Here is a 71,620-nt window from a genome sequence, read left to right on the forward strand (position 1 = left end):
GCAATGGTGGACAGTGAGACCAAAGAAAATTGGAAGTAGTTTCTGAACTTGTTATAAAAGGACATTGGCAGCCATGTAGTCCATGGTTGGAACTTCATTTCTGATCAACAAAAGGTATGTTTATTTAAAACTGTCTTTTGGTTTTATATGGATACTATATATCCTGAACATTGGTAGCTATGTTTTATGATTTTATTTAAAGGTGACTTTGTTGCTTCATATATGGATGCAGGGTTTGATACCAGCTTTGCAGGAGGTGATGCCTGGTGCACATCACAAGTTTTGTGTGCACCATGTCTGGAAGAATTTCATTAAGTAGTGGAAGGACAAGGCCATTAGGGGAATAGTTTGGGAATGTGCAAGATGCACTATTGTACCCCAATTCAAAAGGACTATGCAAAAATTGAAAGATTTGAATGAAGATGCTTGGGCATATCTACACAAGATTGACCCCTCATGCTGGGTCAAAGCTTATTTTAGTCACTGGCCTAAGTGTGACAACATTACAAACAACATGGCAGATGTTTGGAATGCGAAAATTGTAGGATATAGGTCCAAGCCCATAATCAGTCTATATGAAGAACTTAGGTGTTACATCATGAGGAGGATGGCAGCACATCAAAGAATTCTTGGAACGGTTAGGGGTAAAATTGCCCCTGCACAACAGAAGAAGCTTGATCAATTGAAGGTCCTAAGCAATTCCTGGACCCCTACATGGACAGGGAATTTGAATCAAGACATATATGAAGTTAGTGGAAAGGGTGAAAGGGTTGGAGTCAATTTAACATATAAGACATGTGCATGTAATCCGTGGTAGCTGGCTGGATTGCCATGTGAGCATGCAATTGCTGCAATATGTCACAAGAATGAACCAGCAGAGCTGTATGTGCATCAATGGCTGACAGTGGATGCTTTGCATGCCACTTATGCACACACCTTGAACCCTGTCAATTCTGATAAGTATTGGCCTACCTCAACTGAGCCTAAACCTATTCCTCCACCATTGAAAAGGCCAATTGGTCGTCCCAAGAAACATAGGAAAAAGGATCCAAGTGAGGAACATGGAAGCAATACCAAAAGAGTGAAAAGAACATATGCTGCTAAATGTCCTAAATGTGGATAGGCTGGTCACTATGCAAAGACTTGTAAGGGACCAGCAGCAAGCAAGAAAGGGAAGAGACCAGCAGCTCCTTCAACTCCAGTTACTGTCAACATCCCATCAAGACCTGGAGAGGAGCTCCCTCTGAGTCAAGGAGGACCACCGCTACCAAGTTCCCAAGCAGCTGAAGAATCAATTAGAGGCAACAACTCACCACCTTCTGCCCCACCACCACCCAGAAGTTTTGTCCAGTGAAACTCTCAATGCAACAAGCAGTGGCACAAGGAGCAGGCTAATGGCCTTCATGACCACACCTGGGTTTAGGCCACCAAGGCCAGCGTGAAGGACATGATCAGTTGTAGGTTTGGTGTTTTTTGTATAGGCAACACTGGTATCTTTGGCCATTTTTTTGTATTGTTGGCCATTACGAATTGTACCCCCACATTTTTTTGTATTTAAGGCCATTAGGTGAATTACATGCAGCTTTATATTACAATTGACAGGCCCCCTTTTTGTTATGTGCTTGTAATCATGATTTAGATACTGTTTGATGGATGGGTTTAGAATTGTAAATGGCTACTTTAATCCTGATTTATCAACCTTGGTCAATTGCTTTCTTTCCCATTGTTTAATCAGTTGCAATTTTTTCCCTTTCTTTGCTGCAATATGTCTCTGATACTAACAACTAATATTTGAAAGACTTGTGGTTGGTGGTTTATCAACTGATTTATCAATCTTGGTCACTTGTTTTTCTTGCTGCAATATGTCTCTGGATACATTTGTGGTTGGTGGTTTGTGATACAATGATGTCATGATTTACAAATCAAAATAGGGCCATTGGATTGCTGCAATAGGACCATTGGATTGTTGCAATAGGGCCATTGGATTGCCGCAATAGTGGTTTGAAAGGTTTGTGGTTGGTGGTCTGCTGCAATATGCCTTGGCACTTATGTTTTCATGTCCATTTTTTTAGTGTTAAGGACCAAATAAAGCCTCGATAAATTTGTCATGGACCATAATGGGTTTCGTGAAATTTGTTAGGGACCAAAATGAGTCCACACAATCCCATTTTGAAACAAATATGACTGCATTCCAACTTCCAACTTCTGATATGCAGATTGATTGACTTAATATAAAAAGGTGTGGTATGTGGTTTGTGACACAATGCTTCCAACAGATACATTCATTCCAGCCTAATTATGCAGATAAATAACAAAATGGTTATAATCCATCATGGCAGTGGATTCATAACAGGAATAAAACATATGATGCAAACAGATGGCAAGGAATAATCCATGACCTTGTTCATGCCATTGACATATAGTGTAAGCTCGACCAAAGAAATGAGTCTACACAAAAACACATTTTCAAACCAATACAAAATCAGCCATATAATAAAAGCATCTTCATTCATTTGCTCATTAAAGTACAAAGAACTCATTACATTTCATTCAAGAAAAAATATATTTGGTACACTATATTTGATTGTTACCACACTTGCAACAAAATTACAAATCATCATCACACCTACACAAGCACCAACTATGACCCTAGCTGACCTACCAACATGCCTAATTTCATTGTCCATCATATCTAACTCTGAAACCATCTTCAGGTAGAGCTCATTCAGCTTTTTTTCCTGGTCATTAATCTTCAGTTCTTGCTCAATAATCTTCACACCTTGGTCTTTCAGCTTAACTTGCAATTTTTCACTCATCATCCTGTCCACATACTTCAACTTGAAATCCATTTCAGCAACATCCAACTCCACCTTGTGTATTCTTCCATCTTCAAGCTCCAACCTTTCATTACATACGACATCTACCCATCTAAAAAAATCACAAAACGGCTTCTTCTCCTGCCAAAATTACAAACCACGGTAAGCAAATATTTCAATTTAATTAACTTCAAATTTCAAATGTATACCTTGAAATTAGGGCACCCAAAGAATGCCCTATTTGGGTTTCTCTCTGTTTTGGAGGTATAGACGACATTTTGCCTCCCACATTTGCACCTTCGACCGGCAGTTTGTGTGGTTGTTCTACCCCCTATTGAAGTACTCCCACTTGAGCCCCCGATGCCAGATGAAAGACTCATCTTCTCCTACGCCCTAGCAAATCCAGTAAATAACTTCTACTATCCTCAATTTTCTGTCCTCAACGTGCAGAATTTTTCGGGAATTTTTTTGTTTATGGTTGATTTAGGCTGATTTAGGGTTCTCAAATTGACAGGGACCATAATGGATCAGTTACCCTTCGATGCTAGGGTCAGCTGTCCAAAACTCCAAGAAGACATAAAGCATGTTCATAACGTCGTCGTATTACTTCCACGTTGAATACTTAATAGTGACTCAGCAAACTAACGTTCCATGTGTGCTCCGTTAGTTGGACCGTTGGATGCCAACTAACAGAAGGACAAACGTGGCACTACTTTTCCAAAATTAAGGACCAAAAAGAGCCTTTTTATTGTTGGGGACCAAAAGGGGCTTCGTGAAAATTGTCAGGGACGAAAAATGGTATTTACTCTATAATATATTTAAATTTATTGAATAATGATAATTACATAAGCGTTTAAAATATAAAAAATACATACATAGTATGAGAAATGAAATATAAAAAAGTGCGAAGGAAAAAGAAAAGTAAATAATAATCATGAAGTTGTATAAAATTTGTAAAATCTCTCTCTTGCTCCTTATATATATGGGTTTTTGTTTTCTCATTTTGTATGAGAATACAATTCTCATAGTGTGATTCAATTAATGTGGACCCCATATTTATTAAAAAAAGTTTTGCGCGCAAATCGAATGGTCACAATATAAGAAAACGTTTTTTTTTTTTTTTTTTTGGAGTTACCCAATCCTAATTATCTCTTTGAGACGAGTTGGCTCCCTCCGGTATCCCCACGAGCTTCGACTCTTTGAGCCGGCTATGGGACTAATCCGGAGTGCGGGGGAACAGTGATGGCTAAAGGTTCAGCCCCCTCCCCAAGAATGCATTCAGCGGGAATCGAACACATATCCAACCCCACTAACTCAGCGCCAAGTTACCAACTGAGCTGCACCCATTGGGTTAAATATAAATATATATATGAGAAAAACATTTCTCAAGTAGCTTGAGATAAGTTTATCGCCGGCCACCCCAAAACTACGTTGTTCTATTTATTTATTTTTTTATATTAATTGATTCACCTTTGATTGATTACGAGTTAAAATCGGGATTTTTTACCTAAAATCGGAAGGAGAATAAAAAATCGTAAAACGTAAAATCCTAACGTAAGAAAAATCATAAAAGCGTAAAAGCGTTTGGAATTTTAGTACAATCGTTTTGATTAAAAAAAATCGTAAAATCGTAAAATCTAATATTTAAATCGGGATTTTAACTACCATGATTATAATTCCTTTCTTCTCTCTCTTCCTTTATCACCATTGATCCATTTTTGTACGGTTGTGGTTTAGTAGCCGGAGATAAAATTATCTTAAACAACTTGAGAAACGATAAGCCATATATATATATATATATATATATATATGAGGTAGGATCCTTTGACACCAGTGTCAAATTTAAAATTTGACCCTTCATCTTAGAGCCATTAAATCAAAAAATATCAATGGTGTCACATGCTTACAAATCAGAGTGGTTGATATTTTTTGATCTAATGGCTCTCGAATGAGGTGTCAAAGGATCCTACCTCTCTCTCTCTCTCTCTCTCTATATATATATATATATATATATATATATATATATGGTATAATCATTTCTGCAGCCGCTTTACGTAGAGCAACGACAGGTGTATGGTTATGATTCCTAACATTTAATGCTTTCATCCTTTGTATGAATATGATTCCCCGCATTTAATGATTTCAAGTATATATATGGCAAGTATTTGTTTGTTGTACGTACAACAACTGCAGAAATGTAAGTCTATATATATATATGGTATAATCATTTCTGCAGTCGCTTTACGTACAACAACGACAAGTGTATGGTTATGATTCCTCACATTTAAAGCTTTCATCCTTTGTATGATTATGATTTCCCGTATTTAATGCTTTCAAGTATATATATGACAAATATTTGATTGCTGTACATACAACAGCTGCATAAATGTAAGTCTTTATATATATATATATATATATATATATATATATATATATATATATATATATATAATCATGACTAATCAATTTTGTTTTTTTGGGTAAACTGACTAATCAATTTTTAAAAGTTGGACTAGAAGGAAGGGCGAGTCTAACTTGCAAATAAATTTGACTTTAATATTAAGAAGATTTTGTGAGACTAGGAATTGTTGTGACTAATCAATTTTGTTTTTTTGGGTAAACTGACTAATCAATTTTTAAAAGTTGGACTAGAAGGAAGGGCGAGTCTAACTTGCAAATAAATTTGACTTTAATATTAAGAAGATTTTGTGAGACTAGGAATTGTTGTAATAAATTTAGTTTAATGAGTAAACTGACTAATCAATTTTTAAAAGTGGGACTAGAAGGAAGGGCGAGTCTAACTTACAAATAAATTTGAATTTAATATTGAGAAGATTTTGTGAGACTAGGAATTGTTTTAATAAATTTAATTTAATGGGTATCACTGTGTCGTTCATAGTGATTAAAAATAACTATTTGAATTTAAAATTAAATTTGTTATAACGTTGAAATTGCAAAAATAATATATATTGAAAAAATATTTCTATTTTTACTGAAAAAAAAATTTTATGTCACCTTCACGTAAGTGAGTCCCGTTATACAGAAAAGAAAGTGAAAATATTAACGAGACCACTTATTTTTGTGTGAATGTGGCAGATAACGGGATCAAAATATTTTTACATTTTTTGCAGAATTTTTTTTTTTCTATATCATACTCTTGTAAGGAATGATTTATTTTTTTTATAATGAACCTCGTGTAGGTGTGATTGAGAAATTTTGAGAAGAAATTGCTCAAAAGAGTTAGGAGTTACGACTTTTCCATCGGAACGATACATGTTACTAGACAAATAAATACATTAAAATAAGTCAGCAATTTTGCGTGGGGTGCTGAACACTTTGACATTGGGTTGCACATGTACATGCTTTTATAAAAACTAGAACCCAATGATGGGCAATGGCAATTTGATAAACTTGATTAGTGAAAGAGAGAGAAAAGGGTATGGCTTCTTCAATGAGGATCTCAAGACTAATCACTCGCTCCTTTTCTTCTGTTTCTTCTACCTCTTTGTTTTCTCGAGGTAGATTTTGCTTACCACATCATAGTTCCTGGTGGGGTGGGTGATCTTATCATTTTTCAATAACTAGAAACAAATACGAAGTCACTTGTTGTTGCTCTTTCTTTCTTTTTTTATCCTTCTCTTGAATTTTTATTTATTTTTTCTTGAAATGAGTTACTGGGTTTATTTTCATTGATTTCATTGATGATGGGATCACTGTCATTGTTTGGAAAGAAAGAAAATGCAGTTGTAGCTTGGAAAAACAAAATATATGACCAAATGGGGGAGTGTGGGATATGAAAAGTTTGAAACTTCACCAAAAGCTGTAATTTAATTGAGGGAAAAAAGAAAAAAGAGGTTAGTGTGGGGTAGCAGTGTAAAAGCAACTTCCTGGTAAAACTCATGTTTGTGTTATGACATGATAATCACGATTTAAATTGGTATTACTTAGTAGGGGTTTTTTAATTTGGAGCTTAAGCATTTTAAGGCCGTTGATAACTCAACGATTAGATGAAATTAAAAAAACTTTAAGGTGGGAATGGTTGGTTACCTGTGTGTGCAGGACTCTGGAAATATAGCACTGTTGCTGCCAGTGAAGAACCCATTAAATCACCAGTACAAGTAGAGCACACCCAGCTCTTAATTGATGGAAAGTTCGTAGATGCTGCTTCTGGTGAGTGTTTCTTTTCTTCTTCTTTTTTTTTGTTTTTGGGTTAATCTTGATTTGTCTTATTACCCATCCTTCCTTTTTCACCGTTTGGACATAAAGTAGCATTTTGATTAAAAACAAAAGAAAGAAAAAAAAGGGGAATTTTTGAAGTTTTTGTGGTATCTTAGTGTTGGGATTACTGTGGATCAGGTCAAACTTTTCCAACCTTAGACCCAAGGACAGGGGAAGTGATTGCTCATGTTGCTGAGGGTCACTCTGAAGATGTTGATCGAGCTGTTGCAGCTGCACGCAGAGCATTTGATCAAGGGCCATGGCCTAAGATGGCAGCCTATGTATTTGATCATTGCCTTTTTTCTTTTTTCTTTTTTTTCCATTTTTGAAAAAAATTTATCAGCAGCAACCATTATAATTATATACTACGGGTGATAGGTAAAAATAAATACGGGTAATACATAGTTATAAACTTATAATTGTAAAAGAAACAAAAAAAATTCGCCACATCAATCAACAATATCTGATGACAAAATAAAAAATAAGCAAGTTTAATATTATAATTATACTCCGCAGTATGTAGTTATAATGGATTCATGCAGATAACTTTTCATTGTAGCAATGATTTTGATTTTACTTTTCGTACAGTTCGCTAAGCTATGATCTTTGTTAACATGATTTTGCTTTTAAATCCATTTTTTTACTATGTTTTTATAGGAAAGGCAAAGGATATTGTTGCGTGCTGCTGATCTGCTTGAAAAGCATAATGATGAGCTTGCAGCACTTGAGACTTGGGATAATGGGAAGCCATATGAACAATCTGCACAGATTGAAATTCCAATGCTGGTTCGCCTATTTCGATACTATGCTGGTATGTGGGATGTGAAACTTTATGTTCTCCTCTTTTGTTTTTGTGAAACTATACTAACACTTGCATTTTTCCATATTTCTCAGGTTGGGCAGATAAGATTCATGGTCTCACAGTTCCAGCTGATGGACCTCATCATGTGCAAATATTGCATGAACCCATTGGTGTTGCGGGTCAGATCATTCCATGGAACTTCCCTCTTGTCATGTTTGCTTGGAAGGTTGGACCAGCATTGGCATGTGGCAACACTGTTGTTCTGAAAACAGCTGAGCAGACACCATTATCTGCTTTATATGCAGCAAAACTATTTCATGAGGTGAATGATAGACCAATCTTCATTTTATTAGAAGCATGGTTTTATTGGAGTCTAATTTACGCATATAATATCTTTAATCTTTATGTCTGGCAGGCTGGACTTCCTCCTGGTGTTTTAAATATAGTATCTGGCTATGGTCCAACTGCTGGTGCTGCTCTTGCTAGTCACATGGATGTGGATAAGGTACTAAATCCTCTCATGTCTCTTTGTAACACGATCACGTGAAAAATCTCACTCATTCATTGGCAGAACCACAAGTTTAATCACAAAAAATGGAGAAGAGAAAATAGTAATTTTAATTGCTGGTGTTGATTTATCAATAAATGACTGAGATTTTTCGCATGATATAATCATGTTAAAAAGAGATATGAGAGTATCCATTCCAGTAATACTTAGTCCTGCAGTAGTGTGGTAATGTAATGATTTTGGTAGTGGCATGAATTAGGTTGCTTGTGTAGTCAAACTAATGCTTAAAGGAACTATAAAGCTTCAGTCCATGTACCCTTCAGTCATAAGAATTTCTATAATAAAATGTCCATGGCAATTAAAATTTCAGTTTCTTTGTCTTGTGGAGAAGTTTCAATTTCTAATGTGATGTTTATTTTTCACCATAATGGATTAGTATCCTTAATTTTGGACAATGTTGCAGCTTGCTTTTACTGGTTCAACTGATACTGGAAAAATTGTCCTTGAACTGGCGGCTAAAAGCAATCTTAAGCCTGTAACTTTGGAGCTTGGTGGGAAATCCCCCTTTATTGTATGTGAAGATGCTGATGTAGATGACGCTGTTGAGCTAGCACATTTTGCCTTATTCTTTAATCAGGTATATATATAATCATAGAGTTCTTGTAAAACAATTATCTCTTATAGAATTCAGAAAACTTAGATTGGTGTTCCTTGTAACATTCAGGGACAATGTTGCTGTGCTGGGTCTAGAACATTTGTACATGAACGTGTATATGACGAGTTTGTTGAGAAAGCGAAGGCTCGTGCTTTGAAACGTGTTGTTGGTGATCCATTCAAGGGGGGAATAGAGCAAGGTCCTCAGGTAAATTACAAAGAATCCTTTGCAGTGCACTCTCATGTTTGAGCTTGGTGCTTTGTTTTCCAAAGTTGTTCTAACTCAATGTTAATTGCTGATGACTGGAAATATGTTATCATTCCTTATGAGGTTCATAAACTTTATGCTTATCCAGTATTAAAATGCATATAAAGAATGCTACATTGCTATTGCTTTGAATTTGATATCCCCTTGTCTTAATGTATAATTCTTTTAAAACGATTGAATATAATGATGATTTCGTGTATGATCCAAACAATCAGATTGATTCAGACCAATTTGAGAAAATACTGAAGTATATCAGATCTGGTGTTGAAAGTGGAGCTACCCTTGAAACTGGAGGAGATAGGATTGGCAACAAGGGCTTCTTTATTCAACCTACTGTCTTCTCAAATGTTCAGGTATATCTTTTTAGTTACATTCCTTTCTTATCAAAGAAGGCTAAAAATACAAGTCCTAATGTTTTTTAATTTCATTTGTAACAATCACCAGGATGGCATGCTGATTGCTAAGGAAGAGATTTTTGGTCCTGTACAATCCATATTAAAGTTCAAGTGAGAGCAATTAGTCTTATTTTGCAGAGAATGTTATTATCTACGTGTTTTGGTTTGTGCACTAAGGGTGTGTTTGTTACAAGAGAAATTTTTTGGTGACCGGGAATCATGATTAATGGGAATCAGTAGAAATTGAGTTTACTTGGAATCTTACGAAAGATGTGTTTGGTTCGCCAAAATATTACCGGGAATATTGGGTAAAAATTACTGATTCCATATTTGGTTTATAACGAAATATGACTTGGAATATGAGGTTATTTTACAAAAATAACCCCAAACTATTTTTACTTTTGTAATTGATAGATTGAGTCTAGATTTTTATGTGTATTGGGGTATTTTTGTCTCAAAATTTATTGTTGTGATTTCCCTTTACTTGGTATTCTGATTGGTATTCCGAATTACCATATTATTTTTGGTAATCTGAATAGTGACTTTTCTTTATAAATCAAATTACCGGTAATCCTTGGATATCCGGGAATCGTAATTTATTCCTTCTATCAAACGTGGTAATTACATTTACCAAAGAAGGATTACCGGTAATCCTCTCCAAAAACTTGAACCAAACACCCCCTAATTGTTGTATTGATTCCAGGGACCTTGGTGAGGTAGTTCAAAGAGCAAATAAGACACGTTATGGCCTTGCAGCAGGGGTCTTCACAAAGAACATAGACACTGCAAATACATTGACACGAGCATTGAGAGTTGGAACTGTATGGGTAAACTGCTTTGATACATTTGATGCTGCAATTCCTTTTGGAGGGTACAAGATGAGTGGGCAGGGTAGAGAAAAAGGAGTGTACAGTCTTAAGAACTACTTGCAAGTGAAGGCTGTTGTAACTCCCTTGAAGAGCCCAGCATGGCTTTGAGTTTGTTCTTCATGGAATGGATCAATAAGTAGGACTTGGACAATGATAATGATGATAAAATCCTGTTTATTTGTCATCTACACATATGACATTGTTGGGTTTCTTTTTTCTTCTTCTTCTTTTTTTATAAAAAGGATGCTCTTTATATTTTATGCTCTTATTTTTTGTCACCCGATATTTTCATGCGCATGTTATCCGGGATGGTTCTCTTTAAATGTTAGAATTCTTAACTAACAGCTATTAGCTCGAGTAATATTTGTTCTTTAATTAGAAGTATTGAGTTTGTGTCCGGAAAATGAAGAAACTAATATTGAAAAAACCGTTTCTAATATATATTTGATGGGAAAAGTATTTCTCCGGTCACTGTGAATAAAAGTTATCTCCTGTGATCCCAAAACGATGTTGTTCTGGATTGTAAGATTAAAAAATTATAATGATAAAGACTAATATAATCCTGCAATAAATTAGAATTACAAAAATACCTTGATTTTCGTCTCAAAATGATGTCGTTTTGTGTTCACCGGAGATAATTTATCTCCATTGACTCGAGAAATCTTTTACCCATAATTGATAATACCCGAATTGAATTAAACTGGTTCGGATGTTATTCTAACTATTTTTTTAACCTATCTTTGTCTACTACTCTTCAATATTGTTAGATCAGAATCTAAAGATGAGAGAAAAAGATAAATGTTAATTAAAATTATGATCTAATGGTATTGGAGAGTGACAGGTAAAAGTAGACAGAAACAAATAGATAGAATAACCTCTTTATATATATATATATATATATATATATATATATATATATATATATATATATATATATATATAGGGGCAGGATATTCTTACACCGGTGTAAGAATTAGAAGTCTTACACTCAATCTTGATCATTGATCCACTTATATCCAATGGCTCACATTACTGAAAAATTTGACCCTTAAATATAAATGAGATCAACGGACAAGATTAAGAGTGTAACTTACACTGGTGTAAAATGATCCTTACCCATATATATATATATATATATATATATATATATATATATATGGCAAAATGATTTGAGCAAGGATCCGCGTCCGAATCCTAGGATACAGCAATAGATCCTGAGTTTTTTTTTTTTTTTAAAAGTCGTGGGGCCCACTTTTCTGTGTCAGCTGTAGATAACACTATCTACGGCTGCTGCAGAAATGTTAAGCCCTATATATATATATACAGCACATATTTCAAAAAAACTGATACAACTTAAAAAAAACTCCTCGTAAAAGTTTTTGACTTTTAATTTTTTTCTTCGTTATAAAAAAAAATATTTACTATAAAAGTTTATGCAAAAACCTGTATAGCCTAGCTTCTATTTATGAGGAAATTTTTTTTAAAATAAATACCTCGCAAACACACATTAAGATCCTCGTACTTGGATAATGTTGACAATTGTGATTATGCACTTATTACCGATCCATTAAAATATTATCAAAGTTCAAACATAACCACATGAGTTGTCTGGTATTTGCTGCCTGCTGAAGAATCTAATAAGGAAGCTATACTGTAAGTTCAGCCTGTTCAGACCACATGGTATGCCCCACAATCAGAGCACATAATTAACCATCTCAATTATATGCCATGCCTTAGGCTGGTCTTATTGTTCTGTATCATTTCTCTGTTTTAGGTTGATATCCTTAATTCTTACATAGCCAAATAGCCACTTTCAAATAAATGAGTCTCGTGCCCTGTCTATTTTATTAGACAACCAACCATAACTAAACCATTTGAGAGGTAAACAACTTACAATTATACTCTTTTCTCAACAATGGTGGTGAGCAAGGAAAGGGTTAGGATGAGCGGTCATATACACTTGGGATCTATTTATCTCATGTTGTATAAGATAATTATATAATGGAACAGAAATAAAATAGTGGGGTTCACTATTTTTAAAAAAAGAAAAGAAAAAATAGTAAACCCCACTAGTTTGTCTCTGTTATCTCATACAACATGATATAATTATTTCCCGTCCACATTTTTTCTATAAAATCAAATTTCAAAACAATACCACTGAATCGCATTAGAATTTGGAATTCATGCTTGATGTTGAATGCTAACAATTCACAAATATGAAGACACTAGAGTGCTAATTAGCATTTGTATGTCTGGGTATATGAAGTGTAGTATAGATACATAAAAGTACATTATATGCATTTTTCCATTTACTGTTCTAATGGTTTTTCTGACTCTTTCATGCAATTCTTGAGCCAAAGAATTGAACTTACAACAATATCATTATTCCCTGAAAAAATAATATTTTTGAAAAAAAAATTATAATTTATTAGAAAAATTATGAAAAAAGAATTCCTCAAAAGTATTTATTTATCATGAAGGGATAAAAAGTGATGAAATTTATAAAAAAAGTATGACTATATCTTCCTTCATGATAACTAATAAATACTTTTGCAGGAATTCTTTTCTAGTAATTTTCCTGAATTAATTTGTATAGTTTAGTGGCATTCTGGTGGCATGACTTTGAATCTGGGTTTGTCATTGCAGTATGAGTAAAACATGAGTTTTCTTCTTGCCCAATCCATGGCTTCTATCTGCTGCTGTGATAGCTTAGTAAACTCTGGTCCATTAACAGGGTCTAGGCCTGAAGGATTGGCCATAGAACATGAAGAAACTGTAGCTGTGGGATCAGATATGCATCCACTAAGTTCCATTTCTGCAAATGAAACAACAAATGGTGCATACTTATAGTTAACTGGGTATTTTCCTCCATGTGTAGCCCATTCTGAACCATCCCATATTGTAGCATACACTGACATTGGCTTTGATGGATATATAGAAGGATATGTGCTGCTATGTATGAATTCCCTCACTGGAATATTGTCCACTAAGAACCTACAAAAAAAATCCAAATGAAATATTCAGAATTGAGTTATCTATTAATCAAACATAGTCATTCCATTTTTGCTATATTTCTTTAGATTGAAAACAGGATTTGTCTTACACTGTGTGATAACTGTTCCATAATATGCTATAATAATGATGCTGCTGTGTTGGGTCGAACCAGAAATAGAATTTCTCTTCTCTTCCTGTGCTGACACTTCCATTGGCATAGATGTTTGTTTGAATAACCCAGTCATTTCTCTTATCATGACCAAGCAGTTCAATATCTATCTCATCATGGTTGTGTGGGAATTTATCTGCATTAGACAACTGAAAAAATTTCTCTAGTTAATTTCTTGAGGAGTCATAACAATAAAGAAAGTTAGTTGAATGCAAATAATTTCTATGCAAAAGTAACAATAACAAAAAACATAGTCATAACAGAATGTTAAAGAATCTTGCTAATAAAGTTTTGTTAGCTACCATATATATCATGCTTTTCAAAGATTAATTCTTAAGTAAAGAAGAAGCTAGCTTACATAAAAGGCAACTACAACTCCTGATGATAAACCAGCTGGTAATTTGATTGCAGCACTGAAGAATCCATAGTAGTATCTGCTTTGGGAGACCAAGCCAGAGCCTATGGAATAATAATAATAATAATAATAATAGGACATATTTTGAAGAAAAAAGAACTAAAGAAATTTCAAGATTTTAGGTTCATTAATTGAAGGGGTTCAATATTAACCTGAGATTTTGTCAAGAGCCAGAGTGGCCATGGACCCATTACTGAGAAACTTGATATTTGAGGCCCCAAAAGCGTTAGAAAAGGAATGATCAAATGGGACATGAGGAAAAGAATCCGTTAAGTGTGTGACACTTGGAGTTGAAAAAGGCCTGCTGTGTGGAGAAACCAAAGTTGCTGCTAAGCAAAGGATTAATAGATGTGAGAAGAGTAGCTTTAGTTGCCAAAGTGCCATGTTTTGTGGAGATATGAGGAGAGAATAAGGAAGATTGGGTATTTATTGAGAGTGTTTTAATGGGGTTCATAATCTTTGCTTAGTTGTTTTCTAGCTGGCTAGTGTGGCTAATTGGCTATCTCTTTCAGTCTTTTGTAGTATCTTTTTCGGTGGGGGTGTCTTGGATCTTAAAGGCAATAATCCAAAGAGTCATGTGGGGGTGATTTCTTTTAGGTTTGGCAGGGTTCGTGTTGTGGGGTTGGCCTTAACTTAGGGTCATGAAATGGAATGGACTTTCAGTTAATGTTTGATGGGCAATTTCATTCTCCCTTGCATGGCTGTAACATTATTCATTACGTGTCTTTTTCCTTCTTATTGTAGCTGTGATCCAATATGGAGTTACTGATTTAGTTAAAAACGCGTTCACTTTATTTGGGATTGGCCTCAATTTTGCATAATGAAGGATGGGGGTGATGTTGATCCAAATACATTAAAATATGTTAAAAACGAATTAAGATGGGATATGAGAGGGGCTTTATCCTCAAAAAATATTATATCTATTTTCTTTATACTTACTCTATCTACTCCTTTTTAATATTATTATATTAGAATATTAAGAAGAGAGAAATTATAAAAAAAAATATAGGTATAATATCTTATCCTTATTTAAAATTTAATAACTTATAAATAAAATTTTAAACATTTTTCATAAAATATTAAGGGATAGGTTATTCTACCTACCACTTTTTTTGTCTACCACCCTCCAACACTATTAGATTAGAATCTCAAGAAGAGAGAGAAAGATAAATGTTAGTTAAGATTCTGATTTAATGGTGTTTTAGAGTGGTAGACAGAAAAAATAGTAGGTAGAATAACATATCTCATATTTATGCTTTTACTACATAAATATTTTCTCAGTCACACACACTAACATAAAAGTGAGTTGGTTTTATTTAGATTTTCTATCTTTTTTCTCATTACATGGAACCATGCACTTTTATGTGAGTGTGATAGAGAAAATATTTCTACAGTAAAAATAAAAATATTAAACCCATTAAATAATCTTAAAACACAATTAAAATATACTTAAAAAATGAAAAGTTTAAATATAACTAGTTACAGTTTAATTGACATTAAACCTATAAAATTAAGAAAATAATTACAATTAAATCAACTTAATAATTAAAAATTACGGAAAGAAACTTAAATCACATTCTAAATATCACTCTTTTTATATAAGTCAATTTTAAGTGCTAACATCAATATTTGGATTATCATTGCAAATTGGATATCTAACACTTCATTATATTAACGAGGCTTTAATTGTTAACACTATGAGGAGAAAATAAACGTGGTTTATGGGAAAGGATGAAGTGTGCTATTCTATGTACTGCATGTGTGTAACAAAATATGTATAGTTTAATCTAATTGGCAGAGGAATTCCCTTTCAGTTCACAGATCTAGCAATCTTTAAATGCCTGTGTCATTTCAACTTAAATTGCTAAGCTGGAAAAGGAAAGTTGGTAGGTAAATCACAGTTAAATTGATTAATCAAGAGAATCAATGAGGGACCTATAAACTTTAAATAACGATATAATAAAGCTAATTAAAAAAGCATGGTAGACCAGAAAATGTTCGAGTATCTTTATGTGTGAAAATGACCAAATCTGACAGGAGTGACTTAGCTGGCATGCAGAGGAATCTGATGCGACTGAAAAACAACACAGTATATATTAGTTGCATGTTGCTTTTGTAATTTTCTTTAGTTATTATCAAAAAAAGGTTGCATGCATCACATTCAGAAAAAGGACGTGTAGGTGGTTGTGGTGGTGGTCGCACGCAGATTTATGGCACTGAATTTTACCTTTCCCCTGCAGCATTCAGTTGCTGACTAAATCTTAAATAAGTGAAAGAAAACAAGGTAGAGATAGAGATGGCATGGACAAATATGCAAGTAGGGCCAACTTGCAGTGCATATGTAAATGGAATTTAAGATCCGTTTGGTACATGGCTTTTTTCAAGATTTTTAGGAAATTGATTTTTTCTAAATTTTAAAATTTCGGATATTATCGTAAATTGGATGTAAAAATTATATTTCTGAAAATTAAGATTCTCGGATAAAAAAAAAATTTTCTTCTACCAAACACTCTCTTAGTGTTATTGAGCTCAAGATCAAGTTGAACTTTTTCCAGTTTGAATTCTAGCTCTATTAGAGAAATTTGGCGTGCTTAAGCTTTATGGTGAGATGTTTGCTTATCATCCCATCAGAGTCAAATTAATTATCAGGTCACGAATTCGATTCTTACGTTCCTTACTTTTTAATGAAATTAAGTCAGCATAATGTAAAATAAAATAAATGGACTTATACAATACTGTGCTCTCCAAAGAGCAACTCTTCTCAAAATCTCAAAAGGTGCTGAGTTGGAATCCCATTCTAACTCAGGATTCTTGTGGTTCTGAAAGATCCAGCTACAGGAGAACCGGGAACGAGGATCTTCCCCCCCTCCCTTTCCGCCCGATTCTTTGGTCTTAAGAATGAGTGATTGTCCTTCTCTGACCCTTACTGTCCAATCTGAGAGCGGATAGATGATGCGTTCCGCTTTTTGTTTTTGAACAGTGATTGCCCTTACTGTCACATCTATACAGTTCTTGAATGAAGGGGTGTATTAGAGAGATGTCATATATATAAGACTATTGAAGTCTCTTCACTTGTTAGTTTAAGCTTTTAGGTTAAATTAATTCTTTATATGGTGTGAGAGTCTATGTGACCACGAGATCAGGAATTTGATCTTATCACTCCCATTTTCTAGTTGAATTATGTCAGGTTAAGGAAAAACAAATTGATGGGCCTTCACTTCTAAGCTTAAACTTTTGGATGAGATGGTTGCTTATCTAGCTCCATTCTAATTTCAGTATTTTTTTTTAATAATTTTAAAGTGCTAAATTTTATATTAAATTTTGTTAATGAACTTGGGTTCGTTTTTTCTAAAATTATTTTAGAAAAATTTATCTAATATTTACCGAAACGATGTCGTCTTGGGAAAATCATGTTGTGTTTGTACTTTTAATTTATTTCAGGGTTATAATAATCTTTATGATTCTAACTCTTTAATTTTTTGACTCTAAAACTATATCATTTCGGTGAACATTAAACAAATTTATTTTTCTAAAGTAACTTTAGAAATTGTTTCCCCAATAGATTTTATGGAACAGTTACCAAAGTGTCACTTTTTGCTGAATTTTGTATCTAAATGCCACGCGAACAGTACTTTTTATCAGACTGTCACATGTCATAATTCGCTACCACTGGTAGCGAATTACGTTCGCCAATAATTTCGTGACGTGTGGCCATATTGCAGACCAAATTCACTATCACTGGTAGTGAATTATAACACGTCAGCTTTTTCATGCGAAAGTGTGTCACGTGTCACAAAATCATTGACGAACGTAATTTGCTACCAGTCGTAGCGAATTACGTGACGTGACAGTATGGTAAAAAATACTATTCTAATGATATTTGGGTAAAAATTTTGTCAAAAAATGACATTTTGATCATTGTTCTAAATTTTATGGACTCCTTTATTCTTTTGATACGAAAGTGTAGCAAGCTGTTCTAAAGTGAATGAAAGTCAAGGCTGTTGACTAAATGTTAATGAAATATAATCTGTTAGAATTATTCAAACTTTTTTTTATCAATAATTACTGCTTGCACTAATAAAATACACCATATGTTTTACAGTTTTAGAGGATCAAATGTCATAAACAAATGCGAATTGAGCAACAAAACAGTCACAAAAGAGTTTCTAAGGAAAGTAATAAACTATAACACCCCACAAATAGATACCAAACTCTCTTTTTCTGCCAAAATAACGCGGGTTGCTATTAAATTATGCAAGAATTTTGCGCCAATTTTACCGTAAAAACTACATAACACCTATTAAATTCGATCATTAAATAGGTGATAATATTCGTGTTCGGTCTTAAAGACAAAGATGTCTAACCCAATAAAGTTAGTATGTTGTTTTTTGATCTAGGTGTCCTCTTCAAAGTATTTATGAATTAGATGTACTTGAGCCAAGCAGATCACTGTGCACAGAAGAACAATAAACGACTTTGCCAAAAGGGTGTGTACACAGTAATAGCATAACAGTAAGCAAAAGAGCGTACCGTACCTGTAGGCTTTACCTCTTATTTATAGGGTTTATCTGTGGACATTAGATTTTGAACCTTCAGTGCTTCTTATGACGGTTCAAGCCCATATATTATGCTATTATATTAGGATTGATATCCTTGATGAATATTCTTCCTTAATTATATCTGATTTATATTTGAATTATCCCCTTATTAGTTATCAATAGATGGGCCCTTGAGTGCACAATTCTCATTCTGAATATATGATTGGAAAAAGAAAGGAGAGTAGGTGCAATTGTAATATTTCTTAGTCTTCCCTAGTATAGATGACTATAAATAACAGAATAGATAAATTAATATATAATTGTGATCAGATAGACATTCAAAATGGAAAATTTCAACCAAGGGTATACTCCCACCATCCATATATAATGCTTGAAGGGCCGAAATAATTTTTAAATGGTCAAACTATTATTTATTGTTAAGACTAATCACTCTGCTATGACCCCAAATAGAAAGGGAAAGATGGGCAGAAACTATTATTTATTGCTTTTTTAATTCTCACCTCCCAGATAGGCTCACAGAATTTTTGGTTAAGGACTGCTAACATTTTCTTTAGTATATCTTGTAGGCAAAAGTCCAATTTTTGCATTCCCCCATAATTATAGACTTCTAGAAAGTGGTTCAAAATTGCATCAATGATAATATCCTTTTGGCTTTTCAACCATTTCCCCTGGTCATCTTTCAATCTAATTTCTATCTCTTCTTTGAATTGTGATGGCATGAATGAAATTTTTACTACTACCTTACCAATATCTAAATCATTCCCATTCTGAATTGTGAGGAGTCTCTACTTTAGTTTCTTAATTAATATTACTTAATAATCCAATAAACAATTTCAAATATTTGATCAATGCTAATCCATAAAATAAAAATAACATTGTTTCATATAGGGGTGTAAATGGGCCATACTGGTCTGGCCTACAGCCCGGTTTACGTTGAGTCTGGTCTAGCCCGTCCTACATTCAAAAGTAGAGTATGCTTAGGCTTATAAGAAAACATTTTTAACAAGTAGGTCATAGGTCAATTTTGTCAAGCCTGACCTAAAGTCTTGAAGGCTGGCCTATTTAATTTTCTAAAATAATATAATATAATATATTTATTTTAGGGTATATGACATACACTATAGAACTGAGGTATTATGTTGATTCTTTTTTGTTTGTCATTTTTATGAATTATGAGAAGTACTAGTGCATGCATAAATGGAACTTTGCTCAGTATATTTTTATAGTTATTTTTTTTACTATTGTAAAATTTTTAATGCTCACTAGTGAAATTTATATCTCATGTAAAAAAATGCAGCAATTTATGAACACGTTAATGACTTGTAATGTCAAACGAATATTTTAAAATTGTTAAAAAAAATTTAAAAATTTTTAAAAATATTTCACTAGGGAGGCCTGCAAGGCCTGTAGGCCACATAAGGCTCTCTAATTTTTAAAAATAGATCAGGCTTGACCTATAAATAAAGTCTTTAGTAGATTAATAGACCAGATAGGTTTTACGTAAGCTTAGGCCAAGAAGGTCAAAGCCCAGCCCAGGCTGGCCCATTTACGCCCCTACTTCCATATCTCTGGCTGATCCAGTGACAATAGAGACTGTATCAGCTTCTGTTTTAATGATGAAATTTGTATTAAGTATTGTAATTCATCTCTATGTATTTATCAAATAAGATACTATCACTTCACGCCATTTAAATCAGAATAATATTTAATAATTTTTCTCCTAATTAACATTTTTTAGCCCTTTTTGTTGGCACCGAACACACAATCAAAAATCAAAAAGGAGAAAGGAAAAAAAGTGAAGACACAGATTTATCCTGGTTCATCCAACGACAGTTAATATGCCCCATTGACTTTTTCTGCGTCCTGCCAAGTAAGGTTGTTATCCGAATGTGTAGTATGAGTCATATTCAATACTTTTTTGGCACTCTAAGGGATGTAATAGATTTTGTTTATAACGAGATATCGAGTGCCTTTTCTAGGCTGTACAACACTTGCTCTATAGAGGGCCTATACTGCTTGAGCCCTATGCAAGACAAAGCTAGCTTTAGTATGATGTCAAATGCTTCTACTGAGTACTCCCCTTTGAGTTTAGTGTCAGCGAATTCTGAAACATAACCCCCTTTAGCATAATCTCTGGCCTAAAAAAACAAAATACATGGATGGAATAGGGGAAGTGTTAGTTGGTAGTTATCATCAAGTTTGTGAAATATAGAGATTTAAGCTCTCTTAGAATGTCATCTCTTACCATTTTACTTAGGGACATTGGTCTTTGGAAATCAATGTTAAGGACCCTTTGTCCTGATAGAAGTTGCAATAACACTATTCCAAAGCTGTAGACATCTCCTGAGGCATTTACATGGTGATTTGTCCTATATTCAGGATCAATATAACCAAATGTTCCTCTTACTTCAGAGCTCACATAGGACTGACCAAGGTCTATAACCCTGGACAACCCAAAATCTGAAAGCTTTGCTTTGAAGTTTGCATTAATAAGAATGTTTGATGGCTGATAATATACCATATATAATGAGATTAAAGAAGGAAACTGAAATTTTACCAATTAGTCGAGTAATCGATGAACTGGTAGAGAAATCTCCAAAAAGAAGGAAACAGAATAATGGAAAGATAAAAGAGGAACAGGATACTATGTTTATACCTTTATATCACGGTGAACAATGCAGCCACCTGAGTAGGCGTGGAGAAACTCAAGACCTCGTGCACTATCAATAGCAATCTCTAGTCTTTGAATCCATGAAAGAACTTTATCATTGCCTGCCAGAGTAGTTTTGTATTCAGGAGCTTATACTAAAAGAAGCTTAGGAAAATTTGAAATAAATAAATAAATGAATAATATACCAAATAGCCACTCTGAGAGGTTTCCATTGTGGCATAGTTCATACACTAGGAAGCATTCATCTTCATTTTCATAGTAACCAAGCAAAGCTACTAGGTTTGGATGTTTAACATGGGAAAGGCTTCTCACTTCTCTAACAAATGTCTCCAAGTAACCTTCATTGGTGATATGCTTCACTGCCACATAATGACCATTGGGGAGTATTCCTTTGTACACTTTTCCTGGAATATCCAAGATAAAAATAAAAAAAGGAAAATTCTTTATTTAGTTTACATTTTTTTCCTTTATGAATGTACTTGCATTTTAATTTATTTAGTTATCTCAATTTAAATATTTTTATGCTGCTTCACTTTGCTTCCTTAGTAGGGTTACATGGTTATTTCATTGTTATTTTTTTTGTTATTAGATCTTCTGTTTAGGGTATAATTACTGTGTTTTCTCCTTGTCTAGGTAGTGAAACCACAAAGCCAATTTGCTTTGCTAACTTAATCTGATCCTATTTTTTAATACAGAAAATGAACACAACAACAAAATCCTCATGAGGGGAAGAAAAATAATTCACATGTCAACAATCTAGCACACTTTTCCTAAAACTGATGTTAACATTGTTGAACTCTTGACCTTCTAGCAGTTTTCTTATTATATCAATTCAAATGACACATTCTACCCTTTTTCGAAGTCTCCTATGATTTAGTTTGGTATTGCTTGGAGACATCAGAAGTCATTAATTGTAATTGAAAAGAATAGAAAACACATTTCTAGAAGTTAAGGTATAATCTTACCGGCTATGCCTTGGCCAATGAAATTTGAAGCACTGAGATTGTTAGTTGCAACATAAATATCCTTCAAAGTTATCTTAAGCGATGTTGAATCTTCAGAGTCTAAATAATTAGATGGTGTTAAGTAAGATAAAGAAATAAATGGTTAGGGACCATAAAAATTCACAAAGGCTCTTTTCATGAGTACCATCTTGTTCGGTTGGAGCACTTCTAATTCTTCTGATAAACCATGCAAGTGCGGCAAAAAGTGCTCCTACTGTGACTCCGGTTAAGCCAAAGGCTAGAATCCAGAGACCTGTTGTCAACATATTCTCTTAAAATTGTTAAGACTCAGACATAAATTTTGTTATGAATCAGATGATAATTTTTTTCTTCTAAGTAATTTATGGTGCTAAAATTATATCTGGTAGCAAATGGAACATAATTACCTGGATTGATATTAATAGCATTGCCCCTAGCCTTGGTTTCTTGCTCATCTGTGACCATCAGAAAAATAAATTAATAGATTACCTCAAGTTCATCAAAATTCGTTGAGAATGATGTCAAATCACTCTGATTATTAGGAAGTAAAAAGATGAATTGGAAGGACAAAGAACTCAATCAATTTTTGGTGCCAATCAAAGAAAAAAATTAAATACCAACAAGTCAACAACAATTGGTTCAAGTGATAAGAAACTTCTTCCTCAAAACCAGAAGTTATGTGGATCTGGCAGTACTCGAATCGGACTATCTAGGTTTCTAATTAACTGGTTGGAAAAAAAAAATAGAAAATTAAATGAACTGTTGTTTTAGATCTCACCTGCAGAAAGGCTATGTCCCCCAAGGCATTTATAAACTGCTTGAATTGATTCCCTATCATAAATTCTTGTGCTTGTTAATGAGACAAGTACAGCAAACCTACAAATATAAGCACTGATATTTGCTGACTCTGATGATCCACTTGTAATGCCTGATGTTGCACTAATATCCTCCCATGCTTTCAAACATGTAATGCAAGTTTCATTTGGCCTACCATTTATGCTTAAACTCATGCAATCTTCATCCAATATCCTCAAGTTGTTTCCAAGCTTGTTGATAACATCAGTAACAGTGTAATCAGAGCAACCACCAGCTCCACTTGTTAGCTTCTCTATCCCACAGCCTCTAGAATTTTTCTCAAAAGCTTCCATTGATGCTATGCAGATATTTTGCTCTGAGGAATTCAAGAATATTTTTCCAGTTTGATTGGCCTTAAGCCCCAAGGCATATAGGTAATCATCAAAATTAAGTCCACAACATCTATTGATAAACCCTCCCCAATTGTTCAGTTCACAATTTGAACTATTCAAGGCTGAAGAGAATTGAATATCAAGGACACAATCATGAACAGAAGTTTGAGAACACACAAGATGAAGGGTGATAAACAGCAGAAGAAGTAACAGCAAGCAGCTTTTCCATTGAAACTTCATTACATTAGAACCATAGAAATCTAACAAGGTCTTAGATATGACTCATAATGGTTGTAGGAGGTTTTGACTTAAAAAAAAAAAAATTGGTTAATATGAGCATGTCATTATTATGTTAGCATTATACCACTTTTAGATGAAACCAATATAAGGGAAATATGATGACCAAATATTCATTGTCACCAAGAAGATGATTCAGAAAAGAAATTAAATAAAGGATGGTGAATAATATGGTTTGAAGCAAAGAAGCAGACACACATAAGAGTAGGTAGGAAAGAGAGACAACTTTGGAGTTTTTTTGAACTTATTGAGCAAATGGCAATAGGTTTATTGTTCTACAATTTCTCTGAATCTTTCTTATTTTAGCAAAAATAAATGTGCTTTCAACCCTGCCGCTTCAAATGAATTGCCGTACCTTTGGAATATATATATAGTATGTAACGTTTCTAAAGTAACGACAAGTGCTGCTTAATTAATCCATGCTTCTGAATCCAAATAAAATATTGGTTATCAATATCCCAAGCATAAACCTTTGGAGAAAGAATCCTTAAACATTAGACGGCTTAAATAGTTTATATACATGTGCCACACGGCTATTTACATAGTATGAATAATAATAATAACAATAAAAAAAGTTGTTTTTCTTCTCGTTGTCTCTTACCGTTCTCTCTCTAGAAAAAATAAATAAATAAAAATCTTATGTACATATTTGGCGTAGAAGGCTCGCTTGTTCAATTGTAAGACACACTAAATCCTTTTATTACATATGCAAAACATATAAATAATAATTTTTCTTCTAGCACTCTTTAAAATAAATTTCATATTTCACTCACGTATGGTGGGAATAAAATTGAGAGTCTTTTTAGATATTTATTTAATGTGTTAGTCCACGTATGTTAATAATTATGTATGATTATTTAGAAATTAGATGTTTGACACTTTTTTTTTTTATCTAAAATCCACTTTTAAGTTAAAGTAAAAAAAATATTAAAAAATAAAGCTAAAATCTATTTGGTGAATATATAAAGTTGTTATGATAGTTTTGAAGGAGAAAAGATAAAATAATTTATTATTAGAACAAATTATTAAGTTAAAGAATAAATTTATAAATATAAGTTTAGAATAAAATTAAAATTATAGAATAAACGAAGAGTCAAAAAGTTGGCATACATCTTAAAAAAAATTCTTCTTAAGAGATTTTAATTTATAGTTTTTTTATTATAAAAAAAAATCTTTTTATAATAAAAGCTTTTATAAAAATATATTTGGCTAAACTTCTTACCTTATACAGAGAACAAAAGTTAAAAATAAAGCATGCCAAGCAAGTATGATTGTAATGTGTAAAATTCAAAAGTCTTATTTTTTATTTTACAATGGGTTAAAATAAAAATAAAAAATTCAAAAACCACTGCTATTAACAAAAGGCATGAATTTAATCACTAAGTATGTGGATCAATTAGTAAGGGATTCTTGAGTTTGAGTCCTTCAAAATACAATTATGTTAAAACTTGATAGGTATGGGTGATATGAAAAATATATATTTATATAAAGGGAAATATAAGAATCATGTTGCAGGAATGACACTGTTCATTCCTGCAACAAGGATACGGCGTCGTATCCTAAGGATACGGCGTCGTATCCTGACTTTGGTCTGATTTTTTTTTTAAGCGTGAGACCCACACTTGATTTGTGTGTGTAGGAAAGTGCTCTTGTCATGTCAAATGACAAGAAGGGAACCTTATATAAACTTAGGAAAATACTTTTAGTACAATCATGGTATATACAATCGGCCAATAAGAGTGCACCACAGCTGAATTAGTTCCTGAAAAAAAAAAATTAAACTATATACTCTCCGAAGTATATACTGATAAGTACCACGGTGGTGATAGTGAAAATGGTGTCGTTGACTTAGAAGTGATTACTTGTTCAACTCCAATTCCAACACCCAGGTTTAATTTTATGACAGCACGTTAAAGTTTAAGACCAGCAACTACAGTGAAAGATTGTTGATGCAAAATTTTGTTTATTTAGCTTATGCTATTATTAACCTGAAAATAACAGAAGTAAACCCAATATATCCAAAAGACTCAACTGACTCGGCAACAATGAAATAAACACACAGAACTGGTAAATTGTGCGAAGGGTTAAAAGAAAATAAATAAATAAATAAATAAAGGGAGGGAATGATATGCTGCTGTGTAAGATCGTTGGAAGATTTTCATCTCTCTTCTTTTCACATGCTATATATGTGCATCGGTGCTTCCTCTATCTTATTTTTCTTTTCCATGCTGCAGAGTAGGTGACTTTTGTTTTCGTTTTCTTGTTCATTATGTCTTGTCACTTGTTAGAAAGACCAATTCAAAAGCTATTTTTTCTTTGTGAGAAAATATTTCAATACAAGGTTGAATTTTATAACCGGCAAATTTTTTGTTTCCTGTTGATTTACTTCTCTACTTATATCGATAGTCTCATAATATATTGAATAACTTTTAACTAATGTGTTATAAGTTACGACATGATATACAACATACGCATAATCTTTTATTTTATCATGATATTTTATCATGTTTAATACTTTTATCCAAACTTTTCCTTAATATTTCTTCTTATTTTTGGAAGCTTATGAAAATGAAAGATAATTTAGATATGCCCTTACAAAATAAAATAAAATAAAATAAAAAGATACAGCAGAAATTAAGGTATTTAGATGTTGAAAGATGAAATTCCAATAAGTGATTTAACCACAATTTTAATATATTTAGACCATGGCAAAATTTGCCGCAATTTGAAGCTCTTCAGCCATGCTTGAAACCGAAACTGTTCATTTTCTTTTTGAGACATCAGGACTAGCATAATACAACATTTACTAATTTTAATTCAAACTTTAACAGAATTATTTTTTACAAATCGAAGTTTATGTATAAAAAAAAGTACTTAAGAGGATAATGTGTAACTTACCTAAAAAGTTTAAGCTAAATTATTATTGAAATTTGCTTTTAGTTTCTAGCCCTGAAATTTATTTAGTAGCATTTTTAGGTAACTTTTAGTTATATTAAATGTTTACATATTTATTTAATTTCATCTCCACGATCCGTTAATGTCTCGGACAAGTCAAAGATAGCTCCATGTTTAATAATAGTCCAATATGGGGTGGCAGAGCATCTCTTAATGTATATTGAGGACTGTTCAAAATAAAATAAAAAAGAAAGAAAACGAGAACTGTCATCACCAAAATCAAAGTTTTCACAACATGACAACGTGCCGCCGGATTATAAAAAGAAAATGGGGCTTTTATCCAGACACCTAATTGAATCGTGAAGCAATACAAACTGAAAAAAATATATTGAAGTGTGTTTATGGTTATGCAGTCGATTTACAATTTTGAGTAAGACATGAAAACCAAGGGGTGACAATAAAAACGTCAATCCAGCAGGACATGTCGAACCTACAATCCTAACAAAGATCATTATTTAGACCTCAAAGCAAGCCCTGTCTCTCTACTTTCTTTCTTTTTTTTGAATGTATCTCTCTACTTTCTTTATTTCAAAGATAAGCATCCTCCACATCTTGAGGACGAACATTTCAGCTTCTTCATCAAAAATGATCTGAAGACGTTCCAGCATCTGGGAAGCTTTCACATGTTCTTGTATACTAGAAACTATGTAATCTATCAATGTGTTTTCTTCTTCCCCCAAAAACTCTTTGATTTTCTTTGAAATCCATCGTCTCATTCTTTCATGCAACTGATGCTGAAAAAATTATAGATATAAAACCAACAATTTAGAACACACATTGCACTAGATTCTCTACCTTTCCATGCTACGCAAATCCCAATCACCAAAACCATAAAAAGGAAAGCAACTTATATAATAAACTTTCAACCCAGTACAGGAGTGATGCAGTAATTGAGAAAATAAAGGGCGTTATTAAAGAATAAAAATTTCAAGAATTATTTAAATAGAAGATTAATTAAGCAGCCTATAAGGCTCCTCTCCAGAGTCCACATACACTCATTTTCTCGTTTTTTTATCCATTTTAAAACCTTTATAATTCTCCAAAAGAAAAAACAAAACAAAACAGACTATCAAGAAATTTAGGCCTTTTGACCAATATAATTTGATGGGAAATATTACTCTCCTTTTACATGAGGTAACTTATCTCATTTTCTCTCACTTCGATTTCTGCACCCCACTTTTTTCTTCTTTTTCTTTTTTCTTGTAATGGTGGGACCCACCCATTTTCTCTCTACCACATAAGATAACTATCTTATGTAGAAGGAGATTAATAAAACCCTAATGTTTGACCAATACAATTCTATGACAATACTATTGGCCATAGTAATGCATGGTAACGCGTCGTGTCAGAAGCCGATTTGATATTCGGTAGTTTTCCAAACAATCATGAAAACGTTTCTAAACATAACGTCTTTCATTTGCAAAGAACATGTTAGGCATGCAGACGCGTTACTGTTCACACTGACGCATTCAGACTAGAAAAGGTGACGTGTGGAAAATGGTAGGAGCAGTAACGCGTTCAGTCTCCCATGCACCTGAAAACGAGACCTGCTCAACCATTTTTCATGGGGTACCTCCTATACAACCACAACACAACCGGTTACTTTGCCTCAGTGACAAATCGTAGCATTTGGTTATTGTTTATCATTTTTATTAATCCTCCTATAAGCCGACGTGATATGCCATTATCGGTTCATCCCTTATGATTTTAATATGCATTATTCAAGTCCTGTAACACAACATTTATCACTTTAAATTATTGTTTATAATTTGTATTATTCAATTCGTTCAATATTAAAAATATCCTTATTATGTTATCAAAAAAAATAAAAAAATATCCTTATTGTATAAAATTTTACAATATCTTTAATAAATAACATACTAACCTACAAATGAAATGTAAACATATCCATAATTAAAACAAAATCTTAAAATAATATATAAATTTAACATAAATAATATTTCATTTATAAAATAAATATAATATGGTGCAGGATATACTTACAACCAAAAAAGTTTATCACTTTTACAACCAACGTAATCATCATTGATTTTCGTCAATCTAACGGTTATCATTTATTGGAATTAATAATTAATTAATAAATACGATCCAATAATTTTCAATAAATGATAACCGTTAGATTAACGAAAAATCAATGGTGATTAGGTTGGTTGTAAAGGTTGTAAATTTTTTTGGTGGTAAATATATCATTCTCCTTATAAAATAATGAAATAATAGTATATTGATAAAATAATGAAATAATAGGGTTTATAAAATAATATAAGAATTTGTGACCATGAACAAAATATATCATTTTTAAAATATTCTTTAATTGTTTTCAATTAATACAAAATTTCAAATTCAAAAGATGAGAAAAACGTGTCACTTAGAAATTATAATATCAGTCAAATTTTTTTAATCAATATACTTGTAAGATAATATATGTCAATTTTTTAAAATTTTAGTCAATTTTGAATATGTTAAATTTATAAATTATTCAATAATTTTAAAATAGAATTAAAAGTAATTTCGATACGACGATTAGAACGTTTGAATAGAATAGAATAGAATAGCATGGACATGACTGCATTGAACGAATTGAATAGGAGGTGTTTATTAAAGATACTATTATTTCATTATTTTATCAATATACTATTATTTATAAATGAAATATTATTTATGTTAAATTTATATATTATTTTAAGATTTTGTTTTAATTATGGATATGTTTACATTTCATTTGTTGGTTAGTGTGTTATTTATTAAAGATATTGTAAAATTTTATATAATAAGGATATTTTTAACATTGAACGAATTGAATAATGAAAATTATAAACAATAATTTAAAGTGAGCGTGAGCGCTCAATCAGTGAGCTATTACGCACTCTTTCAAATGTGGCTGCTTCTAGGCAAATCTTCTGGCTGTCTCTGCACCCCTACCTCCTTTATCACTGAGCGGTCATTTAGGGGACGACATGAATCATTTAAAAAATATTTTCTAATCTATTTTCTATATTTTCTTTAATCTATTTTCTTTAGTGATTCACTAGAACAATTATGATCTGGAAGTCAATCCGGGGCAAGTGTTCGGATCTATTATGACATAACATTATTAATCTTATTAATATTGAACTTGGTAAAAAAAAGGGGATTTAATAACTGAAAAAAAAAATTATTCAAGAAAATTCTTTGAATGCGAAAATTACGTATTGAGTTTGAATTCTTGTATCCATAATTCAAAAAGTTTACGGGGCACTTTATTACTTAGTCTGGCTTTTATGGAAGCTTTAACAATTTATGGGCTGGTTGTTGCATTAGCACTTTTATTTGCGAATCCTTTTGTTTAATGTAATCCTAAAAAAATAGAAAATAAAAATACAAGTTTTCTGTCACTCTCATCAATAAAAAAACCCTTAGGTTTGTTATCCAGGAACTTGTTCAGAAATACTGTAATGAAAGGAACATAGGAGTTTGTCGCTAGGTATTTGACCAAATAGGATCGTCCAACTCCTATAGAACCTATCACTAAAATACCCCTGGGGGGTAGGACTAAGCGGAGCGAAAAGGGTTTCCCATATTGTTTCCAATATTCAGCAGCTTGATCAAACCAAGACTCGGCAATTTCAGAATCTCCTTGTCGAATGGCCTGTTCTCCGCGATCGGAATAGGTGAAATGTTGTGTTACAGGACTTGAATAATGCATATTAAAATCATAAGGGATGAACCGACAATGGCATAGCACGTCGGCTTATAGGAGGAATAATAAAAAAGAAAAACATCTATCCTTTTAAAGAATATAAGTTTATATCATTTTAGATCCTAACCGTTGATTTCCGTTCATCAACGGTTATAATCTATTGAGCCAAACTTAATGGGCCGAATTTATTATTAATTAATTAATAATTTTGATCCAATAAATTATAACCGTTGATGGACGGAAATCAACGATTAGGATCTAAAATGATATAAGCTTATATCACTTAAAACGACAGATGTTATTCCCATAATAAAAATGTTAAACAATAACCAAATGCTACGATTTTTCACTGAGGCAAAGTAACCGGTTGTGCTGTGATTGTATAGGAGGTGCCCCATGAAAAACGGTGGAGCAAGTCCCGTTTTCAGGTGCATGGGAGACTGAACGCATTACTGCTCCTACCATTTTCCACACGTCACCTTTTTCAGTCTGAATGTGTCAGTGTGAACAGTAACATGTCTGCATGCCTAACGTGTTCTTTGCAAATGAATGACGTTATGTTTAGGAACGTTTTCATAATTGTTTGGGAAACTACCGCGTATCAAATCAGCTTCTGGCACGACGTGTTGCCATGCATTACTACGGCCAATAGTATTGTCATAGAATTATATTGGTGAAACATTAGCAATTTCGAATTATATTGGTCAAAAGGCCAGAAATTTAATAGTATTTTTTCTCATCATTTGTGGGAAGTTGTTCTATAAAATATTTTAAAATCTTCAAAATTTTCAATATTTTAGTTCTGTGGGCTACCAAGACAGTACCCTTTATATCCACAGATAGGGGTGTACGTGTACCCAAAATATATTTTAATAGAGACTAGAATATCTTCAACCTTTCTTTCCACACACTCATGCTAAGACCCCACAATCCTGGTAAAGAGCGGAATATACCCATTTCTTATCTGGCCCTATGTGCTCAAGCCATGTGTAAGAGAGATTAGACAAATCTCTTCTGAATATATCAAGAGCAAATAATTACACAAGTAAAAGTCAGCCAGATAAGAATCATGTACCTTGTCATATACTGCCCAGTTTATCTCATACGAGAACAACTCCTCCTTGGTCTTTGGTATCATATCAATTAACTGTTTAGCATCCAAGAGCCTCTTGTTGTCTGAAGTCTTGAGTTTGTCCAGCCCACGATCTCTATCCCTGTCACGGTCAGGAATTTTCTCCTTGTTTTCGTCTCTGTTGTGAGTGTTGTCTTCATCACCTCTGTCCCTATCTCGGTGATTAGATTTCTCATTCAAATGCCTACTTCTATCCCGTTCTCCATCCAGCTTCTCTTCCTTGAAATTAGCACTGGATACACGCTTAGCAGATTCTGCAGCTGCAGCCAGATTTGCTGGTGTTGGCCCTGAAGCAGTAGGTTGAACCGCCTGCAGTTCCTCAGCTGAGTAATCAATTGGAACCAAAGGCCTGATTTTTTTGTCCTTGTGTGCATCCTCGTCCTCATGGAAAACGGAAGGGACAGTGGTTCTTTTTCCAGACCCAATCAGACCAAATCCTAGCTTCTTTGCAGGAGCATTCCCACTTGACCGTATATCAGTTTCAGCAACAGATCCCATGCCCGATTCACCGTTGATGCCATTTAGTGAATTAGCGTCGCCTGTCATGTAAAGGCACCTCCATCTTTGATATAATGAAAGAGGGAGAGAAAGAAAAAAGCTGGGAGAATTGAGAGTAAGCTTTAAGAAAATTACCTATATGACCTTCATGACTATAATCAGCTACAATATGTTGTTCAATTACAAAATTTTTTGCTTCATTAGCAATCTCTTCAGTACCAGTAACTTTTTCACCACCATTTACCACATGGTCAGATAATAGCTTCAATACATCTCTTTGTTGTTTCTGTTGTTGATCCTCCTCAGCCCTCTTCTTGGCCTCAGCAATTTCTTCCTCTTCCTTTTGTCTGTCAGCCAGGTCACCTTCCCTTTCACGGAGCCTCTTTTTTCTCTTCTCCTCTAATACACTTCTCCGCCACCTCTTCCTTGAATCATCATCCTCATCTTCTTCATCATAGAGTATCTCCTTCCTACGTTTGCGTTCTCTTTCTTTCTCTTTGTCCTTTTCATACTGGCGTTCTTTCTCTTTCTCCCTCTCTCTATACTCCCACTCCTTTAAATACGCTTCATACTGATGCTCCACCTCCTCAACCCTCCTTCTTTGTTCCCTCTCTATCCTAATACGTTCCAGCTCTGCTTCTCTTTTATATCTTTCAAGTTCCCTTTCCTTTTCTCGTTTTAGTTCCCTATCTCGGTCTCTCTCTCTGCTTCTCCTGTCATGCCTTCTATCAGAAGTCTCAGGCCTATCATGTTCACTAGTTGGTTTTCTGTCACTGTCTGTATCTTTCTCATTTTTATCTTTAGCTGCTTCTACAGAATTTGAAAAGTTTAGCTCCTGAATAAAACATTTCAAAAAGGCAAAAACAAAACAAAATAAAGAAAGAAAAAACTGCTAGAGGACATGTATCCCAATGATAAAATATAGCTCTCTTGTGTCAATAGATAATAGATATAGTAATTGAAATGCCTTTAGCCTACAATAAATCATACCATTCCTCCCCATATCTACATCAGAGTCTCCATCTCTTGTTTTAGCAGGTTGTTCAGAAGTTATTGCAGAGCCATTGCCAGCTGATTGTGCAGGAGCTGCAGGCAAAGGTCTGGTTTTCAATCTCTCCTCTATCATGTTCTTGATCTTTTCTAAAGCCTCTTGATCAGTTTCCCTATCTTCATCAGAGACAATGCCAAAGGTTGCCACATCATGGGATTCCTTGTTCCCTGAATCATTATCTTCTTTCTTTGAGTGCTCTGCATCAGGTTTTACATCCTTATTCGCATCAGTAGGTTGTGCACTTTCATCATCTTTCTCATCTCCTGCCTCTTGAGTTTCTTTTTTCTTTGAATTCTCAGTTTTTCTCTCAACATACCGCTCTAGATGTTCTTTCATAGTTTGATTAACAGTGAGCTGTTAACCAAATATCAAAGGTTACATGGCTCACATATACAACCAGATAAAAGAAAATAATTTGTGTCAACCTAACTTTCAACATAATCATGAATCTAATTCAAATACATTTCATTTAATGTTTTAGAAAAGGCTGAAGAGATGGAAGCATTCACACCAATTATTGTGTATGACCTCCATCACACTAACCAAACAGTTAAGTCAAAAACACATCATAAGTCACCTCTACATAGGCTGTTAGGCTCAATGAAAAAAGCATACGACAACTTAAAAGCAACTACTTAATGCAAGTAATTGTTTTCTAAAACTCCAATTATGAAAAAAAGATATATAATTCTTATCATTAAGCAATGTACATATATAAGGGAGAGACACATTAAAATATTGATATCAGCCAAATCTTTATGATCCCTGTGTCACAGACAAACTCAAGTATTAGCTTCACAAAAATCCTTATTTAAAAACTGATCCCCTCCACCTTCAGAAAATTTTCCCAAAAAAAAAACCAAATACTAATTTTAATTTTTAATTAAACCAGACCAAAAAGCTAAAGATAGACTGTATATTTATTTGTATTCTCATTCATAACACTAACTAGGTCTAGGGTTGTGAGAATTAATGAGTCATGACTACTCAAAACTGAGTTGAAACAACCATAGTGAAAGAGTATAGAATATAACAGTTGACTTATAACTGTTTTCTGTTTATAGTACAGTTGTAACTAACTCTTTAACTCTAGTAGGTTACACTAACTCTAGTGAACTAACTCTAGTGAGTCCCTGTATATAATGTACTGCTACCACTCATAGAATACAAGTTATCATATGATCTAATATCAAGATCAGATTTCCTTTCTTTCTTTTATCTCTTCTTCTACTTTTCATTTCTTAGATTCTGTTCTGGTACCTTTCACATAGAAAAAAAATGATGAATATTTTAGATCTATATTTCATAGATAATAAAATAGCTAGTGTAGACAATTATCAAGTATTCAAATAAATAAATAAATAACTGAATATTTAAATGCAACGGGCAAGTAACAAGAAAATGAAGGCATACCATTAGCTCTTGCCCATCAATATTCAATTTTGTAAGCAGACGTAAGGCACGAAGAACCCCTTCATCAGACTCAAACTCACAAAACCCAAAGCCTTTAGGAGTTCCATTTGATAAATCTTGAGGACGTCTCCAACGGTTGACCGGTCCGCATAACTTCAAAGAAATATACATTCATTCTAGTTCATGTTTTGAAAGGTTGGAAAGAGAATAAAAGAACTAAACCCTGCCAGGCCCCCTCCCCATACAAGAGGCCCAAAATAGTCAGACATTTACCTGAAGAAGAGAGAGCATAAAACCATATTCCACAGTTGGTGCGATCTTGCCGACATAAACTGTGATTTGTGGCTTCTCAACAAGAGTAACACTAGGAGCAACCACGGGTCTGACAACAGGAGGAATAATGGGTCGAACTGCAGGGACCCCTGCAACAGGTGGGCGTGGTACTGGAAGAACATTAACTGCTCCAGGTGGGCGTGGAGGATATACAGGACGAACCATAGTTCCATATGGAGGGGGATAACGAAGCATACCTGTACAGATGTATAAAAATAGCTATGCAAATATATTAGATCAGGTCATAAGTGAATATACACTGTAAACTAACAATACAATACTAAAGATATATGTGGAAATTAAGACAAGAACAATGGAATGCTGTTACCACACATCAAAAGCATAATAGAGATGGCAGCATAGCCAACAAACACCAGCTGAAATGACAACCTGAAGAAAACATTAAAAATACCATCGAGTTTGAAATATACGGTTATGTAAAGAGAGCTTACCTTTGACTGACCACTTGCAACATAGCAGGCTTCTCAAACAATTGCAAATAAACATGAGACTTTCTTCATCTCATGTATGCTTGGTTTAATAAGAAGAAACTCTAGTTGAATTCTATGTTTTTTATATAGCACCCCATGTTGCAGCATTAAAAGAGAAAGAAAAAAGAAACTGTAGAGAAAAAAATGAGAATTGAAAAGATTGAAATACCTTAGGACACAAGGCCAACGTGCATTCAGTTGCAAACATGGTCGATTTCTGGAATTCATAAAAACATTGAAGGGAAAGTACTCTTATAACTAGCACAAAGTAGCCTACTAAAATGAGCATGACACAACCATAAATTATTTAGATCAACAAAGGAACAAAATTTCTTTTTCCATAGTCAAAATCCCCATGTGCAAGCTTTGATTTCCAATTTTAGTTAAGGACAAGCAAGAAACATGCCAAATAAGTGCATACCAAAAAAATGAGTGGTAGAGGTGTAGGTCTGTAAGCAATATGAAGCCTTCCAACTTTTCTCACCGTATTCAATCAAGAGTCAAGACGCTGTAGGAGAAAACATCCGGTCATCGATACCCCTTATCTACCAACAACAACTTTCTAAATCTCTCCCAATTCATCTGAAAAAAACTCCTCCCCACAATAAATCATAAACCATTAATTATCATAATCAGTATCATACTATCATCACTAAAACGGTTTTCGTTTAGCTAATACACAGTTACACACTTAACGGTCTTCACACAACTGCGCAAGCAATAAAGTAACACATTCATACCAATGATTCCGATGAAGCATTAAATTCACAACCATAATCACAAATTAATTTAAAAAAAAATAAAAAAATTGATGATGGAGATATCATAACCCACCCGCAGGAGGTACAGTCCATTGTGGAGCGACCGGAACAGCCGCGTAACCGTTCGGCATTGGCGTGTACGGTCTCAAAGGCGGGATAGCGGGCTGGCCGGGAGGAATCTGATATGGCATCATCGGCGGCACGGCCACCGGAAACGCCGTGCTACCACTGACAACGCCCGGAAACATTGCCGGAGCAAAACTCACACCATGTGGCTGAACTGAAGGATTTTGATAGCTCAGCTTCGGTGAGAACTGAGGCAGTGGCCTGAAGGACGGCATTGCCGGAGGAGCAAAGGCCAATCCGCAGGAGACTTGCTGATGCGGCGGCGGCGGTGTCAGTGTAGGAAGTAACGCTTGATTGGAATTTGGGTTTGCAGCAAGTGGCGATGGCGGAACTGCATCGGATTCAGAGTTTTGTGGTTTGGGATCTAGGACATCGGAATCCGCCATAGGTTGTGAGAAAGTGGAGAATCGAATTCAACTGGTTATTGCGATGATGTTGATCTCCAGGCCCTAGAGGCTAGAGAGAGAGAGACACGTTGCGCAGAGGGGAAGTTATGGCGCTTTTATACCTTTTGGTTTCTAACAAAAAAAAACACTTTCTCTAAAAAAAAACCCCAAGAAGTTTAAAATGAATTTAATTAAAATCGTGTTCTCTTACCGATTCAAAAAAATTTACATTAATCTCTCGAAAAGATTAAAATAATCCACTCTCAATTTTATAAGAACCAAACAACTAATAAGTGGAGACAATATTTTTATTAGAGATCCAAAGATTTTTATTTTTATTTTTTTCTTTCCTCCCTCTCTCACGTGACTGATTTAGCAGTGAGACATACAGGAATGAATGTCTGTTTCTTGTCCGTGGTCGATCAAAACGATAGATATGTGTTTGGTCATGTATCACATTATAGTCATATGGGTTGCAATGATATTTAAGGAAATTTGACGATGATTAATTTAAATCCTCTTTGAAATTTACATATTTTTTTAGGCAAGTTAACCTGCCAACTTGCCAAAAAAAAAGAGATGAATTAGTGTTTTGAATTTTTTTTGAAAAGTGAGTCAACCCGCCTCACTCTATTTTTATTAGGTTAGAGAGTGTCTACCCGCTTTGCCACCTTTATGACGGTCTCCTTCAATTGAGTAGATTTTTTGTTCAATTCTCAAGCTCTTCACATAAGTTGTAGAATTCCCTTTTCAATGTAATAAGAATAATCTCACTTAATGCCCAGAACTCTTGTTATACAAAATATATAGATATAAGGTCAACATTTCCTATTTTCACTAGATTATGCAATTTATTTCAAAATGACCCAATTTAGACCATTTTCATGAAATGTGACCAATTCAATTTACTTCACTTAGGCCTATGATAACCTAGAACATTACTCTATAAATTCCTTTTCACTAATCCTAATGACTTCTCCATTATCCCAAAATGCCTTTCTTATGAAAATCTTTCCTTCAAAACTTAGTTTACAATCCACTTTAGCACAAATTAGAGAACATGCCAAAGTCTTTTTTGATGATAGTTTTCTCCTATAGTGGGATTCCCGTTATTGTACAATAATGATATCATAATCTGTAAAAAAAACCTTGGGATACACCACCCCAAAAGCTAGCTCAAGGGGTGGGAGTGCCCAACGCCTTATAAACTCCACATTAGTTGCTCATACAACCAATGTGAGACTATATATCTCAACACGCCCCCTCACACGAGAGCCCACTGAGCTTGAAGGGTGGACAATGCACAGGCCCACCTACCTATGCGAACAAAGAAATTCCACTTAAAAGAAAGTGGGGGGCGATGAGGATCGAACCCGGGACACAAGACTCTATACCATGTAAAAAACCTTGGGATATACCACCCCAAAAGCTAGTTCAAGGGGTGGGAGTGCCCAAGGCCTTCTAAACTCCACATTAGTTGCTCATACAACCAATGTGGGACTATATATCTCAACATAGTCAATGGTTGATTGACCTTTGTGAGCGAGTATTTAGATATGGTAGTTAGTATTCAGGTTTGATGGGCCAATCAAACTCATGACGTGGAGCCAATAACTTAATAAATATAGCCAAGCCTTGATGTAAACCCATGGCATGTTAGCTAAGGGTTTGATGAGTATAGCCAAGTCTTAAAGTAACTCCATGAATACAAGAAAGAAGCTTTCACTTAAGGAGGAGCGAATGTGGGCTCGAGACTTATATTTAAGAGGGAAAATGAATCCAATTATGAGTAGTGAAGTCGCACATTGGCTTGAGATGGACTAAGTAAGAACTATATAAGTGAAAAATTCATAAATCTAATGTCTTAAAGATTTTAGATTAAATTATAGGAGTAGGATATTGTAACAACCAATTAGTGTTACTACCAATCAATTTCACTATTAGATCGATTATGTTGATCCAACAGTTATATTTATTTCCATCTTTGTATGATTATAATTTCTCATATTTAACGTGAAAGTATTAAATATGTTGTATGATTATGATTCTTCATATTTAATGTGAAAACATTAAATAAGCGAAATCATGACCATACAAAAGGTGAAAATAAATATAAAGTATTAAATATGAGGAATCATAACCATACAAAGATGGAAATAAATATAACCATTAGATTAACATAATCGATCTAACGATGAAATTGATTAGTAATAGCACTGATTGATTATTACAATATCATTTTCCTACACTATAATATCCCAACTCATTTTTTTTTTTTTGATACATATGTCCCAACCCATTTATTGTGGTGAGTTTATGGCTTAGCCCATTTGAAGGTGATTCTCTTCAACTATAGGCTCCCATGTTAGATAAAAGTTATTCCCTTCACACCTTTTAGAATCCACTAACGAGACAAAAAAAAAAAAAAAAAAAAACTAAATTCATGTTTTAGACTTTTATTTTGACGATAAAAAATTGAAATTAAGGGATCGTTTAGTACACAGGATTCTTAGAGATTATCAAAAAACTGAATTTTCATAAATTTTTAATTTTCAAATATTATCCTAAACTACTGAATCTAAAATTCATAATTTTAAAAATTAGGATTTTTGGACAAAAAAAATTTCTGTCTGCCAAACGCCCGAAAAATAAAAAGGAAATGACTGATTCCCAAAATAATTGGGACATTGGAGAAAGCAGACCTTACAGGAGGGCAGAAGAAGAGAAGATCCCTCACGCGGCACAGCACGCACACAAATGAGCTTAAATGGTGCGACACTCCCTCAATTTCACCCTCCACTTCTTCACTCACTACCTTCACACCTAATAGGCTAATAATATAACAGTAACAGTAACCCCTTTCCCTTCCCTTCCCTTCGCTTCCCTTCTCTGTAACAATCACTCACTCAAATGCATATGCATATGCATGGAGGAACACAACCACAAACGTCCTTTGTCCCTTGATTGGGACACTATCTTCGCCGATAGAGCCGGCAATTCGCCGCCCCCGCCGGAGCTCATCGTCAAACCCTCCGCCGATATGGTCTCCGATCAGCAACCTCCGCCCTCCGACGACAGCCTCAACCAGCTCAAGGATCGCCAGCTCATTGACATGATTCGGAGTCAGAAGAACACCCTCGAGACCACGGGCAAGAGATTGCCCGACAGTGGTACCAAGCTTCGTGCCAGCATCAAGCGTTGCGAAGAAGAGCTCACTCGCCGGGAAGCACAAGCGAAGCGCCGTCAGGAGGTTCTGCTTCTTAGATATGCCAATACAAGAATTTTGTTTTTTGTTTTTTTTTGTTTTTTTTTTTCTTCTCCAATGTGAGTTTTTGTTATTGTGCTTGATTGAGTCATTGATTTTAGAATTTTTTTAAATGTAATCTATGTTACTTGTTTCATTTGTTGTTTTTATGTATTAAGTTTTATGGATGTATTGTGCAATTGATTTCTGTGATTTCTTGTTTTTGCAGGACTTGTTTGTTCTCAGTTTAATTACTTATATTTTGTTTTTTTTTTTTGTTTTTGGTTTTCCTTTGTAGAACAGGAAGTTGAAGAGGACCAGGACCTGAAGAAGCCCAGACAAGCTACAGGCTCAAGTGCTGTTGACGATGGTCTGTTTTTTAAAGCATGCAATCAAGTAACAATTCCTATTATGGGTCAAACTTGGGTTATTTAGGATTTCATTTTGTTTACGCGATAATGATAGGATTAAATGGGAAGCAAATGAATGGATTGGTTGAAACTTGAAAGTCAAGCTTGGTGTTAGTAGGGAACCTAATGATATGATATGATTGCTCCCAGAAAGTGGCTATTGAAACCGATCTGTAAGTGTATTTTAATTTTAATGCCAATGCCATTGTGGCTTGATGATAAAGGCATGGTATTTGGGTCCTATCTATTATTGATTCTTTAGTACAAAATATCTTGGGTATGGTATGGTCTACCATGTGTCATTTTTGTTCATTGTTGGAAAAAGAGGAAAAATTTGTCATTATTAGTTTATGAATCTCAATATTGGAAACCTGACATTTAGTGTGATATATCTCTAGAGCTGGTGGCAGCTCGTGATTAAATTACTTGTTTGTCGGGTACTAAGAAACTGAATGATTTTGTAGGTGTGTCTAATGACTTGAGACAAGAGAATACATTATCTGAAGCACAGTCACAATCCTCTTTTGCATCTTCTTTTGTTAAGAAAATGGAAGATGATGTAAGGTCCTCTGCATCATTTGTAAAATACTCTATTTTTCCTTTCTAACTTGCCTGATACTACCATATCTGACTTCAATTTATTAAGGAGACTAATTGTACGGAAGTCAATGCATTCACAAAAGAGATGTCACATTTCAAACATTGCAACAAACAGATGATGCGAGACAATGGGGAACCTAAAGGAAGAAAGAGAGTTCGGTCATCTTCAAGACAATTTCAATTCCAATGCCCTAGCAATCTTTCCAAACATGAGAAAAGTTACAGGGCAACTTCTAATTTCTCTCTGCGGAACATTGGGAAAAACCTGTCAAGAAGCCTTTCAAATGTGTAAGAGAAAATGTCTTCCTTATGGTTTTTCATTCCAATTCTTTAGAATAGTAGCAATATTGTGTGATTTTTGCATTGAGATATGTACCTCATTTAGTCATTTTGCCATTATTAGTTCTGTTAACATGTCTCTTTTGTTTGTCATGAAATTAATGTACTTAATTTCTGATTGTATGCCAATTTACAAGTTATATTTATCCAGGGGTATTCCTTAGTTCATAAGGTTGTTTAGCCTTTTATAATTGGGCTGGGATCTATGGGTAGTTGGGATACACAACAAAGGCTAGTCCATTTCATCCAAAAGTACAAGCGATAGTTATCTCCTTACCTTATTTTTCACTCCACCTGCTTCTTTGAACTTGAACGTAGGACCTGGAGAACCCATTATGCTCAACCATTGGGGTAACTCTTAGGGACTAAGTTTTCTAGTTGCTCTTGGCAGTTTTTGTTTACTAAATTATGGTCTAGTAGTTCACAAGTTTGCAATCATTGTTGAATAATCAGGGCTATTATTAGTTATTATAGATAATATCCTTATTTCTTATCCCTACAGCTTAGGAGTAATCTTTTATTACGGATTTGAATTGTAATCCTTTAATATTACATCATTATTTATTTTAATATTGTTTCCCCTCCTGTTGTACTGGGGTTGTATTCAATGCTCATCTTTATGTTCAACATCATCAATTGCTACAGAAAATTATTGATAAGGTTTCCTCTTCTTCACCCTTTTCTACTTAAGCTGAAGATGGTGGCAGATAGGGTTTGTTAGTTTTGGTTCTAACTGGTATTTCTGAATGAAAAAATTCACGATGTTGGATTCTTGTTTTCTTTTTCCCCACCTGGTAGGAAGCTTGCTTCTCAGACAATTCAATCAGATGACTCAAGGTCCAGGAAGGTATGTCTATATTTTCTTATTTATCCATTCATATTTTGTTGTTAGCTTATAAGTATAACTTTTGGCAGTTGTAGTTGTTAGTTATACAAGCCCCAATTTGATAAGTAGTTTGTTCATGATCAGACACATCTTTAGCTTCACTAATTACTTATAAGCGATAAGTTATATATCACATGTTTCAAACAGGGTCAGCCCATTGTTCTTGATGATGACGATGATGAACCTCATATTCTGGAGAAAACAGAGCAAGAAAACAAACTTGCTGAATAGTAAGGGAATCTGATTGCTTTAATATGTTTATCTATTTATTTATATATTTCATCTTTAGATGATATCCTTAGTTTTATTTGTGTGTCTGTCTCTTTTCAGCCTGAAAGATACTAAGATCTATTTCCCATCAAGGTACTTCAAAAGAGTAATTTAACCATAATTTTCTATATTTAATTTATGTTGCATGACCTTTTAACTTTCCATTGTGATGGCTCAGAGATGATCCAGAGTGTGTTGAAATTTGTTACACAGACATAGATTGCCTTGTCCCTGCAGGCTTTTTAACATCAACTATTATGAACTTCTACATGCGGTAAGTCTATTTGGGCCTGTCCCTCTCTTTCACCATGCAGGTACCTCTGAGTATTTTTCTTTTTGTGATGAAGAGAAAAACACATAAGTTTGGGGCCTTCTTTCATTTGTTACCCTAAAACTCATAGGATGTGATTTGGTGGGAATGTAGATGGAAGAGAGTTAATCAATGCATGCTTGATTGATAGGACGCTTTAGAGGATTCATCTTTTTTTGTTTTTTGTACAAAAATTTATAGGATTTGAGATTCTTATTCTGTTTTTTTTTTCTACTAGTTGCCACAAGAGTTATTTATTCTTCGAAAAAAAGTTTTTGTTCATGTTTCAATTGAGTAAACACTCATTTTTGTCCTCCAAAGAGATACGCGACATCACTTTGGTCCTCCATTTATCAGCGTCATAAAAATTGGTCCTTTAGTGATAATTAATACCATCAATTTTGTCCCCCAAGGACCATTGTGATGCCATTTTAAGACTCAATTGGATGGCAAAAATGTTACATTGAAGGACCCATTCGATATCATGCATATATTTTGAGGTCCAATGTGATATCGTGTATATCTTTGGAGGACCAAAATGGACATTTACTCTTAAAATTTAAATGCTGTGAAAATATAGTGACGTAGAACAGGTGGCCAAAGTGCTCTTCTTGGTAGTATCCCCTAATAAACCCAGAGTACTCCTATAGGTTGGAGTGCTCATCCGACTCATATCAAATACTCTATATGAATAAAAGAAATTCAGTATCATATAATAAAATATAGTGAGTACACTAATGGTCTATTTATAGACTAAACATAGCCAAACACCCTAAGAAGTTATTCTTATTCTAAGCTAGAAAGAGATAGTCCAAAATGGAATAAAATCCCTAAATAACAAATGACAATAAATAATCTCAAATTGGAAACCCTAATTGAGAAACTTAAAACCCCAAGTAAATAACACAACTAATCGGTCAATCTACATTATTCTCCCCGAGTGAGAAGAACTCTTTCTCCGGAGAGTTAAAAGATAGATAATGATCCATGTTGGAAATCCAAGTGTAAGTAGTGAAATCCCACATTGGTTAGAAATGGACTAAGTGAGGACCATTTAAGTGGAAGGACCCATAAACCTAAAATCTTAAGGTTTTTGATTGAGATATGGTGTTCAAGCCTAGTTATTGTGATGGGTTTGTTGCTTAGCCCATTTGATAGTAGTTCTCCCAAACCATGGGTTCTCTCTATTACCCAACAATGGTATTAGCAATGTTATTAAAACTGGCTAAGACCAGCTGGTAAACTGGTCATTTGGATGGTCCTAGTGATTTATTCAATCAGTTATGCTCTCAAACCATTTTGGACCAGTGATAAGTGGGTTGGCTCGCCCGATTTTCTGAAAACCTGTTGACCCAATAAATCATATCAAAACCTGTTTCAAGCAAGGCTGGCCCCACATCCAATTTCTTGACATAAATCTTCTCAGAAGGTTTATAAAGTGTGTTTTTCCATGTTCAGGTCGATGTGAAACTTCCCACGTGTACATACAAGCTTTGTCTTCAAGAATTGGTTGAGGAAATCAAACTTCCAAGATAGATAACTTGGTTCCCATCTCAAGTCTCCTTCCCATATAAGTGAGAAATCTGTGTTGAGTTCCTGAGATAGGGTGGTTTTTCTTGTGAGGAAGTCCCATAGTGAGAGAAATATATACCATTTCCATGGAACATTAAAGCTGCTTCTCTTGTCTAGAACTGAAAGCCCCCCTCCATGGTTTGCATTCCCATACATTAAAGGGTAGTCATCTTTATAGTGTTTTTCAATGCCAACCTTTATGTTGGCTTCTCTATTTGTATTTAAGAAGACATTTTTTCAGCTTCATTATCTTAAAGGAAAAGAAAATGTAATCATAGTTCAACATGTTATAATAATACATGGAGTAGTTTTTTTTTTTTTTTGATTGTTTAAAGCAATCTAACTCTTGCAAACTATGAAGCAGCTGCTTTTAAATTTAAATCGTTGTATATATTGTTAAACTACTTTTTGACAGTTCAAAGGTTGCCATGTTTTATGAATATAATATATATCTACTCCACAAACATCAAAGTAATTTCATGCTATAAGCTCTTCTGCAGAATTCTTGAATGTCATAGACGCTTTTTTTTTTCCAAAATGGGGAGAGGTAGGGGGGAGAGACCATTACTTGATGCCCAGTATTGTGCATTAAGGAAGGTGATTAAGCTTTTTCATTAATATATATAGTTATGTATAGTCATTGGAAATGCCCAGGCAAACTTAGATTTGTGTCTATTATGCAAATAGACTTAAAGGTTACAGATGAAAGTATTGGCAGGCTAATCAAAAACCTTCGCGAGCAATTTAACAATGATCTCGAGTATTTTTGAACTTCTCAACAACTATGAATTTTTGTTTCTTATACATATAATAATATCATCATTAGTTTAGGCTGTATTATGATTTCTTTAAAATTTTTAGTATTAAATATGGATTTTTAATTTTTTAACCGGTTCTAGCGGTTTAACCAATGGCTTACTGATTGAACCAATGACCCACTGACCTAGTACCTTGGCCGAGTCAATGACCGGGCTGGGTTTTATAACATTGGGTATTAGAGCCAATAGTTGGTTGACCTGTGTGAACTGTTAGAGAATAGTATAAACAATTAAAAAATCTTCACCCATCAGCTTAAGCTTTTGGGTTGAATTGGTTCTTTACATGGTATCAGAGCCTCGTGTCCCGGGTTCGATCCTCACCGCCCCCCACTTTCTTTTGTGGAATTTTCTTAGCACAGGTAGGTGGGCCTGTGCATTGTCCACCCTTCAAGGCCAGTGGGCTCTCGTGTGAAGGGTCGAGTTAGAGAATAGTATAAACCATTAATAATCCTCACCCATCAGTTTAAGCTTTTGGGTTGAATTGGTTCTTTACATGAACCAAGTATTTAGATATGGTGGTTAGTGTTTGGGTTTGATAGGCCAGCCCATGATGTGGAGCCAAGGACTTGATGAGTGTATCCAAAGCCTTGATGTAAATCCGGTCCACGTTAGCCAAGGACTTGATGAGTATAGCCACTTATTGCGGTGGGTTTAGCCCATTTGACGGTAGTTCTCCCCTACCATGGGCTCCCTTTTTTCCCAACAAATTAAATTTTTGGGTTGGATTAGTTCTTTATACGGTATCAGAGCCTCTGTGATCAAGTGGTCATGAGTTCGATCTTTATCGCCCGTATTCTATTAATAAATAACTAAATATAGTGAGGTTTCTTAGCTCACGTAGGAGGACCTGTGCATTGTTCATTCTTTAAGCCCATTGAACTTTTGTATGAGGGGGCATGTTGGAGAAGTATAATATAAAACTATTAATGTGGTCTTCACCTAACAGTTTAAATTTGTGGTTTATCCATGTAGCATCTGAAGTAGGACGGTTCTTCCACTTCAGAAGAGTAATGGAAGAGCCGATGTACTCCCCATCCAAAACAGCTTCGATCTTTGGAAACTGTAAAAACGACTAGAGACAACTGGGAGGCTGAAATGTCCCTCTGTAAGGTGTTAGATCCTCCACATTAAAAACTGGACTAGTATTCTTATTATTAGGCAAATCAAGTAAATATGCTCTGGACCTATATTTTTTTAAATAAGAAAAGGCCCAACAACTCTAGCATGTAACTCTTCAAAGGAATGTTTGGGCTATAGTTTTGGATGAACGCGTACCATTACATAGTGACTCACATTGTAATTCTGAGCTCTAAAGTGCACATTAGCAGTAATTTTATAATTATCACTACTCAAAGCAAACTTACATCTAATGTCAACATTTAAATCAGAAATGTAGGCAACAAAAGACTTTGTAGATTATGAGGGTCTAAATGAAATGGGCAGAGACACAGGATCAACAGGCAGGCATTGGGATATACCACGGTCAATCTCAAATGTGATCTTACCAATAGACCTGTTAACAGAGCTATTCTTGGCAAACGCAGCAGTAGATAAAACTAGATCCCAGTTTCCAGATTTATCCCCAACAAGACACCTAAGAAAATACCCAGACCAATGTAATGTCATGTATATCTTTCGATGACCAAAATGTCACATTGAAGGACCCAATTGATTACATGTATAAATTTGGATATCCGTTGTGAACTTATGATGTCATGTATATCTTTTGAAGACCAATATGGACATTTACTCTTAAATTTTCAAAATGTTATGAAAATATTAGTTATTTAATCTTATCAAGTAGATTATATATTCTTTGTCTCTTAGAACTTCTGACATAATAGCATTGTGCCCTCTATGGGGTTGAAACTTGGATCGATGAACTATTCTTGGTTGAGTATTCATGAGTGTTGAGATATATAAAACCATTAATATAGCCTCACCCAACAACTTAAGCTTTTGGGTTGAATTGGTTTTTTACATGGTATCAGAGCTTCAGTGACCACAAGGTCACGAGTTCGATCATTACCGCCCTCCACTCGTGGAATTAAATAAGCATAAGGTAAATCAAAAATTGGGCCTATGCAATAATCCACGCTTCAAGCCCAAAGGGCTCTTGCGTGAGGGGGCGTGTTAGAGAATAATATAAAGCCTTAAAAAAACTCTCACCCAACACTTTAAGGTTTTGGGTTGAAGTGGTTCTTTACATGGTATCAGAGCCTCAGTGTACCAGGTTCGATCCTCACCGTCCCCCATTTTCTTTCAAGTGGAATTTCTTTCTTCGCATAGGTAGGTGGGCCTGTGCATTGTCCACTCTTCAAGCCCAGTGGGCTCTCGTGTGAGGGGGTGTGTTGAGATATATAAAACCATTAATATAGCCTTACCTAAAAGCTTAAGCTTTTGGGTTGAATTGGTTCTTTACAGTGAGCATAACATCTAGGAATTTGATAATGCTCCGGTGGCTTATAGCTTACCAAACTGGAATTATCTACTTGTCCTTTAGGGTGTAAGCAAGTCTGAATCAAACTGAATACTTGAAGTTTTGGTGTGGCTTGCGAAAAAAGATATGCTCAAAATGAGCCAAATTTAAAGCTTGTGTTTGACTTGTTTATTATGATACTTGAGTTCAGCTTGTTTAGTACGTTTGTAGCTTGATTATGTTCTTCCCTTTATCAAATCTCTTCTTCGAATATTTTAAACTTTATTAATTTAGTATTTAGTAGGCATTTTTATGCTAAAAGATGAAGTAAAAATAGAAAGGGAAAGAAAGGAGAATCTGTGAACATGAAAGTTAGGTAATCAAAATTGTCCAATGGAATTTCATTTTATTAATTAATAAAAATTAATTGTTATTATCTATATCCTTTTTTATCTAAAATTGTATTATGAATTGTTATTAGTTAATAATATTTTATTAATTGTTATATATATATATATATATATATATATATAGAGAGAGAGAGAGAGAGAGAGAGAGAGAGAGAGAGACTCACGAGCATATAGTAAATCAAGCTTGAAATTCACAAATAGCTCAACTCATTTACACCTGTACCCGATGGTACTACTCTCTTACTTTTGTTTCATTAACTGTTATTTTATTATCTATTGAACTAAATTATGTTATTGCTTTTGTGGTCCCTTTAAGAATAGTCATGCTGACAACTTGAATCATACTGCAGTACAGTAATTGTCCTTTGACATATTTTGCATGTTTAGTTATTGCACTCTCTACTTATGACATTTTTAATTGGCTAGGTATTTACAGCAGCAAGCATCTCTAACAAATAGATCGTTATCTGACTACCATATTTTCAATACATATTTCTACAAGAAGCTTAAAGAAGCTGTTTCCTACAAGGTACTTAATTATCTTCCTGCAAATTCATAGCTGTAATTATTTGATTTTTCTTTCAGTAAGCAGACTCAATCTTTATGATACAATGCATTACTGTTTGTTCCATTCCAAAGTCCAAACATTGTAAGCCCTTTGCTGGTTGACTGGTTTGACTACTGGTTGATAAGTTATTGGTGCTATTATTTTTTGTTATTAAATATTTGTTTTGCTTGATGACTTTGAAGGTATATTTTGAGATTAAATGTAACTCATCACCAAACATGTAAATTGCTGACTCAATAACAGCTTCTTGGGCACCAGAGTCAAGTAACTTTTACATATGTATAATCATTTTGTAGTTTTATAGCAAGTTTCCTTTGTTGCTTTTTTGTGCTGTAGGTATTTAGGACAACTACTACTTCTGATTCACAGATTAGAATGCATGTGAAATCGTGCCTAAAAGTAAAGTAAACTGAAGAATAGAAAGCGGGAGGGATAAGTGGATAACAGATATAAGAAAAGAGTGAGAAAATAGAAAGCCAATGGTGTGGTCAGTGGTGTTAAGAAAAGAAGTTTAGTTAAAATTTAGAAGGATAATGGAGAGATAAAAAGGAGATTAATGATTGAAAATGATTGTTAGAGAAATATAATATAAAACCATTAATGCGATCTTCACCCTAACAACTTAAGCTTTTGGGTTGAAATGATTCTTAATATATGACTAAATGGTCTCAAATTCAATCCTCAACGCCCCCATTCTATTAATCAATAATTAAATAGCATAGAGTTTCTTAGCATAGGTAGGAGGGGCTTGGGCATTGATCATCCTTCAAGCCCAATGGGCTCTTGTGTGAGGGGACATATTAGAGAAATATAATATAAGACCATTAATATAGCCTTCACCTAACTAACTAAAGTTTTTGGGTTAAAATAATTCTTAACAATAATTTATTCTGATTTTTAATTACATTAATGCCTATATTTCTGACATGAATAACTTTAATTAACATTTTACAGAACAATTTATTTTACAAACATTTGAATAGATAAGAGTCTTGGAGCTTTTGGGGGAAAAATATGAATATGAGAATTTGTCTGGTCGGTTCTCTAGTAGTTTTAAAGATGCTTTTGTTGTTAAAGTTAATTTCTCCACTTGCATCCCCCACATTCCCTTCTTTTTGTACTTCATTTAGAACTTGCTCTAATTCATTTTCCATTGCAATATCCAGGAAAGTGACAGAGAAACGATCTTTGCAAAGTTCAGAAGGTGGTGGAAGGGTGTAAATATTTTTCAGAAGGCATATGTTTTGATTCCAATTCATGAGGAGTAAGTGTTTTTGTTAGCAGTGAAATTTTGTTTCAAAATGATAATTTCTTGTAAATGGTGGGAAGTTCTTTTTGTGCTTTCCATTGAATTAGTTTCTTATCTGAAGAAAATAATATTCACATGATAAATATGTATTGTAGGAAACAAGAATTTAAATAAGATAAAGGGTGCTATTCTAATGGAAGCTGATGCCATTTAATAATTTAAATAAGGAAAGAATTGCTGCTTAAGGCATTGATTGACCTGATGTGCTGAACGTTTTCAGCACTTGATCATGTTAATTCATTTTTGGTAGTTATCAAGCAAACACCTGTAAATCATCTTTCGTATTGAAAACTTTCATTTTTAGCATTGAATTGAGTTTTCAAACATGTAAATTCAACTATGTATCAGTTAATCTTCTGTATCAGATGCATCTAACTTCCATTGAATGCTAGTCTGGCTAGTGGCTAGTAGGATGACTTCAATTAACTAAGATATGGTTGGTTTACCAATTTCAAGGTACATGTATCTCCATGTCATTTTAATACAGTAGATCTAGAGAAACAAAAAAATGGAGAATTGGGATGGTTATAAAGGAAAATCAACTTATATAAAGCAATGCCAGGATTTTTCTGGAATCAGAGGCTTAAATCAAATTTTTTCCAGGAGTATGTTTATTTTGCTTGTTTGTAGTGTTCAACTCATGGTTAGGGGGCTTCTTGTGGATGGTTATGGGGCTTAGGTATATCTCTTCTAAGTCTCCTCTTCTGCCATATAATAATATTCTTATAAGAAGAAATAGTGGCCGTGGGTACAGAAAAGCTGGCTAGAAGAATAAGTTAAGGATGTGGATTGTTTTAAGTGTAAACTTTTATACTTATTTGTCTATGCTTTTATTCTAGTGTGCACTTCCTGCCTAATATTTGTATTTGACATGAGGGTCTTTTTATATCTTTGTCTGCCTTGTCCCTCTACTCATTTCTGGGTTTATTACTTATGATGTTTAATGTATTCAGTCTTCACTGGAGCTTGATCATTATTTGTATCCCGAACAAAGAAGATGAATCGGGGCCAATCATACTTCATTTGGATTCTTTGGGTCTTCACTCTAGTAGATCAGTTTTTGATAATATTAAAAGGTGAGACTAAAAAGAAGCGCTTTTATAATTGTATCCCATTAACCATGTGGCATTCTGTTCATCCATGCTCTAGTGACTAGCTCTTAAACATTTCTTGCCACTTCCCTGCTATTATGTGGTCTAAATATGTTTTTATGTTGGTTGTGAGGGTTGGCGAGATTGATCCTAAGCAGAATTCACGATGAGGTATTCTTAAAAGCAGCATATGTGATAAAGTCTTTTTGTAAGCAGCAAATATGATGAAGTCTTTGTATTTTAAGGCAATCATTTTTTATTTTTTATTTTATTTGTCAATTTTATAGAGAAGTATTGGCAAATATCTCAATATATTATTTGCTAATGGGAATTGTCAGAGATGTAAAATAAAACTTCTTATGTGTTTAGTTCATGACATGGTGTTACAGTCTGACTGACCAAGTGGTTTAGAATTCCATTATTGCCATTTCCATTATTCAACATCAACATCATTTTTATCCCAAATTAGTTAGGGTCGATAAGATTGAGGGAAAAGAAAATAAATAAGAGAGAAGTAATAAATAAATATAGGAAAAAAAGGCTTAAAAAGGGCCATGTGAATCATAAGAAATAACTGTCTACCCCTTTACAATATTTATAGCTTTCCTCCAATCTGTCCAAAGGAAAATCGTACGCAAATCTGTCTTCCACCTCATTAAATTTTGTTTTACTACTTTTCCCAAAGTTAGTTTCGACCGATCTCTTCCCCTTTGTATCCTTCTATTGATAACAAACTTTTGTTTTTACGGGATCATCTAGGGGTCTTCGAAGAGTGTCCAAATTATCTCAATCTATGTTCTCTCATCTTTTCATCCATTGGTACACTTGAGATTAAAGAATAATTGTATATTGAATAATGGTGTGTTGCAATGTACAAGAACTCTCTATTTAAAGAGACTAAAAGACTTAATGGGCTAAGCCCACAAGATGGGGGAATATTCTATTATATATACACTAAACTATTCTAACACTCCCCCTCGGTGCATATATATTGTAATCATCTAACTTGTTACAAATGTATTCAACTCGAGGACCTCTAAGAGCTTTAGTAAAGACATCAGCGAGTTAATCATTGGAGTTGACAAATGCCGTTTTGATTTCTCTTGACTGAATCTTTTCTCGAACGAAATGACAATTGATCTCTATATGTTTGGTTCTCTCATGAAACACAGGATTAAAGGATATATGTAGCGCAACTTGATTGTCATAAATGAGTGTCATGGGCTGTTTTTGTTCACAAAGATGGAGCTCCCGAATCAACTGCTTTAACCAGATTAGCTTGCAGGTAGCAACTTCCATTGCACGATACTCGACCTCTGCACTCGATCGGGCAACAACAGTTTGTTTCTTACTTTTCCTAGAAATTAGGTTTCCTCCTAAAAAAGACACAATAGCCTGAAGTAGAGCGCCTATTTGAGGGTGATCCTGCTCAACCTGCATCTGAATAACCACAAATTTCTGTATTTCCCTGATCTGAATATAATAAATCTTTCCCTGGTGCTCTTTTGATGTACCGGAGGATCCTCACAACAGCATCCCATTGAGAATCACAAGGAGAGTCAAGGAACTGACTAGCGACACTAACAACAAAAGAAATGTTCGGTCTAGTCACAGTGAGATAATTAAGCTTCCCAATCAACCTCTGATAATGTCCAGGATCAGATAATGGCTCTCCTTGTCCGGGTAGTAATTTGATAGTAGGACCCATTGTTGTATCAACCGGCTTACACCCCAACATACTAGTCTCCTCTAGGATATCTAAGGCATATTTCCTTTAACAGATAGAAATGCCTGTCTAGGCTGTGCCACCTCAATCCCTAAAAAGTAACAAAGCTTACCAAGATCCTTTGTTTGAAATTGACTGAACAAATACTGTTTTAACTGAATCCCAGCTTGATCACTTCCCGTGAGAATAATGTCATTGACATAGACTAACAGATAGATGCATTTGTCAGGAGATGTGAACCTATAAAACAGAATGATCGACCTTACTGCGGATTAAGCCAAAAGCCTGAACGGCAGAACTGAAACGGTTGAACCATGCCCGAGGAGATTACTTGAGGCCATATAAGGACTTACAAAGTCTGCTCACCATCCCAGACTCCCCCCCCCTAAGCAACAAACCCAAGTGGTTGCTCCATGTAAACTTCTTGTAAATCACCATGAAGAAAAGCATTTTTAATGTCTAGTTGAAGGAGTGGCCAATGACAAACAGCAGCGAGTGCAAGAAACATTCGGACAAACGCCATCTTAGCGACAGGAGAGAACATGTCACTATAGTCAAGGCTGAAGATCTGAGTAAAACCTTTGGCGACTAAGCGCGCCTTGAGACGGTCAACATGGCTATCAGGTTCAACCTTGACAGTAAAGACCCACCGACAACCAACAATAGACTTCTCTAGAGGAGGAGGAACAAGATCCTAAGTGCCATTGGAATGAAGAGCAGTTATCTCATCAAGTATCGCTTGGCGTCACCCTGGATGAGAAAGTGCTTCACCTGTGGTCTTAGGAATAGACATAGAAGAAAGATTGGAAATAAAGGTGTAATGAGAAGTAGAAAGACGGTCATAGCTTAAAATGGTATAAAGAGGATAAGGGTTATAAGTAGCACGTATACTTTTTCTTTGGGCAATGGGAAGAGTCTCTGGCAAAGGAGCCGGAGGGGAAGAGATGACTGGAGAAGGTGATGAGTCACCCAGGGTCAAGTCCACAGGAGGCACTTTCTGATGACGCTGATAGGTGGGAAAAAGGTGGTCTGCAGGGATGGAGGCAAGAGGTCTTTCCTCTGGGAGAGAGTCACTTGCAGCTGGTAAAGACAAGTCAAGAAAAAGAACAGGAAGAACCTGATCAACCTGTGACAACTGAGACGGGATAGAATGAAAGAGTTGTTGATCAAGGAAAGTGACATCAGCGGAAACAATATAACGCTTAATATCAGGAGAATAACAACGATAACTCTTTTGAATACGAGAATAACCAAGAAAGATACACTTAAAGGCTTTGAATGTTAACTTGTCCTTACCAGGAGTGAGATCATGAACAAAACAGGTACAACCAAAGACATGTGGAGATAGAGGACAAAAAGGAACATTTGGAAACAATAGATTATGAGGAATATCATTGTTGAGCACAGATGAAGGCATACAATTGATGAGAAAACAAGAGGTGAGTACGGCATCCGCCCATAAGTGAAGAGGAACCTGCATATGAATAAGAAGGGTACGGGCAGTTTCAATAAGATGTATGTTTTTACGTTTAGCCACCCGATTTTGTTGTGGAATGTGAGGACAAGTGGTTTAATGTAAAGTACCTTGTGTAGCCAAGAAATTAGAAAAGTCAAAAGAAACATATTCCTTAGCATTATCACTACGTAGAATACGAATAGAAACACCAAATTGAGTATGAATCTCAGCAAAAAACTTTTTATAAATGGAAAATAACTGAGAACAGTTTTTCATTAAATAAATCCAGGTACAACGGGAATAATCATCAATAAAGGTAACAAAATACCGAAAACCTAAAACAGACAAAGTACGACTTGGACCCCAAATATCTGAATGAACAAGAGAGAAAGGAGTATCAGCTCGTTTATTGACTCACTGGCAAAGGAGGAGCGTGTATGCTTCCCTTGCTGACACGACACACAATGTAAAGACTAAAGACCGGATAAAAGAGGAACCATCTTCTGTAACTTTGAAAGGGTTGGGTGACCGAGGCGATTGTGGATAAGTTGAGATTCTATGAGAGAACATGTCACTGAAGGATGAGGCACAACCAGATAGTAAAGCCCCGGTGACTCACGACCCACTCCAATCGTCTTCCAGAATGGTTAGAGAAAGTAATGGTGCAAGTGAGGGAGTGGACCAAGTTACTAACAAAAATTAAGTTATAAGGGATGCCAAGAATGTAATAGATAGATGTCAAGGTAGAGGTTGGACGAGCTTGTCCAATCCCACGAACTGGGGCTTTGGTTCCATCAGCAAGGGTAAAAGAAGGTAAATGATCAGAATAAGTAAGAGATGTAAAGAGTTCCTTATTACCACAGAGATGATCGGTAGCACCTGAGTCAAATATCCATGGGCCAAGTGATGTAGAATGAGAAACATAGGCAACGAGATTACCAGTATCTGGAGCAGAAGGCTAAGATTGAGGAGAAGCCTTCTTGAGATGAGTCTACAGTGTAACATAGTCCGCAGGTGAGAGAGAAATTGAACCTGATGACGCAGTGTCTGACTGAGCTATATTCGCAGCAGGAGAAAGTCGCAGGTGAGGATACTTCGGGTAACAATGATCTTCAAAATGATCAAGTTGCTAACAATAATTATAACGAGGTCTCTGACCATGTTCGCTCGGGCCCTGGCCACGACCGCAACCACGTCCACTATTCTCGCGAGTGTCATTTCGGGAAACGAGTAGTGGAATCAACAACAAAAGATGAATTAGGAGCAGGAATTGGTTTCTTGTTGAGATTCAAGAGGCATTGGTAGGTCAGTGATAGACTAGGATCCCCACTAGTCAACTATGAAGCACCGATACGGCGTTTTCGATACGTTCTCGATGATACAGGATGTCGATTACCAAACAATACGTGTCCGATACACGTATCTGATACGTTGGAAAAAAATTTAAGGAGTATCAGTGCTTCATAGCTAGTCAAGATAGTGTCACAGACAACATCATATTCCTCGGGAAGACCAAAAAGAGTGGTCACCAATCACCATAAAGAGAAGTTTGAAAGTAGCCTTTTGTAGGCCATGAAAAAAAAAATTGTGCGGAAGAAGCAACCTTTGCCCACCCTCAATCATGTTCAACCCATGAATCATGCAATAGACATGTTAGGGGTTTAAAGTTGATACCTTTATTCGAATAAGTATTCCTGATTAGATGCGTTCTTGATCAATTCTTCATACTTGAAGAACACGAGTCCTCCGATGGAAATCCACACCACCTTGTTGTCTTGTAAGAGAAGAACGCTTCTTCGAATGCCCAATGTCCTTCAATGGAGGTTGCTAGACTCGAGAAGAACAGAGAGTGAGTGGTGCCTTTGGTTATTCCGAGAGAGGGAGAGATAACCACCACACTGATGTGTGTTGGCTAGGGTTTCAGCGGAGAAAATTAGAGAAGAAGAGTTACAAAATTAAGGAAGAAGAGGGGCTATATATATATGTGGCGCCTCATTAACCTAAGACTAAGTCAAATCAGCGTCCTCATCAAATCCCAATCTTATTAGGTAATTTCCTTAATTTTATCCAATTAATCCAATTGATTGGTTTTCCCAATTTCTGCCAATTGGTTTCCTTAATTTTATCCAATCAATCCAATTGATTGGTTTCTCTAATTTCAGCCAATTAATTTAATTAATTGATTTTCTTAATTTTGGTCAATCAATCTAATTGATTGGTTTCCTTTATTTTCTCCATTTTCATTAAATCTAATTTAATGACTATATTTAAAGTCAAATTTCAAATTTCAAATTCGAAATTCAAAATTAGAATTTAAATTAATTTTATTTAAATTCAAATTTCAAATTCGAAATTCGAAATTAGAATTCTAATTTTGAATTTCGAATTTGAAATTAGAATTTAAATTTTTTTTTTAATTTAAAATTTAAATTAATTAGGTTACATCATGGATTAAGTTCAACTTGGCCCATGATGCTACCTATCATCTCTTAGCCCAATATGTGGGCTTTACCAACTTAGGCCCATTATCCCTTATTGGGCCTAAACCATAGATGCTCGAATTCAAGACAACTTAAGGTGTTTGTGTGTGACCCATCAGGCCCAACATAGCCACTGACATAAATCCATCTAATGACAGCACAGAGCACTAGCAATGCTTTGTTGTCCTAGAGCTAGTTGAGTTCATCGAATAATCAACCTGTTATACCTATTTGGTTACCGTGCGAATTGTCCTTTCGTCTCGGTTATCCGTCCTATTGACCTAGGTCAAGGAAAACGTATTAACATCTGCGGTCTAGGGTTAGCTTTTGCCGAAACAGGGAATCTTTATTTACGGACTCTAAAGAGCGAGCCATCTCATGACTCCTTTACTATGTATAGATTCCCGAGTCCCGTAAATGTCATCCCGAGTTCACGGTCTACGGATAACCTAATCTCTCACAGAGATTGACAAATTCCTTCAGCTTGTCACACTAGTCCTGAGTCCTTAGGACATGCCCAAGAGTATACCTACGAGTCTCCATGTTTCAGGCAGACAAGGTATACAATCAAAGCAAGCTTTCCATAGCACAGGACTATATGACAACGTCAGGTCTAAAGAAAGACACACCCAAATAATAAAAGACATTATCTATTGATACTATCTGTGAGATTTCCTTGTAGTGTCTTTGTGGGTCAATTTAGTGCGAGCTATTCTCCAATAGGTCCACCCATGAGTCAGCTAAGACATTTCCATGTCTGTAGCTCACGAGGACTTTACCTTGCATCTCCATGCAAGTAGCTGAGTCGTGCTAGTCTTACCCGAGATCACCAATGCCCATTATTGGTATCTCTAATCTAGGAACATATTTCTAGCAATGGACGTGTGGTGTCATTGAGCCCTTCTGATTATGATCCCAATCACAGATCCTCAATGTGACATCCGTTCCATTCCAAGGGCTTTATCCAGTTACTCGTATTCAATATTTGAGACATGCAATATGAAACAAGATAAAGAATACTTTTATTCATAACAATAAATAAGTACATGGGTCCATCTGACTCTCAGATTGTCTCTAGGACACCTATGTATGTTTTCGATATACAGGTGCATTAGAAGGGTAAAGCAACATGTTCAAGTACGCCTGCATCAAATATCGACTTTTGCTAATATATGTTTCCATTTGAATATCAGATGATTTGCGCAAATTCATGAGTTGAGGTATAATAGAATAGAGCTACTGGATATCATTAGTGTAGAGGCGTTTGGCTTCCTCCCACATTTCATAGCATCTCTGAAAATAATAGAAAATATCCAAAACAATTGGATCAATAGACTGCCAAAGAATATTCAGAAGTTGATTATCAATCCTTTCCCAATCAGATTTCTCAGCCTTAGGGATATCAGTAGATGGAACAGTGAGATGACAGCTTGCCCCTATCCAAAGAACCAGGCATGAACAAAGATGGCCCAATTTTTGTAATTATCAGAACCCTTCAGTTTGGAAGAGGTAATGAGCCCAACATTAGTAGAGATGATTCCTGAGGAAGTTTTGGCAGGAGGAGAAGGAGAGTTAACCTTCGAGAGATCAAGGGACGCTGCTGCCATTAAAGACAAAATATAACAGCCGTAAACGAAGGCAAACGATAGCCAATCAAGAAGAAACACACGTCTAAAGTGAGACCCACGAAGAACCAAGCACAGATCTGGAAAGGGGGGGAAAAACCGAGCTAGTCTGTCCTGGAACGACCCTAAAAGGACGCCAGAACAGTGCACACGCGCCGGTGAATGGTGGCACGTGAGCAACACGCGCATGGAGAAAGAGCCGAGCGTGAGGGCGCATGGGGACTCCTTTGGTGATGGGTTTTCCACAGACTTGGTCGCCGAAGAGAAAGGGCTCTAATCTTCAGGCTTTTCGGTTGAAATTGACGCCAGAACAATACTCCGGTGGCTGTGAACAGTGACGAATGGTGGTTCTAGCAGCAATCGGTGGTTCTGACGGTTGAAGAAACAAGCTGGAAGGACGCACGACATAGAGGATTTGGTGGAGGGTCACATGACTGATGATGATTTGCCGGAAGGACGCACAACAAAGTAAAAGAGAACACTCAAGCAGTGGGCTTAGGGTTTTAGCGGAAGCGGATCCCCAGAACAAATAGCTATGATACCAACTTGAGATTAAAGAATAATTGTATATTGAATAATGGTGTGTTACAATGTATAAGAACTCTTTGTTTAAAGAGACTAAAAGATCTAATGGGCTAAGCTCACAAGATGTGAGACTATTCTATTATATATACGCTGAACTATTCTAACAGGTACCACTGTTACCATTTGTCGTAATCTTCATTCCTTTATCTCAATCCATGTTCTCTCATCTTTTCATCCATGGGTACCGTTGTTACCATTTGTCGAAATCTTCATTCCTTATCTTATCTATTCTTGTATGACCACATATCCACCTTATCATTCTCATTTCCAATACTCCCATTTTATGCTCATTATGAAATTTTCCTTTTGGCCTTATAGGATTTTGTGATCACTCAAAAATCCTGATTCACTATGCTATTTCATCTAATCTGCTCTAATTCTATGGTTTACATCCTCATTAATCTCTCATGCCCTTTTTGTAATATTGATCCCAGATATCTAAAAGCATATTTATTGGAAACCTCTTGTCCTTGCATATGCATGAAATCTCGATTTCCTCATTTTGCCATAACAAACTCACATTTCATGTATCCACTTTTACTTTTACTTTGTCTTGACGTAAATCCTTTAGACTCCAACGTGCTTATCCATAATTTTAATTTATTGCTAACATTAGCCCTAGGCTCATCAATAAGCACAAGATCATCTACAATAAGCACACACCATGGCACCTTGTCTTGGATATTTTTTGTTAGCTTATCCATAACTAGGGCAAAAAGATAATAGCATAACTGATCCCTCTGGCAGCTTGGCATCCATCACGACTGTCGTGCGACTCTTTTCTCCCCTAACAGTGTGAAACACTTCAGAAAGAGAGGGTAGTTTTTCTTTACCGAGAATTTGAACCCGAATAGGATCATATTCAGAGTTGAGGCCTGCAAGGAAATCAAGGATTCGATCCCTTTCAACCGGTGCTACAAGGGCGGTGGCATCCTCAATGCATTTCAGCTACAAGCTCTTGTATTGATCCAACTCGATAATGCCATAATATTTTGTTAGAGAGAGAGAGAGCCCTGCCTAGTAGAAAATATCTTATTCCTCAATTCATAGCATGTGGCAACATCCTGTTTCATGGAGTACATTGATCGAAGAACCTCAAATCTCAAGGACGGTAGATAAGAACATGCAATGCTGACTCACTTCAGGGTTCATAGAGTTCCACAACCAAGTCGTCATCATCCCACTCAGCAAACTTGGAATCTGTTTTGGCAGGAATAGGGCCTTTAAGATGAGCAATCTTACGTCATCCTTTGAGAATAGTACGAACAAGTCAGGGAGCCTAGGGTATTGGGATTTGCCTTTTTTTTTTTTTCTTAGACAATTTTCAGCTGGAACACTAGGCTGGCAGCCTGGCTATTTTACTAGGTTGAAACCCAGTCCTGTTCTTACAACTTTGCTTTGTTAGTCCATTTATATTACTATGTTCTGATTGGCTGTTTCTAGGCATTTATCATTAATTTATATATCAAACTTAATGATGTGAAGTTATGCTCTGCAGCTATTTGATTGAAGAAAAGAACTATTTAGATCGAGAACGTGTGTCTCTGGATATTTCAATTGCAGACAGAATATGGAAGCGCCTTCCTCGTAGAATTGAAGATCAAGTCATCTCGGTAAATTCGTATGCTGTAAATCTATAATCACGTGCTATTGATAGTTTGATGCTAACTACGATAGTTATTTGATGATATATTTATTTTTACCATTTGTTATTAAAAATGAATATTTGACCTTTAGTAAATGCTAGAAATGCTTGCTCTTTTCACAGATTGTTGCTGTCCAGAATGAAATAGATTGCTGATAGTGTTAAAATTCCTAAGACTTTCGCTTAGTGATCACATTTGAAGAAGTGAAATCCTTCTTTAGAACCTTGTTTGGTGAACAGCCAGAAAACCGAGTCTCTGATAACTCCAAGAAAAAGCTCTTTTTAACCTTAGACTTTTAATAAATGTTATATGGAACTTTTAATAAATATTATATGAAGCTGAATGTTGGCCAGCACATAAGCAACATGAGCATAAAATGAGAGTAGCAGAAATGAGGATGTTGTTAGTTATATAAAACCATTAATGTAACTTCACCCATCATCTTAAGCTTTTGGGTTAAAATGGTTCTTTATATGGTATCAGAGCCTCTCTGTCACGAGTTCGATCCTTACCCCCCTCCCTATTTAATTCATAATTTTTTTTTTTTGGTAGATTATTTAATTCATAATTAATTAAGTATTGTGGAGTTTGTTAGCAAAGTTAGGTGGGTTTGTGCATTATCCATCCTTCAAGCCCAATGAACTCTTATGTGAGGGGGCATGTTAGAGTTATATAAAACCATTAATGTAACCTCACTTACCAGCTTAAGCTTTTGGGTAGAAATGATTCTTTATAGATGTTAAGGTGGATGTGTGGTTATACGAGGATGAATAAGATAAGAAATGAAGATATTTGACTAGTACTGGTGGCTGAAAAGATGAGAGAGCATAGATTGAGGTGGTTTGGGCACGTAATGAGAAGGCTCCTAGATGCTCCCATAAGAACAAAAGTCTGTTACCAAGAGTTCGATACAAAGAGAGGTAGAGGTAGATCGAAATTTGTAAAGAACCAATTCAACCCAAAAGCTTAAGCTGGTGGGTGAGGGTCTTTTTAATGGTTTATACTATTCTTTAACACGTCATCTTACACGAAAGCCCATTGGACTTGAAGGATGGACAATGCACAGACTCACCTACTTGTAATAAGAAAATTCCACAAGAGAAAGTGGGGGGAGATGAAGACTCTGATACTATGTTGAAATAAAAAGAATTGTTTTTTCTGTATTGATTCTAAATGATTTAGACTGATAGGGAGATTAATACAAGAGAGAATGAGAAAGAATTGATAAGGATGACTCACCAATGAGTCATTAGTCCTATCCACTAATTAATAGGCTAATAGCAGATGAAGATCAGTCATGGGAACCTACTTAATTTTGGAAACAGGGGGAGCTACAGAATCCTCATCATCATGAGCCTCCTCAAAGTGGGACAAGTTTATAGCAGGCGAAAGCCTCCTCAAAGTGTGAATAACCCAGAGCCTCTACACTGGCAGGATTCTGAACCAAGTTCTAGTTTTAGCACCCCAACACTTGAGTGCCATGATAAAAATGATCTACACTTGCCCATTGCTCTCAAAAAAGGTACTCGATCTTGTACTACTCATCATATTTCTAATCATATTTCATATGAAAAGTTGTCCCCAGGGTTCCGTGCTTTCAATACTATGTTGGATAGTACAAAGATACCGAGAAAGATACATGAGGCTCTCAATGATAAAAAATGGAGGGATGTTGTCCTTGAAAAAATGAATGCTTTAGAAAGAAATGGAACTTGGGAGATAGTGACCTTACCAAATGGAAAACAGGCAGTAGGATGCAAATGGGTGTTTACAATAAAATTCAATGCAGATAATATCATCAACAAATACAAGACAAGATTGGTTGCAAAGGGGTTCACGCAGACTCATGGGATAGATTATCATGAGACTTTTGCTTTAGTTTCTAAGGTCAATACCATCCGAGTTTTCTTATCACTTGCTGCCAACCTAGATTGGCCTCTGCAACAGTTAGATGTGAAGAATGCATTCCTAATGGTGACTTACATGAAGAGGTCTATATGGATCCTCCACCTGGTTTTGAAAAGGGAAATGGATCGATGTGTAAAATAAAAAAGTCTCTATATGGGTTGAAACAGTCTTCTACAGAATGGTTTGACAAATTCACACAAGCTGTCAAAGGAAGAGGCTTCATTCAAGTACAGACTGATCATACTCTCTTCCACAAACACTCTTAAGGATGGTAAAATTGCTATTCTTATTGTGTACGTAGATGATATAGTTCTTACGGGTGACGATAGTGAGGAATTGAACTCCTTGAAGAAGTATATAGCAGCTCAGTTTGAACTGAAGGATCTTGGAACTCTCAAATATTTCCTTGGTATGGAAGTTGCTAGGAGCAAAACAGGCATCACTCTCACACAAAAGAAATATGTTCTAGATCTTTTGTTGGAAACAGGAATGTTAGGGTGTAAGCCTGCTGAGACACCTGTAGAACCTAATACCAAGTTAGGTATTGAAGATGGGAATGAGGTGGATAAAGAGCAATATTAGAGATTGATTGGCAAACTAATTTATTTATCTCACACGCGACCTGACATTGCATTTGCGGTGAGTATGATTAGTCAATTCATGCACTCACCCAAGGAGAAACATTTTAGTGCAGTCTATAGGGTGCTTAGATACCTCAAGAACACTCTAGGAAGAGGATTATTCTTTACAAAGGGGTATGAAAGGACAATTGAAATCTACACTGATGCAGATTGGGCAGGCTCATCAGTGGACAAGAGATCTACCTCAGGCTATTGCACCTATGTATGGGGAATTTTGTTACTTGGAGAAGCAAAAAGCAAACAGTGGTTGCAAGAAGTAGTGCTGAAGCAGAATTTCGAGCTTTAGCTCATGGAGTTTGTGAAGGAATCTAGTTGAGAAGACTTCTTCAACAGTTGAAGATCTCATATTCCCTACCAATAAAACTATATTGTGACAACAAGGCAGCTGTCAGCATTGCTCAAAATCTTGTGCACCATGATCAAACAAAGCACGTGGAAGTTGATCGCCACTTCATCAAAGAAAAATTAGATGATTGAAGTGCGCGTATGATGCATGTTCCTACCAAAGAGAAGACTGCAGATGTTCTCACTAAGGGTCTACACCGACCAGCCTTTGAACTTTGAAGACTTGATTGACAAGTTGGGAATGATCAACATTTACCTCCCAACTTGAGAGAGTGTAGGAAATTAGAATTAAAATATTTCTGTTTTTATTTTCTATTAATTAGTGGATAGGACTAATGACTCGTTGTTGAGTCATCCTTATCAATTCTTTCTCATTCTCTCTTGTATAAATCTCCCTATATAAGTGTAAATCATTTAGAATCAATACAGAAAAACAATTCTTCTTATTTCAATAAAATTTACTTGGGGGAAGGTAGTAAAACAAGACTTGATGGAGTGGAGATATAGATTGGCGGACGATGTGTCTTAGAACGAAATTGAGAAAAGCTATAAGAATCTAGATAGTCCCTTTTTAGTCCTTTTCCTCTTCATCCCCCCCCTCTCCTTATTTTTCCCTTTTCCTTTATCTCTTTTCCTTTTCTCCTTATTTTTCCCTTCTTTTCCTTTATCTCTTTTCCTTTTTTTTTCTTATTTATTTATTTTTTCCACACCCTTTTTTATTTTTACTTTTATATTTATATATATATATATATTTTATTTTTACTTTAATTTTTTTTTTATTTCTTTTATTTATTTTTTTGTCTTACTTTCTTACATGATTTTTGCCCTCCTATATATCTCTATCTTTTTTTTTTTTTTTTTGGAAACTGATCCTAATTACCTCTTTGAGGTGAATCAGAACCCTCCGGTATCCCCACGGGTTCGACTCTTTGAGCCGCCTATGGGACTAATCCAAAGTTCGGGTGCGAGTCCAAGGATTACGGTACTTATGCCCCTCCCCAGATGGTGTTGGTGGGATTCGAACCGAAGTTCTATCCCACCACTCAGTCCCCATGCTACCAACTGTGCCACCACACTTGGATTCTATCTTTAGTTTACCTTAATATACTTTTCCTTTTAATTGTTTATCTCGTTATATATATATACACACACACACACACTTAAATTTCATTTTTATCTTTTTTCAATCTATCTGTAGCTTTTATTTGGGTTCATCTACCACCGACCCCAATTAATTTGGGATAAAAGTATTATTGATGTTGATGTTTGAATAAGTTGACTGTGGCTCCAGCTCATTGAAGTTAGGTTCTTGAAAATTGATGCTAGGAAAGAAAGCCGCAAAACTATTATGCAGTATTTTCAGCACTTACAGTAATGTTTTTTTTCTGAATTTTCAAAATTGTGGGCTGTCCATTAATGCTTTCTACTTGTTGCATTTACACATGCTTTGCACCAGGTTCCCCAACAGAAGAATGAGTATGATTGTGGTCTTTTTGTACTGTACTTCATTGAGCGTTTCATGGAGGAGGCGCCGGAAAGACTGAAAAAGAAAGATTTAGCTATGGTAATTCGTCTGGTTGCTTTTTCATTTCAAGTAATGAATTTTCTTGATTGATACTTACCGATTACAGTTTGGCAAGCGATGGTTCAAACCTGAAGAGGCATCCAGTTTGAGAGTGAAAATCCGTGAGTTGCTTGTTGCAGAACTAAAAAATTCAGTCAGGCATAATATTATCTCAGAATCTTCCCCTCCTTCCTCATCTGCTGGCACTGCAGCCGAATGTGTTGAGACTTGCAAGGAGTCTTTGGATGAACAATCTGTTGATAGTCCTTGAAGTTGATGCCAGTGTTTTTGTTCGGTGTACAGACATCAATTCAGCTGGTTGTTTTCTAATGTAGAGTTTCCTATGGCCTGGTAAATAGTTCAACGGCCTTCGATACAAGAAAAGGTGGTTGACAGTATGCTATGCGCAAACAACAATGAACTAGTCTAGTTTCTAACCATTTCTTGTGGGTTAGGAGTTCCTTCCAAATGTATAGTAGGAAACAATACAGAGCTGATGACTAGGGGATAATAGGCAGAATGATAATCTACCAGTTTTGTACTTTAATCGTTGATCTTTTATAATTTCAATTGAAGTTTTAATTTTAACTTGATTTTTTGGTTTGTGATTATTTGGAGGTATAAAAAACGGTTCTTAGCACTCCACGTTACCCAATTTTCTGAACTGCAAGGTTTGGTCTCTGGTTTATATGATGAATTGTACTGTATGCCTAAAAAAAATATCATTAAAGAAATATCAAGAGTTTTTGAAAAAAATAAAAAATCATTGATTTGTTTTTAGTTTTGGTCGTGATATCTTTGCTGTGTTGTATGCATATGAAGTATCCGCTTAACGAATGTCAGGCGTTAAGGTTTTTGTATTCAACCCATTTTGGGAGCCAATGTGCACATTTTTGGATTCAAAACATCAATGCATGAAAGGGTTAACTTATTTTTTTCATCTTCAATTTCGATTAAGTCCGTAAAATATGTGAAACTTGTCCCATTTTTTTAACAAGGTGGGGCTAAGCTCCAAATCTTTGGGTTTGGGGTAAATATTTTTCTCTTAATCAATGGCATAGGTTTGTGTATAACTCTTGACTACTAAATACTAATCAAGCCTTATACTTTTGAAGATTATTGTCAGAATTATATTTCAGAGTATAAATTCATTTGCATCCTACCACTTTCTTGCCATTTGACATTTCAATAACTTCCCATATTTTATTATTTTCTAAGACATTCATCTCATCATTCTTAGCTTGAACTCAATTCATGCATTAATGTTGGGGTTGAAATGGAATATAGTGTTAAAATAAAAATTTTATGCTACACAAAAAAGTTCTTAGAAGAGAAATAATGAGAAATAGGATGTTGGTTACAAGTCCTTTTCCCTTTTCTTAGACCAATGGGTTAGTCATCAAGATTCATAATATTAAGCTAAAAAATAGAGGTAGAAATGCATTCAGGACTTATCTGTGGTTCAGAAGATTGTAGGTTCTAGTGGGGCAATGTGATATGTTTCCTCCTTTGGTGCAACATCTGTTGGTCTCTTACAATAAAAAAGGAAAGCTCAATTTGTTCCCAAGATGAAGACCAATTGAGTAAATGCACACATCATGTAATAAATGGAAGTTTTAATGCCTAGATTATCGTTTCCTCAGAGAAAGTATTGTTAATATGAATCTTAAGCTATATTAATGAATAAAAAGAATGGTTTAATAGTATTGAATTATTCTGGCTAGTCGTTCTCAGATATCACAATGGTAAAGGTGCTGATTGTAACACCTCATGTATACCCGAATTGTTATCATATTACCGTATTAAGCGCAACTTAATTAAATGCGGAATTTCTTTTCAATTATGACGTCATTATTATTAACCAAGTTGGTTACTTAATCCATTTTCAAAATAATGCCTGTATGTAAATTGCAATAATTAACTAACTGAATAAACTCATATATAGATGTGTATCTAGTCACGGAACTACAACACGTAAATCGGACAAAATCCTGATTCATTATACAACACAAGTCTAAATAAACATAGTATAATCAGTGTGGCATGGACAACCCTCATGCTCACCAAATAAGGCAACAAGGCCCAACAAAGTCTCAGCTCAAATAACCATAAAATGACAATACAACAAATCAACATCCAGGCATAACAGTATAAACAACATGCATATCAACTCAGCTTTGGCCTCCTGTCGCCAGAGGTCTCAACCCCTGAGGTACCTATACCTGAAATGTGCCCCAAGACGGGGTGAGATCTCTAAAAGAAATCCCAATAAGACAAGGGGTCCTCAAGGATCTCTCCACCCCAAGCTCACTTACATGTGCAATATAAGTTCAAAAGCAGTAAAACAGTATAAGTTCCAAATTTGTGCAATGCAACATATAATCATGTCATGTGTGTCAAAATCCTACTGGCCAGAGAACATGCAGGAATTACATACGTCTACAACCTACCCACTCATAGAATCACCATCTTGTATGACGCTACATACTCAGGCTTACCGTTTAGGTGGAACACCACAGACATGTCATAAGGCACTTTCACTTAACAGCTCAATAGCATTTCAATAATCATCATTTCATAAAAGCACATCATGCATATAAACCATCCGTCCATGAGGTATGGTGGAACTAAAAATGGGCAAAACCGAGGACACGAAAGCTTACTTGTTAAGCAATCAATCCCAAGTCAAGAGTCCACAACAGCCCACAATCACCAAACAGCCCACTCACGGTCTGTTTAATAATAGAAACAATATCAACATTCCAACTCTAGTAGTTAATTACATTATGATAACGTTTCCTTTTTCGTTTACATCTTTTCTAGTTCATAATTATCAAGCATTAAGCCCCACAATTAAAGGTATTACTGTTCCAAACAGTAACACTGACTTCCTAGGGCCTCATGCCCAAATGGGGACTTTTCCACGCATTAAAACTAGTTTCTGGTCATTCTGACAGGTGGTAATCGATTACCAAACACTTGGTAATTGATTACTGCACATGGTAACCGATTACCCAAAACAGAGTAATCGATTACAACACATGGTAATCGATTACCAAGTGAAAGGTAATCAATTACCACGCGGACAGAACAACAATCTGAAGAATTTTTCTGCATAATCCGAAGTGGTAATGGCTTCTCATGATCCAAGGTTCGGTTTTTCTCAAAAACAAATGTTAAAAAACATTAAACATGCATAGATTAACAACTCTTAACTTGATTAATCAAAGTTCCCTCTTTTAGTGACTTAAACAAGCTAAAATCATGGATTTTCAAGAGGAATAATCATGGTATACCTATTGGGGTCCTTTAACTCAGAAAAAGAAGAGCCTTTGATGATCAATGAAGTGCCCTAAGCCTTTGCCTTAGTGATGCACGAAAATCACCACTCAAAGGTAATTTCTTTCCCTCCAAAGCTTGGTTCTTTAAGCTCCAATGGAGGTGGAATACACTCACACTCCCACAACCAAGGAGGCAGCCCCCACACTCAGAAAACAGAGCCTCAACCTTCCAAGAAAACACTCCCCACACCCCCCAATGCTAGGTACAAGACTATATATGATGATAGAGGAGGGATTTCAAGAAGAAAAGATGGGAACTTGAGCTTGGAAATGGAGGAAAGCTCCACCCTTGCAATGGAGAGGAAGGTGGCAGCCAAGAGGTTCAGCAATTTCACGTAGGAGCAATGTAATTTCCGACCTAGAGCTTTGTGCCCATGATTTATAGGTGCACTTAAGTTTAAGCGTCTGTATTTGCACTAATAGCTACGCTTATCATTTTAATCTCAAACTTCATAATTTGAACCTAGCCATTTTTCTAAGATTTTTCATATTTTTATTATAATTTTTCGCAACACTTTTCAGGTACGCGCTTTCACGCAGTCAGTATTAGTTCTGACACCAATACTCAATATTATGACTTCAAACTTGATATTCTTGACTTAAATATTATTCTATGAATATTCATACACTTTTTATAATTTTTCAGGATACTTTACCGGTACGCAGTTATACGGTGAAGCAGAACCGATATCTGCACTTTTCATCAGAAAAACGACTTTCAATATTATTAAGCCCTCATATTAATTATTCAAGTCTTCCAATATTTATCCTACGTCAATTATAGGATTATTTCATAAACTGATATTTAAATTAATTAAATTCCTAATTTAACGGTGCAGGTTCTTACATTGATCAACTTAAAACAATTCCTCGCGTAATTATATATTCAAATTCCTTCATAATTCAAGGAGGAACGACAAATCATTGGAAGAGATATTTGTTGTGTGGTGTGAAATAAACTAAAAATGAGCAGAAAGTAAAATGAGCAAGTTCAAGAAACAACACAGGTGATATGATAAGCGGAATGATAGTTAAAATAAAAGGAATGGCACTGATCCACTGTAAACCAGTTGTACCTTGTCTAACAGACTTATTCAGGTCTCTTTTCATTGCCAATGCTGATTCCTCAAGTTATTGAACTTAAATGGTATACGAAATCCCATATTTCTATAGCGATTTCGTTCCCAACAATTCCCAACAACACAGGTTTTGCTTGAGTGTCGGGTAGTTAGAGGCACAAAGGAACTTCACCTTTCTAGTGTGTTTTCTCGAGTGTGGTAGATATATATCCTAACAACATTAGCAAATATATATTTCTCATAGTGCTGGCAAGGTAGGAGAGTAAGAATTTGTCTCTTCCAACAAATAATGCCAAGTGAACGATACTTCATCTTGACGTCAGATAAGGTAAAATATTTGCTTGTATCTTCTCTTGGCTTTCCTAATTGGAATAGCCATAGGTTGTCTAAGGGTCATCTAAGATCGATCCTCACCATCATCAGTGATGAGTGATTGTTAATTCCATCATGTGATGGGTTGTGTGCTTGCTAAAGTACCAAACTTTAGAGCAATAATGGTAGACTTGGCAAAATAGAACCTAACTCCTTATACGAATTTGGTAGGATTTGTAAGAAGGATGATTTCCAAGGGTCATGTGGAGCTAAGCCTGTGTTAGGAATATGACTTCCATACTCGCGGGGGGGGGGGGGGGGTAAATTGAGTATAGTAACTTTTTTACAAAAGCCCCTTTCTTATTTCTAAATTATCATTTTAAGCAAACTTTGATGTATGAAAGCCTAATCAGTACATTCAAATAATTCATAACATATAATCTATCACAATTATAGAACCTATACTAGCACATACAAGATATCAAAAAAGCAATTAAAGTATTAGAAATAAAGAGTTTAGAGTTTAGAGAATTGCAAATAGAATATATTCTGGTTCGGTCACTATCATTTGTAACCTACATTCAGATTAAAGCCAATTAATCAATTCTTTCATTATTAGTCAAGCTTCATGGGTGCTTGACAAAACACTACAACCTCCAAGCTTTACAAGTCCTTGGTGACCTAATAATGACCTCCAAGCTTACGGTTGCTTGGAAACCTTATAACATTTCCCAAAATTTTCTAGGAAATTGGCTACCTCTCAATCTCTTAGGGTCTCACTACCCTTTAACTTAAGAATATAATGAGGAATGATTTGAATAAGGATTTACACTCTCAAAGTGTGGATAGTACAAGTTAAAGCAGTATGGGTATATGAATTTTCAAGATATGAGCTCAAATATGTGTAATCTTTGAAAGATATGAAATAATATATAAATGATAATGTAAAAGCTCTCAAATTATCCTTAAGATGTGTAGAAATTATGATCAAACTTGTTTAGAGACATAAGGAATGTATTTATTGTGATTTTTCCTAAACTAGCTTTTTATGATCGTTTATAGCCGTTATAGGCATACTGGTCAATATTTGTTATCCCTGTTGAGGGATTCAAATCTTTCATGATGAATTCGAATCCTCCCTTGATAACACGTGAAGAATGACCAAAAATATATTTTTTATACTCCCTTTCACTTTCAAATGGTTCCAACATTACAGGAACATATAATTGGCTCTTGGAAAGATGTTTGTAATGTTAAAACATGTTGAAATTATTTTTCAAACCTTTTTGACTTTTATTGATAAACCTTTAGTTTATCTTGTTTTATGGACTAAAATAATATGAATTATCTAATTAAACAAGTCAAAAACTAGGGTTTTAATAGGATAATCATGAACATTATCTGAATTTTTGTTTAATTGAATCATCCTTGCTATTTTTTAGGGATTTGTTGACAAAAGGAGTCAAAAGATGAAGATTTGATAGATAGAGATCACAACTAGAAGATATGAGATCAAGAGATGATAGAGGAAGATCAAAAACAAGATAGATTTAAGATCTTATCAAGTTGTTAGAGAGGAAGCTTAAGCCTCCATCATGAAGCTTAAGCCTCCTAAACAAGCAAATAGCCTCTGCCAATGGAAGCTTAAGCCCCAATAAGGAAGCTTAAGCCTCCAAAATACGCAAAAAGTCTCGGCCTATGGGCGCTTAAGCCCCTAACTCAGGGCTTAAGCACGCTGGAAGAAGAAAATTCTGACTGGAAGATCGCACTTAAGCGCCCTACAGCGCGCTTAAGCGCGCAACGCGAATTCTGCAATCACCGTTCTAGGGGGCTTAAGCGCGATGAAGCAAGCTTAAGCGCCCCAGAAACCCAACTTAGGCCCATTCAAGGTGTTTCATCAAGATACGAACTCTTGACCTATAAAAAAACACCATCGGGAACCAGAAGAATAACTTTCACATTGCAAAACAACTCTTGGGTGCTTAGAGGCTGAAGGAACGCGGAGGAACATCAGATTC

General features: G+C 35.1%; 5 protein-coding genes and 1 pseudogene across 8 annotated transcripts; 3 read left to right on the forward strand and 3 right to left on the reverse strand.

Annotated features, from left to right (window-relative positions):
* Window positions 1–514: 514 nt before the first annotated feature.
* On the forward strand, window positions 515–1,354 carry LOC133314825 (uncharacterized). Its single transcript, XM_061516353.1, has 3 exons — window positions 515–769; window positions 818–1,081; window positions 1,124–1,354. Exons 1-3 carry the CDS (start codon window positions 515–517, stop codon window positions 1,352–1,354), a joined length of 750 nt encoding a protein of 249 aa, XP_061372337.1.
* Window positions 1,355–6,215: 4,861 nt separating this feature from the next.
* On the forward strand, window positions 6,216–10,673 carry LOC133314804 (benzaldehyde dehydrogenase, mitochondrial-like). 3 transcript variants are annotated; one of them, XM_061516325.1, is made up of 11 exons: window positions 6,216–6,334; window positions 6,876–6,986; window positions 7,173–7,315; window positions 7,692–7,845; window positions 7,929–8,158; window positions 8,252–8,341; window positions 8,808–8,981; window positions 9,069–9,206; window positions 9,482–9,619; window positions 9,711–9,772; window positions 10,365–10,673. In XM_061516325.1, exons 1-11 carry the CDS (start codon window positions 6,256–6,258, stop codon window positions 10,636–10,638), a joined length of 1,593 nt encoding a protein of 530 aa, XP_061372309.1. In that variant the 5' UTR covers window positions 6,216–6,255; the 3' UTR covers window positions 10,639–10,673. The 3 variants fall into 3 exon arrangements, with proteins under 3 accessions (XP_061372309.1, XP_061372308.1, XP_061372307.1); XM_061516324.1 differs by having other exon boundaries at window positions 6,256–6,358; XM_061516323.1 differs by having other exon boundaries at window positions 6,256–6,334; window positions 6,846–6,986.
* A 2,353-nt stretch (window positions 10,674–13,026) lies between these two features.
* LOC133314823 (probable xyloglucan endotransglucosylase/hydrolase protein 33) lies at window positions 13,027–14,492 on the reverse strand. The gene is made up of 4 exons (XM_061516352.1): window positions 14,261–14,492; window positions 14,052–14,152; window positions 13,634–13,842; window positions 13,027–13,524 (listed from the first exon to the last, which is right to left on the reverse strand). The coding sequence occupies exons 1-4, from the start codon at window positions 14,490–14,492 to the stop codon at window positions 13,128–13,130; spliced, it is 939 nt and encodes a 312-aa protein (XP_061372336.1). The 3' UTR covers window positions 13,027–13,127.
* Window positions 14,493–20,574: 6,082 nt separating this feature from the next.
* On the reverse strand, window positions 20,575–23,748 carry LOC133314826 (probable serine/threonine-protein kinase PBL1; annotated as a pseudogene).
* Window positions 23,749–27,199: 3,451 nt separating this feature from the next.
* LOC133314817 (RNA-binding motif protein 25-like) lies at window positions 27,200–35,081 on the reverse strand. The gene is made up of 6 exons (XM_061516344.1): window positions 34,825–35,081; window positions 34,552–34,704; window positions 33,078–33,492; window positions 32,223–32,897; window positions 31,533–32,128; window positions 27,200–27,494 (listed from the first exon to the last, which is right to left on the reverse strand). The coding sequence occupies exons 1-6, from the start codon at window positions 35,077–35,079 to the stop codon at window positions 27,243–27,245; spliced, it is 2,346 nt and encodes a 781-aa protein (XP_061372328.1). The 5' UTR covers window positions 35,080–35,081; the 3' UTR covers window positions 27,200–27,242.
* A 4,261-nt stretch (window positions 35,082–39,342) lies between these two features.
* LOC133314813 (ubiquitin-like-specific protease 1D) lies at window positions 39,343–65,463 on the forward strand. Of its 2 annotated transcripts, none has more exons than XM_061516339.1 (14): window positions 39,343–39,898; window positions 40,196–40,262; window positions 40,767–40,861; window positions 40,949–41,190; window positions 42,040–42,088; window positions 42,275–42,357; window positions 42,458–42,490; window positions 42,576–42,671; window positions 48,353–48,455; window positions 49,661–49,758; window positions 50,757–50,879; window positions 60,265–60,379; window positions 64,763–64,870; window positions 64,938–65,463. In XM_061516339.1, exons 1-14 carry the CDS (start codon window positions 39,575–39,577, stop codon window positions 65,139–65,141), a joined length of 1,740 nt encoding a protein of 579 aa, XP_061372323.1. In that variant the 5' UTR covers window positions 39,343–39,574; the 3' UTR covers window positions 65,142–65,463. The 2 variants fall into 2 exon arrangements, with proteins under 2 accessions (XP_061372323.1, XP_061372322.1); XM_061516338.1 differs by having other exon boundaries at window positions 42,044–42,088; window positions 42,430–42,490.
* Window positions 65,464–71,620: the final 6,157 nt, after the last annotated feature.

This window comes from Gastrolobium bilobum, unplaced genomic scaffold, assembly GCF_033153095.1.
Source record: "Gastrolobium bilobum isolate Gb01-03AN ecotype WA unplaced genomic scaffold, APGP_CSIRO_Gbil_v1 utg11595, whole genome shotgun sequence".
NCBI lineage: Eukaryota > Viridiplantae > Streptophyta > Magnoliopsida > Fabales > Fabaceae > Gastrolobium > Gastrolobium bilobum.

Excerpts from the sequence above, each read along its gene's own strand:
- LOC133314817 (XM_061516344.1), bottom strand. The coding sequence starts at position 35,079 with ATGCTTCGTTATCCCCCTCCATATGGAACTATGGTTCGTCCTGTATAT. Across the intron at positions 34,705-34,824 it reads TTATGCTCTCTCTTCTTCAG|TTATGCGGACCGGTCAACCG; the intron begins GTAAATGTCTGA and ends ATTTCTTTGAAG. Across the intron at positions 33,493-34,551 it reads TTGATGGGCAAGAGCTAATG|CTCACTGTTAATCAAACTAT; the intron begins GTATGCCTTCAT and ends TTTGGTTAACAG.
- LOC133314823 (XM_061516352.1), bottom strand. The coding sequence starts at position 14,492 with ATGGCACTTTGGCAACTAAAGCTACTCTTCTCACATCTATTAATCCTT. Across the intron at positions 13,843-14,051 it reads GAGTTGTAGTTGCCTTTTAT|TTGTCTAATGCAGATAAATT; the intron begins GTAAGCTAGCTT and ends AAATTTTTTCAG. Across the intron at positions 13,525-13,633 it reads TGGAACAGTTATCACACAGT|GTTCTTAGTGGACAATATTC; the intron begins GTAAGACAAATC and ends TTTTTTTTGTAG.
- LOC133314804 (XM_061516323.1), top strand. The coding sequence starts at position 6,256 with ATGGCTTCTTCAATGAGGATCTCAAGACTAATCACTCGCTCCTTTTCT. Across the intron at positions 6,335-6,845 it reads TACCTCTTTGTTTTCTCGAG|GTGGGAATGGTTGGTTACCT; the intron begins GTAGATTTTGCT and ends AAAAACTTTAAG. Across the intron at positions 9,207-9,481 it reads GAATAGAGCAAGGTCCTCAG|ATTGATTCAGACCAATTTGA; the intron begins GTAAATTACAAA and ends CCAAACAATCAG.
- LOC133314813 (XM_061516338.1), top strand. The coding sequence starts at position 39,575 with ATGGAGGAACACAACCACAAACGTCCTTTGTCCCTTGATTGGGACACT. Across the intron at positions 42,672-48,352 it reads ATTATGAACTTCTACATGCG|GTATTTACAGCAGCAAGCAT; the intron begins GTAAGTCTATTT and ends TTAATTGGCTAG. Across the intron at positions 64,871-64,937 it reads AAAAGAAAGATTTAGCTATG|TTTGGCAAGCGATGGTTCAA; the intron begins GTAATTCGTCTG and ends TACCGATTACAG.
- LOC133314825 (XM_061516353.1), top strand. The coding sequence starts at position 515 with ATGGCAGATGTTTGGAATGCGAAAATTGTAGGATATAGGTCCAAGCCC. Across the intron at positions 770-817 it reads TTAGTGGAAAGGGTGAAAGG|CTGGCTGGATTGCCATGTGA; the intron begins GTTGGAGTCAAT and ends AATCCGTGGTAG. Across the intron at positions 1,082-1,123 it reads ATGGAAGCAATACCAAAAGA|GCTGGTCACTATGCAAAGAC; the intron begins GTGAAAAGAACA and ends AAATGTGGATAG.